Source organism: Arvicanthis niloticus, chromosome 2, assembly GCF_011762505.2.
Source record: "Arvicanthis niloticus isolate mArvNil1 chromosome 2, mArvNil1.pat.X, whole genome shotgun sequence".
Classification (NCBI taxonomy): Eukaryota; Metazoa; Chordata; class Mammalia; order Rodentia; family Muridae; genus Arvicanthis; species Arvicanthis niloticus.
In genome coordinates, this window is record NC_047659.1 from 46,625,713 (window position 1) to 46,697,801 (window position 72,089).

At 44.0% G+C, this 72,089-nt stretch overlaps 1 protein-coding gene across 1 annotated transcript; it reads left to right on the forward strand.

The window, feature by feature from the left end:
* Positions 1-7,904: 7,904 nt before the first annotated feature.
* On the forward strand, positions 7,905-41,378 carry Cybrd1 (cytochrome b reductase 1). The gene is made up of 4 exons (XM_034493799.2): positions 7,905-8,291; positions 19,061-19,269; positions 35,968-36,122; positions 36,857-41,378. The coding sequence occupies exons 1-4, from the start codon at positions 8,099-8,101 to the stop codon at positions 37,158-37,160; spliced, it is 861 nt and encodes a 286-aa protein (XP_034349690.1). The 5' UTR covers positions 7,905-8,098; the 3' UTR covers positions 37,161-41,378.
* Positions 41,379-72,089: the final 30,711 nt, after the last annotated feature.

Here is a 72,089-nt window from a genome sequence, read left to right on the forward strand (position 1 = left end):
TGGATCCATACCAATGATTTTGATGACTTAAAGAATCCTGATTAATTCCCTGCATCTCACCATAGAAAATCATTGTGGAAACTGTCTCCTTATGATCAGTGAAGAATTAACTTTTTTCCCTATTATACTTTGCTAATAATGTAATGCTGTGATGTTAATAGTAACTGGGAAAAGAATATTACAGCCAGGCTGGTATGAAGGGGTCTCTCACAATCCCTTTGAACATGCCCTCAAGGATTTAGTACATCTCACTAGGCCCTACCCTGTTAAGACTCATGACACCCCCTTAAAACACTGTCGGGGAACCACGCCTTTTGGGGGGACCATTCTTTCCATTATCAGTCATTACAGCAAAGACTAGCAATCACAGAAGAGTAAACACAAATGCTCACTTCATATATTTGACAAATGTCTGTTCACAAAGAAACACAAAGTAGAATGTTATACTTTGAATTTGCTCGTGTTGAAGGTCTGGTCTCCCGTTGGCTGATCCAGTCATCGAGAGGTGATTAGCTCATAAGGATTCTGACTCAATGGTTTAATCTCTTAATGGATTTATAATATGATGGCATACTGGGAGGTGGTGGAAAGAAGTAGGTAGGAGTTATTTAAAGGAGGTCAGTCACTTGTGGACATGCCCTAGGAAAATATCCTTATGCCACCCCCCCCCCCCCGCTACCCCAAGATGAGCAGTTTTGTCCCTGCATTTCTCGCCACCATAATGTTCCACCTCACCATAGCACCCCTTCCCCAAGTGGAGTCAGCCAATTGTGGAGAAAAACTCTGAAACTGTGAGCCAATATAAATGCTTTCTCCTTTTAAATTGGTTTCCACCCCGCCCCCCCCACACACATACTTGTCATAGTGTCAAAACACTAATTAATACATGGAATGAGATGCCGTGTTATGGGAAACATGGAGTTGGCCTAACCTAGCTGTGTTGGGAGCCACTTACCATAGGTTTTCTAGATTTGAATCTGTGGCTCCTGGGGCCACTGTCTTTTAGTTCCCGAGAAACCGAGTCACTCATTCAGGCAGTGAGGGCTACTTTGTATTTCATACTTTGTATGTTCTCTTGGAAGTCCAGAAAGCATGTACAATTGGTTTTAGACATTAATCTTGCATACCCTGTATAGCTTTCAAACACCATTTTATCCTGCCAACTACAACTGTATTAATCCTGGCAGTTGCCACTATATTCTGTTTCTGATAAGGGCATAACAAGTCTGATTGCTCTCAGTAAACTTGTCACAGCCTCTGTCTTGGTGTGGCCCCTCCAACCCTCGCCTGGTTTAATTTCTCACTGGCCATAACAGGTAACCTTGGCCTAGTAAGCAGCATAGCGGTTTACAATGTCCATCAACTTAGCAAACAGCTTTAAAATAGCGAACAGTAACACACTGTACTGGTCATAGTGTGAGGGAGCACCATGATATAGTTATGGCAAAACTGCAGCAATCTCTTGTGAGACAGTGTATCTATTTGATTACAGCATTTTAATCTAGCAATTTCAATTTAGAAATTCGCCTCGAAAGCATTCAGAAATATATAAAGATATTTATGAAGGCAGTTTTAGAAGAGTAAAAATCTAGAAGTACAAATGTTGATGCCAACAAATAAGGAACGCATTAAATCAATCATCAGGAGAGCAGTGTCTATGAGCGAGGCCTCTGTCTAAACTGCTTGAGTTTGAATCATTATCCCATCACTTTCTTGCTCTAAGAACTCCCTTACGGTCTGGTTTCCTCACCCATAAAATGGGATGGCTATAAGCATTAATCTGATGCAAACACACATCTGATATATACTAAGTGGTGAATATGCATTCACGATTTTCATAAGTTAACAACGATCACCAATGCCCCACATAAGAGCCACGCAGGGCTAGAGAGGGGTGATTCCTCACTGGGGTTTTGGTAGAAGGCAAGTCTGTGTCTTTGGGGCAAGAAAGTATAAAAAAGAAAAGGGCCAAAAGAAGGAAGGCTGTAGCAACCAACAGCCTGGCTGAGGCCCTGGCCAGGCCCTGTAGGCCGACTGCATGCCAATCACTGTCCATAATCAAAAACCAAGCAATCGAGAAATAGACTTTTTCTTCCTTTGGGATTGTGCATCAGGGTAGCTCAGATTCCACAGCCTGGATTAGGAAGCGTTAGGAAGATACAACACGTTTTCTAGGCTGCTTTTCTAAGATACCTATCAAATCATTCCATTGTCCCACCTCTGGTTAACAAATTACAGCCCAGTTTTTGGTCCCTGTGCATGTCACAGTGGGTTAGCAGCAAGCTCAAGTGCCTTGTTCCAGACTCTTCCTAGTGTCTGCCTGGAACCTCAAAAACCTAGGCTTGCATACACAGAACATTTAAATGATGGGAGCCTGCTCCTTGCCTGGGCCAAGTGGGAGAGCTAGCCTGGAGGCGCAGGAGAGTCAGTGGGATAACCAACTGATCTACCACCCAGGCCCAGATAAAGGGCTCTGAGTTGTCCACCCTAACACCCACCCCATCTATGAAGTGCGTGAAGAAGCCAGTCCTGCATATCCAAAGCTGCAGGACCTCCATGACACTGGACGACGACAACAGGATTTCTGAGAGGAGTCCTGGTGAGGATCCAGTATTGACAGTGTAGCAGACCAACGACTCACTGCAATGAACATTTGCAAGTAAAAAAAGTGTGGACTGAGGGGTACACCATGTGACACACCATGACACACCGCAGCTTCCACGGTGACTTTGTTTTTTTTTTTTTTTTAATTTTTAATTTTAATCTTTCCTTTTCTTTTGGAGGTTGCAAGGGTGAAGGACAGATATAGAGGGACAGAGCACACGCAGAGTTGAGGTGCATGATGTGACAGTCACAAAGAATCAATAAGCAGTTTTCTAAAAGCTGATGGGAGCCAAGTTATTTTGGAACAAAAGCCAAGCTCGGAAGAACAGTGTCAGCAACACACTTGTCACACAAACCTGGAGACCTGAGTTCAGTACCGAGCGCCCACAGGAAAAAAGGCTAAAAGCAAGCAGGCTCCTGGGTGGCACACAGATTTAATGCATCTGGGAGGCAGATTCAGAGTTCGAGGCCAGCCTGATCTGCATATCTAGTTCCAGAACAGTCACAGCTACATAAGGAGACCCTGTCTCAAAAAATAGAAATCAAACATGCTGGCACGTGCTTGTAATTCCAGTACTGGAGAGACAGAAACACGCAGATCCCCAGGCCTCACAGGGCAGCCTAACCGATGAGTCCTGGGTTCCAACGAGAGACTGTCTTAGCAAAACAACAGGAATTGCTCTGAGGAACAATTGAAAGCTGGATTTAGAACACTTGGTTTTTTTCTTCAAAAAGATGTTCTCCTATTAGCAGAGATACAGTTTAGCCTTCCCATGATCCAGTAAGACATGTTAAAACTGTTTGCCTGTAAATCTTATTTAGTAAAATATCTAACATCTCTCTGGAGCCAGCAAGATAGCTCAGTGGTAAAGGAGCCAAGATTGATGACCTGAGTTCAATTCCAGGAAGGAGGGAAGAACCGATTCCCTCAAGCTGTCCTCTGGTATTTCTGTTCCCATCTCCCTCCCTTCTTCCCTCCTTCCCTCCCTCCCTCTTTTACACACACACACACACATACACACTACACACAATACATTTTTTGAATGGAGAGAGAGAGAGAGAGAGAGAGAGAGAGAGAGAGAGACCCTGGGCTATAACCAGAGTTCTTTTTCATGCTTACACAATCCTTTCCACACATCAGTAAGGCCCTGAGATCTGTGAGGGCAAATTCTGGAAAACTATTTCTGAGGTGCTGCTGCCTATGAAAGCCCTTTTAAAAATGCACCAGCGACAGGAGGATTATCATTAAAATACTTTCTTCTGTTATTATAAAGCCCAAAGGAAAAGCCCCAATAAAAATCTCCAAAGGTAAAGCTATGGTTTGGAATCCTCATTAATGGCATAGCCCAGTTCCTTACACTGTGTAATGTCCCATCCACGCAGCCCAGTGTACTTATAAAACTTGGTTTGTGTGTGGGAGCTTGATTATAAGAAACATGTTCCAGGGCATTCCATCCCTTGCTGACTCCTGGCTTTATCTCAGACTCTAACCTCCTCCATCTGTCAGCATGAATGTGTTTTTAAATACTCTCTGTCAACAACTGCTGCAAGCTGCATTAGCTGTATGTTCTTGTTTTCGGTATTATTCATCTCAGGTATTTGGTGTGCTTTGTGGACCCAGAGAGTCACCCCTCCCAGTGTAAACTCATTCCTGGAGATAACCTGCCTGCCTGTCTTTGATATGCCTCCGTGATGAAAGCGTATTCTACCCACTAGCAGGGTTCCGACTCCATGCTTTTAAAACACTAATCCTTGTGTTTCATGAGGAGCCTTTGTCCACTTCTTGGGCTCGGCTGGCATCACAGATCACAGTCTCTCGGCTGTGAGTCACTTGACCTTGGGCATCTGGGATGTCATTTCTTTTCTCAGTACTGGAGATCAGACTCCCAGGACCTCATGGGTTCTAGGCAGGTCCTCTACTTAGGAGCCATACCTAAGACAACTTTCTGATCCTCAGATCTCTTGTCCAGGAAAAAGGAGGAAAGACACTGTGGTTTTGTCTTTGATTTTTGTCCAGATGAATGTATCCCTCCATTCACAATAAGACAAAACGTGAGCCGTCCATCACTGGTCAAACACTAAGTAAACCAACATGAAGGAGGGAAGACTGATTTTGGCTCTCAGTTATTGATCTTCTCATATAGTTTTACACTGTTATTTACTTTTTTCATGTGTGCATAGGGTCTGGGGGTGCACACATGTCACGTGCACACATGCAGGTCAGAGAACAACTGTAGGGAGTCTGTTCTCTATTTCTACCAAGTGGTTCAGGGACTGAAGGTGACTGAACTGGGGCTAGGGTAGAAGTTCTGTCAGATCAGTATTTTTCCATTTGTATCTCTCAGGATCCAGCTGGAAACACTAAGTTTACACAAAGAATTTAGCTTGAGAGGGTTGAATAAATGGAATATTTTTAGAAGGGCAAACAGACTTTAAAGCAACTCGGCAAGACTGATGATAACCAAGGAGAAGCAACTGCAGGAAGTGAAGGCCTGTGGAAGCAAGGGGGCATGGTGGTGCTGCAGACCTCCCATGAGAACCACAGCTACCAAAGAGAGCTTACTGGAAAGTCTCAGCCAAAGAGAGAAAGAAGAAAACAGACCTAGCAAGGAGATGCGGTAAGAATATAGATCAACTCATCCGCCTTCTTTCCCACCTTTAACCTGTCAGCAGCATCCACCCACTACACACAATTGGAGGCCAAGGACACGGAAAGCTATAGGTCAGAGGTTCTCAACCTGCAGGTTGACCTTTTCTCTAAAACCATCCAAAACCCATGGATATTTACATTATAATTCATAATAGTAATGAAATTGTAGTTACAAAGTAGCAACGGAAGTAATTTTAGGGTTGGGGAGTCACCATAACTTGAGGAACTGTATAAAAGGGTCAAAGCATTAGGAAGGTTGAGGACCACTGTTGTGGACTAAAGCCTCCTGGACACAGAAAAGGCCAAGGGTGGAGAATGGGAGAGCAAACAAATACCAATCAATACAGTTGGGCAGATGGACGTGTAAAAATATGGTCTACTTACTCCCAAAGTAAACCACCATGTTTAATATTTTTGGTTGAGAATAATAGACTTACTATTCTTCTTACACACTAGAAGAAACATGCCACCATGCTAGGCCCTCCCGTGCTCTGCTCTGTGCCCTGGAGAGCTGACCTGCAAGAGCTACATCACAGCCCCTGGCTTCTGATTAGGTTCTGCCTAGCCACTGGGAGACCCCTGCAGGAGACGGGCAGGAAGGGTAACAGTGGAACAGTTACTCCCCTGTCTAGTGTTTTCCTTTGAGCCACCCCATCCCCACCCCCTGCAAGCTGGTTGCCCTCTCCAGTTTCCTCTCTGGACTCCAAGAACCCTCTCTGCTGTAGGCTTGGGACAGTGTTAAAACCCTGCCCACCAATGTAAAAAGTCCTGTCCATTATGAATTTCCCAATTTGAATATGCTGTCCATTCCCTGTCGAGACCCTGATAGACATATTAATCTCCCAACAAAATGTTCTTCCTTCTATTTGCTTAATCTCCTTACCAAAGGAAAAATAAAAACATGGCTACAGGCCAGACTCATAACTCTTGCTTGTTAATCCAGCTCAACTTACCAGGGCCTTGACACCCCACTTCCTCGGTCTAAAACCTTTAATTTAAAAGACACACAGTATTTTAGGGGGCCAGCTAGAGGGCTGGCCCAGCTGTTAAGCAAGCACACTGGCTACTTTTCCAGAAAACCAGGGCTCAGTTCCCAGCACCCACATGGTGGTTCATAACTGTAGTCTATAACTACAGTCTCAGGGGATCCACTGCCCTCTTCTGGCCTTTGTGAGCATTGCATGTGGTGCATAGCCATGGAGACAAAACTCTCAGACTTATAAGAATAAATAAATCTAAATAAATAAAACTTTAAAACATTGTTTATAGTTTCTTATTATTTTAAAATTAATTTTAAACATCTACTTGGTGGTGGTGGTGTGTGTATGTGTGTGTGTGTATAGCACAGCATGAATGTGGAGGTCAGAGGACAGCTTGCAGAAGGTTTTTTTTTTTTTTTTTTTACCTATAAGTTCTTTGGACCACACTCAGGTTATTACACTTAGTGACAACTGCCTTCACCTACTGAGCTAGCCCTCAAAACCTATCTTTGGAAAAACCATTCCTTGATGAGCATGCCACATGCACATGCATGTGCTCACGTATGCACATTCGAACACACACACTACCTTTCCTATATTTTTTAAGGTCTCCAAGGGCTAGAGGGAGCGTTTCCAAATGCGGTGGTATCCAGCACCCTTTTCTTCTGATAGTAATGCTTAAAACACTGACAATATTCTTGTCCCACCTAGAAGGGCAAGGATAACGGGAAAGGGCAGGAAGCGTGTCTCTTTGTCAAGATATGTCACTCAAGGGAGGCTTAAGGTTTAGGCTCACATTAGTTTGAGCAGTCAGACATCTTTAAACCCATCTTACCACACTCCAGGCAAGTCCTGGGAGCGGCTGCCTGCCTTCCCTGGCTCAAAAGCAAGTTGCAGGTGGCTTATATTCTGTTATTTCTCTTTTCCAGCCATTATTATTATTATTATTATTATTATTATTATTATTGAGATCGGGTAGCATGTATCATCTCAGGCTGACTTCAAACTCTCCATGTAACGGGGGATGATATTAAACGTCTCATCCTCCTGCCTCTACTTTTCCCGTGGTAAAATTACAAGGTGTGTGCCACTGCACCGGGTTTATTCAGTTCTAAGGACTGTCCCCAAGTCTTCGTGAGCGCTAGGCAAACCTCGGGACCAACTCAGCTGTGCTTTCAGCCTTCTCTTTCTCTCTTCTCTGTTTTGATTACGAGGCAGGCTCTCTGTAGCTGGGCTGGGCTGAAACTCACTCTATAGCCTAAAGTGGTTTTACACTTGTAGCTATCCTCCTGCTTCAGCCTTCTGAATGTTGGAGGTGAGCTCCACTACAGTCTCAGCCCTTGTTAGGTGCTTCCTTACAACTGTTGCCTTCACCAGCAGACCCTCTGGGGGGGTCAGGAAGCTTCATTAACTACAACCGCAGGCATTACTACTTCCAATGGATCTCTCTGTGGTCACAAAAGAGTGTGTACCATGGCCCTCCCTATGAATAAGGAAGCAAGGCGCGAAGAGTTCAAGGAAAGTGGTGGGTTTGAGCTCCTGGGCGCAGTTTTGGTCAGGAACTGACTCACACTCTAGGAGGTTGGATGCTTCATCAGGTGGTGGCCACCACGCAGCCAGAGCTCACGGTGCGGCCGCGTGATCGGAGTGGGGGATGGGGGGTAGGGCTGTGACCGTCTCGAGCTTGTGCCCGCGGCGGCACCCCCGGGAGGCCCCACAGCCTGTTACCCCGAGAAAGCCCCTCCCCACGGGCGGAGACGGCGCCTAGGAGTCGCCGCCCCGGCCCCACCGCTCGGCCAGTACCCCGAGGCCACGGCCGCAACGCTAAGTTCTCCAGCAGGCTCTCGTGGAGCATGGGGTACTGATGGCCATGGAGGGCTACCGGGGCTTCCTGGGGCTGCTGGTGTCCGCGCTGCTCGTGGGCTTCCTGTCGGTGCTCTTCGTGCTCATCTGGGTCCTGCACTTCCGAGAGGGGCTTGGCTGGGACGGCGGCGCGCTCGAGTTTAACTGGCACCCGGTGCTGGCGGTGACCGGCTTCGTCTTCATCCAGGGCATAGGTATGGGGGCCCTCGAGAGGGGTGGCGGGGTCACTACGCGATGGGGACCCGGACACAGTCGTGAATTCCAAGGAATCCACGAAACTAGGGAAGGTTACTCCTGTAGGCAGGGCCTGCGCAGTCAGAATCCCGAAACCCTAGCAGCGAGGCCTGCCTTTGAACTTGCTTCAGATCTCCTAGGCAGGGAGGAAGGAGGGAAGCCCAAGTCTCTGAGCAGCATCCTCAGCTAGCATCTCTCCATCCTCTCTCCTGTCCTTTCCTCCCGAGCACCGGGCACCTCGATCGGATCGGTCACTGGCTGCAGCCTGGCTGCGCTCCACTTGTTGATGTGGCGAAAGTTTCTTAGCGGAGTTTTGCGGTCTTGAATCTGACAGGGAGATGCGGGCAGAGCGTGGCCCCGAGGGACGGCTGGACGCCCCGGGTCCGGTCCGGTTTGCTGGCTGCCGAGCTGCAGTATAGAACCGCCAGTCTCTCTCTCTCTCTCTCTCTCTCTCTCTCTCTCTCTCTCTCTCTCTCTCTCTCTCTCTCTCTCTCTCTCCCTCCCTCCCTCCCTCCCTCCCTCCCTCCCTCCCTCCCTCCCTCCCTCCCTCTCTCTCTCTCTCTCTCTCTCTCTCTCTCTCTCTCTCTCTCTCTCGTTGCTACGCAATGCCGCTCATCGTTTTGACTGTCTCCTTCAGCTAATGTGCCACAGCAGATTTCACTTTTCCAAAAAGGCGGGGACATTGAGAATGCATTCAGAAAAGCAAAGCTGTTGTGCAGGGGTTGCTTAGCACAAACTGTTTGAGAGGCTCGGAACAGGTTCTAGCAGCCTGGCTTCTGAATAGGCCTTCTTCACCAATACCGAAAGTCCCACAAATAAGCAAACACAGAAGCACTGGCTTCATTCCTAAAGAAAAATGTTTTTGTGTGAGTCGTCCGCACCTCTCCCCGCCTGCTTTAAACCGGTGCTACAGCCTCTAGCAAGTGTGGCCAGCCTTCTTCCATGGAAATATAAGGGAAGGTATTACTAATGCCCAGCTTCTGTGGTGTGAGGTAGGCATCCAAGCCATTTCGTTGCATAGTTCCCAGCCATTTGGCCACTACCCTAAAATGAGAAAAACATATCCAAGTTCCAAAGTTCCAACCACCAGAAGCTCTTTTCTTCACGGTGGAACTCTTTGGTTCTGCTGGAGTTGTTAATATCCTCTGTTTAGTCAAATAGCCCCAAACATCTCTTCATGGCTTCCATCCACCCAGAACAGCTTCGGACACCGTGAGACCCTTTAGATGTTTGGACAGAGTGCTGTAGTTGAGGGTGAGGGAAACCCAATGACAGCGGGTTACCTGTCAGGCGAGTTAACCCAAGAGAAGACATTCACAAACGTACGAGCATCCCTGAGCATCTTCTGTGTCTTCACTGGATGCTTTATATGAGTGTAAGCCGACGCAGAGGCGCTAACCCGTGGACACAGAAATTCTTTTCAGAGCCTGATTCTCAACAACTTCCCTTCCTGCAATGCTCTTCACTTACTGCACTTTTACGGCACTTTTTTTTTTTTTCTGAAAAGTGATCTTTGTAGCAAGCCAAAACGTCACCTAAAATATACTTTGAGACTGTCCGTTTGTATTGGAGCACATTTTAACTCTTTTCCTAAAGGATCTCTACTTTCTCTAAACTTTGCATTTAAATCTGTTTATTTACTTTGGGGCAAAAAACGTGTATATGGGTATACTGGAATTTTTTGTCTGCTGCTTACACAACACTTGTTTCTTCTAAGCTCAGGAAATCTATTTGTGCTAATGTTCCACTGCTGGTCTGGTCAACATGACTAATCCCATTTACAAGGTTCTAGATTTGAAACACGTTTTAATCTCATAAAGTGGTTAATGAACATAGACTAGCTTTTTCATACATGTAGCCACACGCAGAGTTATTAGTTCTTCCATACCTTCCCACAAATACTCCTCATCCCATCAGTGGGAAGGTGGCAATGGAAGGAACAAACACAGATGCTAATCTAAACCATTTTACATGCTCAATAAACCCACCAGAAGTTGCAAGTTGAGGATGCATTTGCTACTCCTGACTCGTGGCTTAGCCACTGTATACTGCAGAGTGTTACTGTTTATATCATTGTGATTGAATGGCTAGCTCTTTGCCACTGCCCAGATCAAAATCAGATTAGATACATCAAAACTTCAAATACAGTGTCTACTGAGTCCACAGGGATTTTAAGCCACTGTAAAGTCAGAAAAACTATTGAACCATCCTAAACCCTCTAGAGACATCTGAAGTTGACTTTAGAAGCTATGAGGGAACACAGGTCAAACACTACCCATGTTGTCGCAGGGTGTTTTATTGTGTGTAATTGCTTCAGAGATTTTTATGCTCTGAGATGTTATATTTATAGTAGAGGAGGTGATATAATCTATTCTGTACCTCCTATACACTGGTATTTGGAGATGATGCAGGGATAGCAAATACACAATCACCGCTATAAGTTTAAAGTACTTTACATATGTGTTAAGCAAACAGGTTTTGAAACTGTTAAGAATAAGAATGGATCCTTGGAACCTTTATGAATGGAGTAAGCGGCAGGAAGAAGCTATAAAGATGAGGCTGTGTTGTTAAGAGCACTGGCTGCTCCTCCAAAGGACCTGGGCTCAATTCCCAACGCCCACATGATGACTCCCGACCATCTGTAACTGCTATTACAGTAGATCCTAACCCTCTTCTGAACGCCATGGGTGCCAGGCATGCATGTGATAGGTATACATATAAGCAAGCAAACTACACATAACAAAATATCTTAAAAATAAGCAAAAAGGTAAATCTTTCCCCTCTGACCCTCTCACATACCAGACATGCTTATGGAAATATATGTATTCCTAAAGTATAATAGTTATTGGGGTATAATAGGTATTCTGAAAAAATAAAACACACTTGTTATGGTGTCTAGACTGGTCTTGAATTCCTGTACAAGGGATCTCCTTGTTAGAGCTCTCCAAGTCCTGAGACTATAGGTGCATGCCATCCACCAACTACAGGTGTGTCCATCACTGTCAGCTAAATAAAAACCCAAACTAATGTGAGATCTAGCCACACTATGACATGAATGAGGAAGAGTTTAGACAAGGCATTGTGCTTCTCTAAAGCAACTGCTTCCTGTGAAATAAAAATACTTCAGGGAAACCAGAGAAACTGGCTGTTGTAAAGAAGACTGCAGAGGGAAACAATTGAACACTCTCCAAGTGGCAGCTGACCTTTTTAAAGGGTCAGCGTGCTGGAATGGATTCTTTAGTGAAAAGTGGAAAATTCAGGCGTCTACATTAGTGAAAAGAGGTCTTGGCAACTCTACACTCCTTCCTCTCTGTATGTGCAAACTGCCTTTGTGATAGAAGCTGAAGGGAGAGAAATTAAATAGCTTAATGATCTCAGATTGGTTTTGTGAGAGAATTTAACTACATTTAAGTAACATTTAAAAGATAAAAGAAAGAAAGAAAGAAAGAAAGAAAGAAAGAAAGAAAGAAAGAGCAGTTACTAAAGGCAGTTGGAATATCCTCCTAATGTAACTTTAAGTGACCAATTCCAAGATCACTTAAACGTATTTGAAAAAGCTCATGGACTAAACCCCGGCAAAGAAGATAATAGAAAAAAAAAATCCTCAAATTACTTCTCCAGAAGGCATCTGGGAAGAAGCCTTGATGACAAGTCTATCAGAACCTGGGAAATGGGAGTGTCACATAGCATGAAGTGACAGTCCAAAGCACCTTAAAACATGCTTTAGTTACAAACACTCACATGTGAGTCACTTAATAATGGAACCAAGAAAGTACTTTAAATATAATTATTTTGTTCCTGCTGTATTCTTAGCACCTAGAAATACATGATAGGTCAGTAGTTTTGGGGTTTTTTTCCCTGTTATTTTCTGCCCATGATTTTGGAGAGTGAATTCCAGGCCTTGTACATGCTGGGCAAATGTTCTACTACTGAGATGCATTCCAAGCCTCTGCCTCTAGTTTATTAGAAAATTCTTTCTTTCTTTTCTTTTTTTTTCTTTTCTTTTTTTTTTTTTTTTTTTTTTTTTTTTTTTTTTTTTTTTTTTTTTTTTTTTTTTTTTCTGTGCTGGGAACAAATCCAGGCCTTTATATATGCCACTCAAGTGCTTGGCCACTGAGCTACACTCCTGGCAATAAATAACTGTTGAGCGAGTTATTCCTGTCTCATCATTAAATCGTTAGTAACAAAATGCAATTTTACAGCCACTCGTTTGTAATGATAATAATAGCCGCATGTAAAGTAAAAGTCCCATCCCTCATGCCTAGCGATTGTTCAGCAGTTTAGAAACACCACTTAGCCAAACCCAGGGAAGAAAGGAGCCCTGTTCTAATGGGAAAGCATCTTTGTCCCCAGGTTTCTTGGTCACTAGCCTGTGGCTGCCTGAGTCCTGTCTGAGCCTCTTCTCCTCTTGCCTGCGCAACCGCAGAGCGCTTCACATCAACTCTCCCACTTTGAATTGTTCATTTCTACCCCTGTTGGCACAGCTCCAACATTTTATATCTATCGTCTTCAAAAACTCACACCCTCGGGGGACTGGATGGATTGTTCAGTGGTCAGAACCCAGAGGACCTGGATTCAGTCTCAGAACACCACAGCAGTGATTCACCAACCCTCTGTTAGCTCCAGTTCTTGTGAGTCTGACACCTTGTTCTTGTCTGTGAGAGGACCAGGCATATATGTAGCACACATACATACATGCAGACAAAACACACCCTACATAAGTAAGTAAATAAACCCTAAACACCAACCCCCCCACACTCTAGACCCTGTATCCTTTTCTGGCAGCTGCCTCATTGTGTGTGTGTGTGTATGCGTGTGTATGTGTGTTTCCATAGAACTTGAAATGTATGTCGACGATTCCTTTCCTTCTCTTCTTTCTAGAACCTTCTCCAGTCAAACTTTGCATCCCTCTGCTACACAGGTGACCTTTGGGGTCACTATGGAAACCAGCTAGCTCAGTGGGACATAGGTAGGAGTCAGAGGTTACAACATTCCACAACAGGTACCTGGGAGGCAATAGTCCATGTAGCTACCCACACAGTCTTCTTTAGTCACCCGCACATTCATTTTCCCAGTGACAGCTCAAATACTGGGAGAGCATGCCCATACTGGAGGGATCAGGTCTTAAACTCCTCACGCCCCACAGGAACCATCATCATCCACGCTGTATAGACCTGGCTCCTCAAAGATTATTTAGAGGCTGAAAAGTGGCTTCCAAAAGATAAATCCCAATCCTACAGTGTTTGCAGATGTAACTAAGGCCCTTAAAAGAGCTCATCCTTGACTGGCGACACGTTCAGTCACTCATTTCTTCTGTTAGAGGAAGCTAAGGAGGTCAGAGGCAAAGTCTCAAAAGGAAGGCCAGGGGAAGTTCGGGGTAGAGATTGGCATGGTGGGTCTGCAAGTTGAGGAACACCACGGATCCTGGGCATTTGAGCTGCTAAGAGACAGTGCTCTCTCCTGGATCCTCCTGAGGAAGCAAGGTCATCAATGTTTTGACTGTGTGTGTGTGTGTGTGTGTGTGTGTGTGTGTGTGTGTGTGTGAGAGAGAGAGAGAGAGAGAGAGAGAGAGAGAGAGAGAGAGAGAGAGAGAGAGAGAGAGATTGAGTGTATGTGGAAGTCAGTTCTTTCCTTCCACCATGTGGGTCTTAGGAATTAAAATCAGATGGTTGGTCTTGGCTACAGGCTCCTTTTCCCACTAGAACATTTGCTGGTCCAAATTTTGGTTCTCCTTTTTTAAATGATTAATTAGTTCATCTATCTATCTATCTATCTATCTATCTATCTATCTATCTATCTATCTATCTAATGTGTGTGAGACTTTTGCATGCACACACGTGTGTATTCCACAGACAAACCTGGTACCTGAGGAGGTCAGAAGGGTATTACATCCCTTGAAACTGTCATTAGAGCACCAAGTGCTCTTAATCACTAAGCCATCTCTAAAGCCCCAAATTTTGGTTCTTTTAAACTACTAAGTTTGTGGTAACTTGTCACAGTAGCCTTAGGAAACAAACACAAGATATAGCAGCTACCACTGCTCTCTGGGAAACCCAAAGTATTGCCATTCTCATCAAGACTTTATGGGGATTTTTTTGTTCTCAAAGTATAGCCCTGGATTACAGCCAGGGGATTTTATTGGAAGTGGCGTTGCCTAATACCACTGGTAACAAGCGACTCTTATGAAGACAAGTGACCCCAGGTCGAATCCTCATGCAGCCAAATATAGGGATGAATGGAGAGGTGGGGACTGAAGTGCAGAGGCCTGGCAGAACAGGAACTCTCCCTTAGCAACAGGGGCGTGTGGGGATGTGGGGATGCCAATCCATAGCTGCCAGGTCCTCCCATTTTGCCAAGAGAGTCCAGATATTTTAAAAGTGGTCCAAGAGGGCCTGGCAGTTAAGAGCACATACTGCTCTTCTCGAGGGGCCAAGTGTGATTCCCAGAAATCTCATTTGATGGCTCATAAGTGTCTATACCTCCAGCTCCTGGCGGACCCAGCTCATCTGGCTTTGTGGGCACCCACACTCACCTGCACATGCCTACACATAATTAAAAGTAATAGATTCTGGAGAGATAGCTCCACAGTTAAGAGCACTGGCTGCTGTTGTTCAAGAGGACCTGGGTTCAATTCCCAGTACCCACATGGCAGTTTGTAATTCTAGTTGTAGGGGATTGGACACCTTTACACTGACATACATGCACATGAAATAAAAAATAAATAAAAAATAAAATTAAAATGTTTTAAAGGGGAGAAAACTTGCTCAAACTAAAAGTAAACAAATCAAGGAAATGACAAGCTCACCTGTGTGTTGAGGAATAAAACATCTGAGTTCCTGTCTGTGTCTTCAAGGCCTCTTTAAAATGTCCTTACATCAGCTTCAGCCATTCCCATCTAACAACAACAGACTAGAAATCTTTCTCTTCATAGTTTTCTGGCACATGGTGAATTTCTTGAAATTATAAAAAGGCTGAAATGATGACAGCCTTTGACTATTCTTTCCAGAGTTTACTCTTTTCTTAACTCAGTGTCTCGTGTATTATCCCAGTCAGTTGACTGGCATTTCTTTGTTTTTTGAGACAGGGTTTCCCTATGTAACCCTGGCTTCCTGCAACTCTCTTTGCAGACCAAGCTAGCCTCGAACTTGCAGTAATCCTCCTACCTCTGTGTTCTGGGGGCTGGGACAACTGTAGTGTGCCACCATGCCTAAAGTGTGTGTGTGTGTGTGTGTGTGTGTGTGTGTGTGTGTGTGCATCTGCTGAATGCCAAATGTTGTATAAACACGAGCAGTGGCTGGAAATGGGCATCATCAGTAGAGTTCTTGCTCAGCATATCGTGGGTTGAATCCTTAGTATAGGAAGGAAGGAGGGAGGGAAGAAAGGAAGGAAGGTAGATGTGTCTTTTCTATAAGTTGTTCACATTTTATTTGGTTAGAGATAAATAATGACTTTTTTTTTAAGAATGTAGGTTATAGCTGGTATGGTGATAGATACCCTTTAAATCTGAGCACTCGAAGGGCAGAGGCAGGAAGATCTCTGCAAGTTCAAGGTCAGCCTGGTCTACAAACCAAGTTCTCGGCCAGTTAACTGTAGGGTTGCAGTGATTCCTTAATGCTTAGAACTGGCTGGGATAATACATTCAACTCCTCATTTGACCAATCAGAAACCTGGCTATGGTCAAGCACCTGGGTTAGACCAGGCCTAGCTCTTTTTCTAATGTGTAATAAAATTGGTATGAGATGCAAGAAAATACAGCCATAATGACATAAAACTCCTGGATGGGAGCTGAAGAAATGGCTCGGTGTTTAAGAGCGCAGTTTGTTCTTCCAGAGGACTGGGGTACAGTTTTCAGCACCCATATAGTGGCTAACAGCTGTCTGTAACTCCGGTTCCAGAGGATCCAATCCCTTCCTCCGGTCTCCTTAAGCACTTCCTGCACAAGTGCTGAGACACAGGTGCAAGCAAAATACCCAAGCACATAAAATAAAGATAGGGATAAAAAGAAAAAAAACTGCTCCTCAATATTTAAAAATGTCTCTCCGACTGACTAATCCTTTTCTGATCCTTTTCATACATAAATTTGCTACTAAACATCTGCCTTTGCAATTTCAGTCACATCGAGCCAGATGCTGAGCCTAACCGCACTTGCCCACATCACTGTCTTCATTTCAGTTTCTCAGTTTCGTGTGCGTGGCAAACTCCCCCAGGTTGCTTTAGCCACTGCAGGATTTTAAAGAGGGCTCTTTGCTCCCGTTTAAAGTTGAGATCCTCTGAATAGGATCTGGTAAGGTGTGGGTGCACAGGGAAGTGCGTTCTAAGGATGGATGCTGCCGCTCTGAACATTCTGTCAGAAGGGAAAATGATACTTTAAGTGGGAAGGAGAGTGTAATGGCCCACAATGCTTAAGGAGACCTCGCACAAGTGATTGAAAACTCCAGTGTACTTCAGACTCAATGGCTTACTCCTAATTTTAAATTCTCCTCATGCTGAAGTGGGCCCAAGAGCAGAATGCATTTTATTTATTTGAAGGCTACATTAGATCTTACATAAACTAGCGTTTGTGTCTGCATTGAATTTTGTCCTGAGATTTTGACTGGTGGGTGCTATTTGTGTGTGTGTGTGTGTTAAATAACTGTGTATGGGAAGAAAGTTGGTGTCAAACCAGAGACCACCTCCTAGAGAGTGTATATTGCCTTATATCCCTGAGTTTTGATTGTACAACTAGGATCTAATAAATTTTGTAATGATTAAACCCAAATGACTGTCTTTTCATCTTCTTAGACTTGAGAAAAATTACACACAGTTATGAGTTCCCTCCTCCTTTTTAACATTTTTTTAGGGTAGCGTGTTCTGCCATCCATTGCTTTTCCTCTGAAGGCACTTGAAGTGTCTGTCTCAGGCAAGCTTCACCTTCCCCTTGATGCCTGAAGGGAGTGGTCAGAGCCCCAGCTCAACCCTGGTTTTCTTCACACCACCCCTACCCCATCTCCTGCCTTCTCACTGAACCTCTGGACTGGAGTCTAGGTTCACACAAAGAGCAAAAGCAGCTACAGTCCACTCTAGGCAGTCTTACAGCTGTTGGGGACAGGGGGAACTTCCTGTTTAACAAATGTGGTCTGATTTATTAAGCTCACTCATTAGTCTTTAAATGCATGGTATTTTGGATATTTATATATTTTTGGAAAATGTGTAAACAGCATTTGAAAATACAGCATTCCTGGCCACCCTTCACTTGTTCGCCCTTTGAACACACTCAGCTGTGCAGCAGAGCCTCTGGGAAGCCTGGACAGATGTGGGGAGCCAGGGCAGATGTGGAAAACACTTCTGTGGTTTGCACCACAGCTGGCCATGAAGACTAGTTGAGCATAACTGGCTACTGGGTTTGCAAGCTACAAAAACCATCTTTTAACATTAAAACTATAAAGAATCCTTTCAGCCACACAGAACATCACACACACACACACACACACACACACACACACACACACACACACTCCCTCTGCTCTTACCACCCAGGTAATGCATGTTAAGATTGGGACAACATAAGAAGATAACATTAAGCTAGAACTTACAGCTGATGAGAATCGAGCATAAGGCAGGCGGATGGATAGAGAGGGAAGGTCAGAGGCACCCTAACCTTAGTGGAAACAAAAAAGTGGTAAGAAGAACCACAAAGACTCTATACTTGTAATTGTCTACTTCCATTTTGGCCAGTGGCAAGCATGTATCCACTTCAGAACTGCCTCATGGCTTTCCCTTAGGTAAATAGTAGGAACTGTGTTGAAGACCACAGTCACCAGTGAGGGATTAGGTGTGCTCGACCATGCCATTATCGGACAAGTATCAGAGAAGGAAAGTTAGTATGCAACCAGTTTTAAACTACTTGCCACCTGAGAGCTCAGGCAAGAGTATTTCTTGAGGTCAGGAGTTCAAGAGCAGCCTGTGTAATAATAGTCAGATTCTGGCTCTCAACAAAATAACAACCTACAAAAGAAACACACTTTTGCATGAACACAGATGGTTCAAAAGTCAAGTTTTGAGAGAAATAATGGAAAAGGGGAGAAAGAAGCAAGTTTTAACAATTAATGAGATGTAGGTTTCAGTTTTATGTGAAGTTCTGGCACATTCCTCTGTTATCTGTAGTACTGGGAAGAATCAAATGCTTCACTAGAAGTACAATTGTTTTTGATTGTGTGTGTGTGTGTGTGTGTGTGTGTGTAATGATGTTAAACCAGGGAATGGATGTGTAATCTCCCTCCTTCTCTTGTCCCTGTGTCTCTCCCTCCTCCTCCTCCTCCTCCTCCTCCTCCCTCCCTCCCTCCCTCCCTCCCTCCCTTCCTCCCTCCCTCCCTTTCTCCATAGGTATGCATGGGGAATGTGGTGCAGGGCACAATTGTCCAGATGAGAGTACAACTTGTCTTTTTCCACTATGTGGGCCCTGGGGATTGAACTCAGGTCATCAGGCTTGGCGACAAGTGCTTTGTCCTTCTGAGCCATTTCAGTAAATGTTGGTGCTAACAGTGGTGTCTGCTGGTGAATGCATGTATCTATTTCTTTGGGGCCTACACTCAGGGATGAGGTGACAGCATGGGAGACTGAGAAGACGTACAGAAAGAGGGGAAGGCTGAGAGAAGCAGAAGCCAAGGGGGGGAGCATTCCTCAGAAACAAAACTGTCCAGTGGGCCAAATGTCTATTTGTGTCTATTTTTAAAATACTTTGTTTCCTTAGCCATCATCGTGTACAGACTGCCATGGACCTGGAAGTGCAGCAAGCTCTTGATGAAATCCATCCACGCAGGGTTAAATGCTGTGGCTGCCATCCTCGCCATCATCTCCGTGGTGGCCGTGTTTGAGTACCACGATGTCCGAAAAATCCCCCACATGTACAGTCTGCACAGCTGGGTTGCACTGCCAGCCCTCATACTCTATATCCTACAGGTCAGTGCCTTGCTCACTACAGATCTAAATTTGTTCTTCCATTTGTGTTCAGAACAACTCTCGTCCCAAGGGGACAATGAACCTCAGAATTCACAGCTTAAAAACTCAGGTGTATGGTTTATCATTTTGATACCTGTCAGTTGGGAAGTTGCTATCTCATAACATCCAGACTAGCTTCGTCCAGACTTCAGTCCCATGTTCTGAATCGACTAAGCTCACCAGGAGCTGTTTCTTAACTACCTTCTCTGCTGCGTCTTTACATTGACCTTTTCTAAATGATAATGCCGATTTTCTTTTTCTAACCTTGCGTGAGATGTTGCAGGCATGGTGATTACTTTATTTATTCTTTGCATGTATTGGTAAAGGGAAGCATTCTGAAAACATTGTACTGAAATGAAATTTAATGGTGTGTGATAATTATTCAGCAGTTTGATGTTGTAACAGTAAAAAATCAATGTTCTGAGTCTTTTAGGCTCTTCAGCACGTTGTCGAGAAAATCTTTGTAAATGGTTTTGATTCAGTGTCCTTCCTTGTTAGCACAGTGTCTATCCAACTTCCTGGTTGAGATCATTGAGAACTTTACTTTTCTATAGCTGCAGAGTGAGACACTAAGTTGGGTACAAAGAACCCCAAAGCTTATCTTAATAAATGGCCCCTTTAAAAAGCAAGCCCTCTTACTAGACATTGATTGTTTTTTCTTCTGAATCAATATTTTTTTTAAAACCTTGAATCGTGATATATTCCCATTAAATAATGATTAATCTCTTTGGACAGTCTCCATTATTTAAATCTTTTAGCCATTCTGGAGTTACGGGTTTGGAATGGAACGGAGCCAGGAAGGAAGAAGATGCAGGAAAAAATCCTGTATCCGCTGTGATCTGCCCAATCAGTAAGGCAAATAGCTTGAGTTGGATACCTGAGCCTTGCTCAGATCGTGTGTCCTTGGGGTAATTTCCCTTGGAGTTTTCTTGTGGACTGAAGAGACCCTTTCTCCATTGTCACCAACTGGTTAGACTTCTCCCCTTAGGAGTAAGGATGGCAGGAGCCACTGGAATCCATAGGTTGCTTGGGGAACCTACCTGTCATAATAGCACCTCCTGCAGGGCTTTGTTCAGCTCTATATTCAGCTCAGAGTATAGAGGCTGCACCATGCCAAGCATTTCCCTTCATCCTTCCGAAGCGTTTCACTGTTTCCACGACTCCCAGACTAATAGCCTAGCTTGTGTGTGACCACTCTCGGTAGAGGACCATTTAACCCACTGAGGGTAAAGATGACAACACCCAAGTTCATATTTTGTTTTTCATAAAGTTCTCCAGACATACACACTCTTACTTTACTATTGATCTAGTCACACAGATGGCATCAGGCGCTGCCTTGTAGATTAAGTATGCTGGCTCTGTTTCTGAGTGCAGTGACTAAATAGAATGAGATGCCTTTTCTGAGTTACTTGCTCAGTCAGTACCCCTGGGTATTATGAAAAGGCAGAAGTGGGTTTCTTCAATGGCTGCCATTCATTGGTTTTCCTTTACTTCTTGTATCTTATAATAATTTCTTTAGCACACCTATTTTTGCATAACAACAGGCTAAGTGAATCAGAAGCACAATGAATACATAGATAAATAAAGATTGACTTTTAGTCTAGTTTCTCTAAAACTCTCTCACACACATACACACACACATGCACACACACCACAAAGCCTTTTTCCCCCCTCTGTATCTTTTTGTTTTGTTTTGTTTTTTTGTTTTGTTTTGTTTTTGTTTTTCGAGACAGGGTTTCTCTGTGTAGTCCTGGCTGTCCTGGAACTCACTCTGTAGACCAGGCTGGCCTTGAACTCAGAAATCCTCCTGCCTCTGCCTCCCAAGTGCTGGGATTAAAGGCATGCGCCACCACTGCCCAGCTTGTCTCTGTATCTTAATATGTAAGTTACAGAGAATTTAAACGTTAACAACAATGAACAACAACAACAAAGAACCTATTGTGATGGTTAATCTTAGTACTTTGGAGGCAGAGGCAGGAGCATCTCTGTGAGTTCAAGGCCAGCCTAACTCATATAGCTAGTTCCAGGACAGCCAGGACTACATAGTGAGTGAGACCCTATCTTCTGTGTATCCACATGTGCATATATGTACACACACACACACACACACACACACACACACACACACGACCCCATTTATTAAAGGGCAAGAAAAATTATACTCAAGAATTAACTGAATAGTAAAAAACATAGTATCTACAAGCAGAATATATAAAGTACTATAAAGTATCATAGAGAATAGAACACTTGTGTTAGTGTTCCATTGCCATCAAGAGACACCATGGCCAAGACAACTCTTGAAAACGACTGACATTACAAAGGGGCTGACTTACAGGTTCAGAGGTTTAGTCCATTATTGTCCTGGAGGCATGCAGGCAGGCATGGTGCTGGAGAAGTAGTTGAGAGTTCTCTATCTGAATCAGTGGGCAGAAGGGAGAGAGAGAGAGAGAGAGAGAGAGAGAGAGAGAGAGAGAGAGAGAGAGAGAGAGAGAGACATGGCCTGGCTTGAGCTTCTGAAACCTCAAATCCCACCCCATGCCCCCTCCAACAAGGCCACACCTCTCAGTAGCACTAGTCTCTTTGAACCTATGGGGACAGTTCCCATTCAAACCACCACAAACATATTCTAAAGATACCATGATAATGAAAGAGAAAAATTAATATAGAATTATCTTTCCCTCTTCAGTTAATAGCTATGTTTAAAATAATTTTCAGTTTAAACCCATTGGGAATCATAAAAATTGTTATGAAGAGAATAAATATCCAAAAATAACCAAGAAACTTTTGAGACAGAAATGAAAGGACACCTTGAGTTATCAGCACATGAGCGAACACAGAAGGACCCGAGAGACTGGAAACGTCCAAGCGTGTACAAGAAATTTTTTATCTTATAATAACATTTACTTAACAGAGTCTGTGCATTTAGGTAAACCATACATACCATATTACATAAGAGAAAAAAATCTAGATTAAGGACCTAAATATAAAAACCAAAGCCAAGGAAGGGGTGCGAGTGTGTATAACCTGTATGGTATGAGACAGAGGAGGCCAGAAGGTTGGTAAGAAATCCAAAAGCCATAGAGAAAAGAAGTGCATATTTACTACACAATTTTTAAAAAATGCATGTGACATAAAGCATCAAAGTAAACAGAAGTGACACGAGAACTGTGGGAATATTCATGTGTCATGTGCCGGTGGGCAAGCAACTCTAAACATTAATAATAAAAAGTCGGGGCTGGAGACATGGCTCAGAGATTAAGAACACTGGTTGCTCTTGCAGAGGACCTAGGTTCGATTCCCAGCACTGTACAGTGGCTCACAGCCACCTGTAACTCCTGTTCTAGGGGATCTGATGCCCTCTTCTGACCTCCACAGGAACCAGGCACACGTATATCAAAAGATATACATGTAGGCAAAACATTCATACAACAAAAATTAATAAAGAAAAAATAATAATTAAAAAGTCAAACCAAATTAAAACAAACAAAAAAAAAAACCCTTGGGTTTAGAGAGACAGCTCAGCAGATGAGGGTGCTTGCTGCTAAGTGCTGCCAACCACAACAAGCTGAACTGGATCCTTTGGTCCTCTACCTAGGGAGAGCTGGCTCCTGTGGGTCAGCCCTCCTCTTGTGCATTGTGGCACATGCTTGCCGAAGTGCTTGAGCTTGCTCGGGAGAACGAAGCCTGGTTTATCATGATTAAACAGACCCATTCTGTTGTATTTCTGAAAAAAAAAAAAAAATGGAGCCTGGCTTAAGAGCCACTAGAGAGCTAAGACACTTCAGATAACTGGTGCAGCGGAAAGCACTTCTGAGACCTGAGTGTGGAGAGTCAAGTTGTGTTCTGCGTTGCAGCGAAGGGAAAGGACTGTGCTCCGAGCAGTACGAGCAGTACTAGCAGTACGGTGTTTGTATCAGGACCTGACACATTTCATCACAGCAGGGTGTTGTGGGAAGAGCTTACTAAAAGAGTAAAGGAGACCAACTCAGTAGGAGGCAAAGCAAATTAAACAACAAAGAAAATGGAGCATTTGGTCTGTAAATCCCACATACTTAGGAGGCTAAGGCAGAAGGACCACAAATTCAAAGCCAGTCCTGGTAACTTAGTGAGTCAATGTCTCAAAATGTAGTAAAACAGAGGGGCCAGGGATACAGCTTAGTGTAGATTGTTAGCCTTGTGTGTGTGAGAGGCCTAGGTAAGTCCTCAGTACAGAGGGAGCAGTTTTAATTTCCCAGCAAAGACAGAGTCATGGAGAGTGCTTGTCCTTGGGAACCTCACTTGTTGAAGACAGGATGCCTCCCTCACCAAGAGCCACTACTTTAGTCTCAGTCTCCCTCCAGACACACACACACACACACACACACACACACACACACACACACACACACACCCCAGCTCCCCCTCTGGCACAATGTTATCTTAGTTTATGAGGTCAGTTTGTGCTGCTCCAGATCAACCCAAGGAACAAAAAGCCAGCTCATAGGATGAAGAGGAAACGATTTTAAGATTAGATATTCTGCTGGGGCTTGAGTTCACCTCTGTAAAGTCCAGGTTTGCCTGCCAAACAGTTAGTGTCTGGGTCGTTAGATTAACAAACTAGAAAAAGGCAGCAAACTGTAATACCTACAACAGCCCGATGGTCTGTGAGCATTTCAAGCCCAGAATTCTTTTCTTCCTGTGAGAGTTAGCCTCCAGGGACATTCAAAGCAAACACACTCAAGTTCACACACATACACATGTGTATATGGAAGTTTTGAATCACCGTAGTCATAGGAACTTCTATGATTTCATGACCAATCTAGGTTTAATAAAAAAAAAAAAAAAAAAAAAAACAAGGCCCCTCACCCTCAACTCACACAGTCTAGGTAGGGTACATTTCTCCTGCTCACAGAAGTAACCAGGCTTGTCAGGTTATCTTTTCCTCACTCTCTGATTCTGCTTTATACCTCTACCACATACTGTGAATCAATATATTAAACACAAAAATAGTAAATGTGTTGCTCACTGTGGTAGCTTGAATGAGAAGTGTCCTCCACAGTCTGGGGGGGAGGGGCACTTGGTCCCCAGCTAGTAGCACTGTTTGGGGAGGTTGAGGTGCTGGAGGAAGTCTGTCACTGAGACCAGGCTTTAAGATTAAAGGCCTCCCTGAACTTCTAGTTCACACTGTCTGCTTCGTGCTTGTTTGAGCTTTCAGCTTCCTGTTCCTGCCCATGGTTCCTGTCACTACCTGCCTTGCCTGCCCACCGTGATGGAATAGACTCTTATCCTTCAGAACTCTTAGCCAAAATTAACTCCCGCTGACTATATGAGTTTCCTTGTTCATTGTATCCCATTGCAGCAACAGAAAAGCAAGTGCTACCTTCACGTTACCTTTCTAACTGAAATTTTGTATTAAGATTTATTTATTTAATTTTATGTATTCATCATTGCTCTCTTCAGAGACACCAGAAGAGGGCATCAGACCCCATTGCAGATGTTTGTGAGCCACCATGTGGTTGCTGGGAATTGAACTCAGGACCTCTGGAAGAGCAGTCAGTGCTCTTAACCACTGAGCCATCTCTCCAGACCCTTAACTGAATTTTAAAAATGTTTTATGCTATATTCTGAATTCAATGGTAACTTTTAGTTTTATTTTAAAAATTTTAATTTTAAGCTGGGCTGTACTGGAGCACAGCTTTAATCCCACCACTCGGGAGGCAGAGGCAGGCAGCTCTCTGTGAGTTCAAGGCCAGCCTGCTCTACAGATTGAGTTCCAGGACAGCCAGGGCTACACAGAGAAAGCCTGTTGTAAAAAAAAAAAAAAAAAAAAAAAAAAAAAAAAAAAAAAAAGACAAAGAAAAAAATGTTATTTTTATGTGTATGTTTGGCCTACATGTATGTGTACCACGTGCATGCCTGGTGCCTTCAAAGGTCAGAAGAGGGCATCAGATGTCCTGGAACTGGAGGTATGGATGACCGTGAGTCACCACGTGGATGCTGGGGACCAAGGTCTCTGCAAGAGCAACTAGTGCTCTTAACCTGTGAGCCGTCCTTTCATCTCACAACTTCTTTTAGGGCAACTAACTCCACATTGTTGACTCCTTTAGCTGTCACCTAGACTTTTTGCTTGGTTATTAATATTTTTTATTATCTCACGAGGCCACGCTGATCTCCAACTCCCCACGTGGCTGAGAATGATCTAACTCCTGATTCTGCTGCCTCCATCTCCCAAAGGCTGGAATTACAGATATGTATGTACCACCATACCTAATTCATGTGGTACTGGGGATTGAACCCAAGGCTTTATGCGTGCTAGGTATCCTAGCCTGACTTTCTGTTGCTGTGATAAAACACTGAGCAACACCAAGTTGGGGAAGAAAGAATTTATTACACTTTACAGATTAGAGTCTGCTTCTTATTGAGGGAAGCTGGGGTGGGACCTCAAAACAGAACCTGAGGCAGGAACTGAAGCAGAGACGATCATGTGACGCTGCTTACTGCTTTTCTCTTCTTGACTTACTCAGCTTGCTTCTTATATCACCCCAAACTCCTACCCAGGAGTGGCATAAATACAGTGGCTGGGCCTTCCCATATCAGTCATTCATCAAGAAAATGCCCCACATACTTGCCTAGGCAATCTGATAGAGGCAACTCCTCAAGTGAGGTTTCCTCTTTCCAGATGACTCTACTTTGTCTCTAGTGAAAAACTAACCAATACACTAGACAACCACTCTACCAACTGCGCTACATCTCCAGCCGCTAACCTCCGATTTTCTTGGAGACAGGCTCTCACTATGTAGTTCAGGCTGGTCTCAAACTCACAAGTTTCCTGTCTCAGCCTCTCCTGTTCCTGGATTACAGATATTTAGGACAACATGTAGCCATGAACTTCTGCTTTGAATCACCACCATACAAATGCACCACAAAGTTATTTATCCTTGTTTCTGCTGTTAGACATTCATGCTACTTTGAATTGCTTTCTGTAACCAATGTTGCTATAGTCCACATTCAGAACCATGTCTCATTCTTGTGTGGGGTGGGGTGGGTCTCTGAACACACACTCACAAGTGGAATTACACATTCAACCAAAAAAAGATAATGTGAGATTTCTTTTCAAAGTGGTTCGTGCCGGGCAGTGGTGGCATACGCCTTTAATCCAGCACTTGGGAGGCTGAGGCAGGTGGATTTCTGAGTTCGAGGCCAGCCTGGTCTACAGAGTTCCAGGACAGCCAGGGCTACACAGAGAAACCCTGTCTCGAAAAACCTAAACAAACAAACAAACACCAACAAAGTGGTTTGTAAAAAGTACGGAGCTTTATCATGTCTGTCCCTGCTTTGAAACAATGACATGGAGACCTTAATATTCATTTATAAGCTTCAGCATGGTAGCTGGGCAGATTCTGAGCTAGCGTAACCAGACAAAGCTGGCCTTAGACTATTTCCCAGCCACGAGGATGATCACCTGACATCTCAGTCTCACTCTGGCATCTCCTTTTTGATTGGTGTCCTGATGGCGACTCTCCTGGTTCCCACCTGAGACCCTCTCCACTTTCTGAGCACAGAAGTCCCACCTTATCCAATCCTGCTCAGCTACAGGCTATTCAGCTCTTTGTTTGACCAAGCAGGAAGTAATGGATCTGCGCTGCAACCAGATCTCCTGGTCCCGAAATCAGCACGTGAATGCACAGTGCACAAAAGCATCCCCCAACACTGGTTGCTCCCAGTCACCTTCCCACCAGTAGGATATGTGTGTTCCCACGTGGCACAGCACTGTCAAATAAGCCTCCTGTTCAAACTTTTAATTTCTAACAAGCTAATGAGTCTAAAAAGATTTCTTCAGGCTGGTGAGATGGCTTAGTGGGCAAAGGTGCTTTCTAAAAGCCTGAAGAGGTGAGTTCCAAGGACCCACAATGTGAAAGGGAGAACTGACTCTCACAAGTTGTTCTCTGACCTCCACACCTTACACCATGTACGTACACACACACACACACACACACACACACACACACACGCACACGCACACAAACAGTTTGCATTTTGTTTATGTTATATGCACATACATACATATGCTTGTGTGGGCATTAAGAATTTTCTAGAGCCAGGGATTATTATAAATGTTAACTTTGGATGTTGGAACTGTCCATAAAGAAATTTTCTGTGGGGCTGGAGAGATGGCTCAGTAGTTAAGGGCATCAGCTGCTCTTCCAGAGTCCATAGACTAGTGTGTGACTTTAGATGAATGAATAAAAGACTTTTTTGGCTCTAATATTCACTTCATTTTCTAATGCCCATCTGCTACTTTTGTCCATAAAAAGTTCATAAAATAGACTTGGATTTCTTTTCTAAGGAATTTGCAGGAATTCTAAATCGGATTCCCTTGAATCGAGATGTGTTACTATATTTATTCCCATTTGAATCTTGCATTTTTTTTTCTTTGCTTTCTCCACTCCCGAAAGTAGAGATTCTTGGTTGTAATGCAACCAAGTGAATCGTTTTTCATATGGAGTTAGTTTTTCAATCTTGTTTTCTTCCCATGCCTTTATTGGGAAGTCCTCCCTTCACTCCCTTCCTTTATCCCCACATCCTCACAGCACCTGCCCCTGACTTATCCCTGCTCCTGCTATCTGTCTGCAATGGCAGCGTTCGTGTTCTTTTCTCTGCATTCTAGACCATGCAGGAGGAGCTGGGGAAGGTTCTGGAAGTAAGTAGAAAGTATAAAATAAGAGATGACCTGACTCCTGTCTTGGAAAGAGTTTTGGGTGTTTCTGAGAGCTCTCTGTGAAGCACATTTGCTTTCCATCTCCCATGTCTGATTCAAAAGAAGATTCCGTTATTCTTTGTATGTCAGGAGGAAATCTGCACTTTCATTTCACGTTTTTCTCTGCTGAGATAAATAGTATTTCTCCCCTTTAATCTGTTAATATAATTGATGGCATTGATAGGTTCTAATTTTAAACAGTGAAATAAAAACATATTTGATCATCTGGACATTCTCTGTTCTCTAAAATATCTGGATCCTTACTTCCGCTGGTTCACTGGACTTCTCATAAATTTGGTTTCACAGAACTTTTTGGTTTTTGTTTAGAGAAAGGAACCTTGGCTGGTAGCTTCTCTCTTGCTCAAGTAGGAAGGGCATGCCATGTTTACAAACCTAGGGTTTGCAATCAGGGAGACCCTATTTGTTTTTTGCTTCCTTGTTTGTTTTGTTGTTGTTTATTTGAGTTTTGGGTTTTTTGTTTGTTTTTGTTTTGTTTTAAGACAGGGTCTCACTGTGTAGCCCTGGCTAGCCTGGAACTCCCTATGCAGTCAGGGCTGCCTCATAGAGCGTCTATCTCTGCCTCTGCCTCTCAAATGCTGGGACTAAATGCAAACACCACCACACAGGCAAGACCTGTTTGAAGCAGTCCCTCCATTGCGCAGGTGGTGAGCTTAAATGCATTGCTTTAGCTTCTCACCTGCAGTAGTAATGCTTGTTATGATCCATCATAAAACCAAATCATGCCTGAAAAGGCCCAGCCCTGGGCCGGGCACACTGAGATGTTTCCTCAGCTGTTGTCCCTGTAGTGCAAATGCTTGTGGTTGTGGTCGGCTCCTGTGTGATCTCAAAGTGCTGGCTTTCATTTTTACTAAGGGTCATGATATCTTCATGGTGAAGAACATGTATTTTACGTCCATAAAATTCATTTACTCAGCAAAGTAAAACATAGGTGTTCCGGTGACATACCTTCTTAGGCAGGGACATACATCATTCCACAAGACAAACATGGCATCTGAGAGACATGTTTTCTGTCTTTGTTACATGTACAGAGGGAGACACGTACCGGAGTATTTGTAGACAGGGTGAGTTTTGATTGTTCTGGGAGAGTGATCTGATGATAAAGGGGAAGCAGAGGAGATTCCACTGAGACCTGAGCCACAGTCCTTGTGTTGGAAGCTCAGAGCGTCTTCTAGGTAAATGGAGTAGCCTGTGAGAAGAGTTTGCTGTGGAGGAATAACAAGAAGGAGGCGAGGCTGCCAGCGGGTATGGAGCATGATTGGCAGATTTCAAGGCATCACTGTAGGAAGACTAATGGGAGGTGTTTGCTGGGTTCAGAGAGACACGTCGGCACAGAGAGGGGTAGTACCGGTAAAAGCCAGTGGATAGGCACCGATGGTATGCAGGGTGTAAAAGTACATTTAGGAAGAAAGTGATAGAAAGAATAAGAGCCAGTGGGCAGATAAGAAGGGGAACCCTGGAGGCCCGGATGTGAGGAATGTCTCATGCCCCTGTGAATATCTGCAGACTTGATTTAGACACTGTCAGTATCGGTGATGGGAAGTTAGTGACGCCTGGCGGGCAGAAACAAGGTTGTAGTGGATTGAAGAGGAAGCAGAAAGGCTCCACCAGGGCTTTGGGCGAACAGAGTGGGAGTCTGTGGGCAGGATGGGCAGCCGCCGAGAACTGCTGCAAGCTGAAGTTGGTGTTTGGAGACTTGGGGAACATTTAGTGAGGTTTTGTTTGGTTTTTGGCTTCTGCTTTATATCAGACAAGCTTGGGCATGTAAAAACATCAACGAGATGGCATCAGAAAAGGAGGGTATGTGGGGACCGGAAGACACAAGTCATCTAAAAGCAGGTCTGCAGGAAGCTGGTTGTAGAGACAGCTAGAAAATCAGAGGTGCAACACCAACCCCACTGTCACTGAAGAGAGGGAGGGGATGCTTTGAGGTTTGCTTGGTGTGCTGGCAGGATTCATGACTGAGGAGCATGGCATGAATGGACGGTTGATGGTGATGCTGACCACAGGGCTAAGCTTCTCTCAACCAGGAGTTTCCATTGGTGCAGCCTCCCTGGATGCCATTGCTCCACTGGGCCTAGGAGCCAGGGTCACTCATGACCTGAGCAGAGCCAGGCTGGGATGTTGCCAGGTACAGGTGATGACAGGGGGACACAGCAGGGAGATGTCAGATGTCAGCCAGAGGCTGAGCCACCATTGTGGTGACCACAATCTGTTTATCCACATCTATGGACATGTTCTTCTGATGCTGGTTAGAATTTTTTAACCTCTAAAGCAAAGTCATTTTGCTCTTGTGTGTGAACAACATAGCCAGGAAATGAAATAGCTCAATTTTCTCAAAGCCAGAACAGCAGTATAAGCATCTCTGGGGAAATGAGGAGTACAGGGTCTCAGCTTCCACCAAGATCAACTCAACCAGAAACTGTGGGATTGGGGACCAAAATCTGCTATTCTAACAACTCTACCAGGCCACTGAGTGTAAGCTCATGCTTGCAAACAACTGATGTAAAGGAAAAGCTGTAACAAAAGGTTGGCTACTACCATAAGATTAAAAAAAACAAAACAAAACTATTTTTAGTTTATGTATATGAGTGTCTGCATGTGTACCACGTTTGTGTACCACCTGTTTGTGTACCACCTGTTTGTGTACCACCTGTTTGTGTACCACCTGTTTGTGTACCACCTGTTTGTGTACCACCTGTTTGTGTACCACCTGTTTGTGTACCACATGCATGCCTGTTGTTCTTAGAGCCAGAAGAGGTATTCAGATCTCTTGTAACTAGAATTACAGGAATTTATGAGCTGTCATGTAAGTGCTAAGAAACTAACCTGGATCCTTTACAAAAGCACCAAATGCTCTTAACCACTGAGCCATCTCTTCAGCACACGCATGAACGAGCACACATACTCCCACGCAGGCAGGCACACATACACACACACATCCACTGCCTACCCTTTGCCTGTTTGAAAGATAAAGTCTTATTATGGAGCCCAGCCTGGCCATGAACTTGTTGCGATTCTCCTGCCTCAGCTTCCCAAGTGCTGGGATTCCAGGCATGTGCCACCACACCTGGCTATGGTATAGTGAGCCTTATGCAAATGAAGGAGTACCAGGACCACAGGAAGCTGATTCACCTTGGGTAGTAGACCAAGCACTCAAGACAACTTCCGGTTCATAACAACGATTTAAAAATATATGGAAAAATGAAGAAATGAGTGCATATGTGGATACACAGAAAGATGAAGGGGAGGTGAGAATGCTTCCATGTAATTCTGTAATTAAGCTGAGGCATCAAATCTACCTCCCGACCCCAAACAATGTCTGGTGTGAAAGCTAGCCATACAGATGAATCCTGCTCTCATGAATGATTTTTGCAATAAAAGCATAAATAAAAAAAACAAAAAACAAAAAACAAAAAAACCCAGCAGGGCACGGTGGCACAAGCCTGTAGTCCCGACATTTGAGAGGTGAAACCAGGAAGATTAGAAATTCAAAATTCAAGGTCATTCTCTGCTGCTTAGTGAATTTCCAGGTCAGCCTGGGCTAACATATATATTTCTTAAAGTGAGATAAACTAGCACAGTAGAAGATACCCATGTATTTAAAGAGAATAGTAACTAAGCTTAACTGTTTAGAGCAGACGCTACAAAAGTAAATCTTTATTATCTAATTACAGCAGGGCCTTAGTTTTCTATTGTGATAAGGCATCATTATCAAGAGAACTTGCAAAAGAAAGTGTTTAGTTTGAGCTGTAGTTTCAGAGAGCTAGGGTCTATACTGGCAGAACAAGACATGATGGCAGGAACACAGAGAGCTCACATCTTGATCTGAAAGTGGGAGGAAGGAAGGGAGGGAGGGAGAGAGGGAGGGAGGCACTGGGAATGGTGATAGCCTTTTGAAACCTCAAAGCCTGACCCTAGTTACACACCTCCTCCAATAAGGCCACACCTCCTAGTCCTTCCCAAATAGTTCCATAAATACAGGCAAAACACTCATACACATAAAATAAATAAATCTCACTTTAAAAATTAACATCTATTTTCTTATATACATAGGCACAATGAAAGAATGTCTCGAGCTTCTGAATCCACTATGTTATACGTTGTTCTCTCATTTGTAAGGTGGTGAGACTGGGAACGTTTACAGGAAATAAAGGCTGTCATAAATTATCACAAATTATGTCTGCATCATTACATTCAGAAACACTTTCAACGAAGTCAAACGTTCTCTAATGCTTCCCCTTTCCTTTGAAGACTAGTTTTCTTTTGTTGACTAACTTCTTTAAAAGCAAAAATAAGATTTAAATTGCTGAAAGATTCTGTAAGCAAATGTCTGACTTGAAATGTCTACTGAACTCACTGCACTCCCCAGGATTACAAGATACATTGCTGATTGGTATTGTAGTGCAGGCCTTTAATCTCAGCACTTGGGAGGCAGAGGCAGGCAGATCCCCGTGAGTTCGAGGTCAGCCTGGTCTACATAGCAAAGTCCAGGACATTCAGGGCTATATAATGATACCCTGACTCAGTGGAGGAAAAAATAAACTAACAAAAATCAAAAAGCAGACACACAATGATAAGTCACAAAAAAATGAGATAAGAATAAGGATCTTGGAGTGAAAATGGCCAAAAAAAAATATAAGGACTATGTATTCCACTGGGAGGCCTCAATAAAAGACACAATGGTGCATTTCAGAAAACCATCTATACAAAATCTCTGGTTTTCATTGAGCTGAGCTATATTTCCACACAGAAAGCACACCATAGGCAACAGGAAGTGCACCTTTTGATACTGATGGAATCACTCAAGGAATCATGGGATGGAATTGTGGGAATACTTTCAAAGACCAAGAGTGAATCCCTGGGCAACATCTTCAGTTAACAGAATATTAGGGTGATCAGTGAGATACGTCCACAGCCTATGAGCAGTGAGATATGCCACAGCCAATCAAAAGCTTTCTTTGCCTTTCCAAGGCAAGCTGCAGGGATTCTAAGGTCTCAGGGCTCTGGGCCCCTTGGGCCTCTGTTCTGGCTCCCCCTCCTTGCTCCTTCCATGCTGTGCAGGAGGAAGAAGGGACAGGTACAATAGTTTATATCTCCATCTTCTCTATTTTTATTTTTTTAAATTTGACTAAATATATAAATCCTAAATCAGTACTTAAAGAAAAAGTTCCAGTAAATTCAATAAATTCAATAATCTGATAGCAGCTACATTTTCTTGAAGAGAGAACACTTCCTGGGCAGGAGCCAGAGGCCAAAATAACAGAACTGTAAGGTGGAACAGACTTCAGCGTCTGTAGAAATCCTACTGTAAGGAAGTCTCCCACCACAGACTTAGTCACCGAGGAAACTAACTCAGACAGCATCTGTTTCTTTCTTGTGAAGCACAATGTCAATTTTTTTCTTTCTGTCTTTGGTTTTTGAGACATGGTCTCTCTGTGTAGCCCTGATTGTCCTGGAACCAGACTAGCCTTGAACTTATAGAGATCTGACAGCCTCTGCCTCCAGGTGCTGGGATCAAAGGTCAGGCCACCATGCCTGGTATCCGTTTCTATCCACATAGCTTTGTAGGCCAACCAGACTGAACTACATGTCCTGTGTTTGGTTTTAGGGGGAAGGAAACAAGACTATTTCCCTTCATACTTAATTAACAAATTGCTATATCCTTAAAATAGGGTAGTAAGTATTAAACAAATTAAACTAGATGAATGTATTGAAATGAAAATATCCGCCCATCTCCAAGATACACTGTTAAGGAGCCCTGTGCATACACTTAAAAATATCAACTGTGTCAACAGGGCACATTCTGTCCTACCTCTTGGGAAGTTAAGGTTAAGGCAGGATCACAAGTTTGCAGCCAGCCTGGAGAGTCAGTCTCTCTCTCTCTCTCTCTCTCTCTCTCTCTCTCTCTCTCTCTCTCTCTCTGTCTCTCTCTCTCTGTCTGTCTGTCTCTCTCTGTCAGACTCACACAGAGTTTTGTTTATGTTATATACACAGACACACATATGCTTGCGTGTAGGTTAGAAACTTTCTAGAAGGAGCCAGGGCTTATTATAAATGTTAACTTTGGATGTTGGAACTGTGCATAAAGAAATTTTCTGGGGGTGCTGGGGAGATGGCTCAACAGTTAAGGGCACCAGCGGCTCTTCCAGAGGTCCTGAGTTCAAGTCCCAGCAACCACATGGTGGTTCACAACCATCTATAATTTGATCTGATGCCCTCTTCTGGACTGCAGGTGTACACATAAATAAATAAATAAATAAATAAATAAATAAATAAATAAATCTTTAAAATAAAAAAGTTTAAAAAGAAAGAAAGAAATTTGCTGTCCATTTTATGTCCTAGTGCCTCTGCCTCTGCCTCTCTGCCTCTCTCTCTCTCTCTGCCTCTCTGCCTCTCTCTCTCTCTCTGCCTCTCTGCCGCTCTCTCTCTCTGCCTCTCTGCCTCTTTCTCTGCCTCTCTCTCTGCCTCTCTGCCTCTCTCTGCCTCTGCCTCTCTGCCTCTCTCTCTCTCTCTCTCTGCCTCTCTGCCTCTCTCTCTGCCTCTCTCTCTCTCTCTCTCTCTCTCTGCCTCTCTGCCTCTCTCTGCCTCCTCTCTGCCTCTCTGCCTCTCTCTCTGCCTCTCTCTCTGCCTCTCTCTCTCTGCCTCTCTGCCTCTCTCTGCCTCCTCTCTGCCTCTCTGCCTCTCTCTGCCTCTCTCTCTGCCTCTCTCTGCCTCTCTGCCTCTCTGCCTCTCTGCCTCTCTGCCTCTCTGCCTCTCTGCCTCTCTCTGCCTCTCTCTGCCTCTCTGCCTCTCTGCCTCTCTGCCTCTCCTCTGCCTCTGCCTCCTCTGCCTCTGCCTCCTCTGCCTCTGCCTCCTCTGCCTCTGCCTCCTCTGCCTCTGCCTCCTCTGCCTCTGCCTCCTCTGCCTCTGCCTCCTCTGCCTCTGCCTCCTCTGCCTCCTCTGCCTCTGCCTCCTCTGCCTCTGCCTCCTCTGCCTCCTCTGCCTCTGCCTCCTCTGCCTCTGCCTCCTCTGCCTCTGCCTCCTCTGCCTCTGCCTCCTCTGCCTCTGCCTCCTCTGCCTCTGCCTCCTCTGCCTCTGCCTCCTCTGCCTCTGCCTCCTCTGCCTCTGCCTCCTCTGCCTCTGCCTCTGCCTCTGCCTCCTCTGCCTCCTCTGCCTCTGCCTCTGCCTCTGCCTCTGCCTCTGCCTCTGCCTCTGCCTCTGCCTCTGCCTCTGCCTCTGCCTCTGCCTCTGCCTCTGCCTCTGCCTCTGCCTCTGCCTCTGCCTCTGCCTCTGCCTCTGCCTCTGCCTCTGCCTCTGCCTCTGCCTCTGCCTCTGCCTCTGCCTCTGCCTCTGCCTCTGCCTCTGCCTCTGCCTCTGCCTCTGCCTCTGCCTCTGCCTCTGCCTCTGCCTCTGCCTCTGCCTCTGCCTCTGCCTCTGCCTCTGCCTCTGCCTCTGCCTCTGCCTCTGCCTCTGCCTCTGCCTCTGCCTCTGCCTCTGCCTCTGCCTCTGCCTCTGCCTCTGCCTCTGCCTCTGCCTCTGCCTCTGCCTCTGCCTCTGCCTCTGCCTCTGCCTCTGCCTCTGCCTCTGCCTCTGCCTCTGCCTCTGCCTCTGCCTCTGCCTCTGCCTCTGCCTCTGCCTCTGCCTCTGCCTCTGCCTCTGCCTCTGCCTCTGCCTCTGCCTCTGCCTCTGCCTCTGCCTCTGCCTCTGCCTCTGCCTCTGCCTCTGCCTCTGCCTCTGCCTCTGCCTCTGCCTCTGCCTCTGCCTCTGCCTCTGCCTCTGCCTCTGCCTCTGCCTCTGCCTCTGCCTCTGCCTCTGCCTCTGCCTCTTAGGTGCTGGGACTGAAGGCATATGTTGTCAAATCCAGCTAGAATAATAATTTAAAACTGAAGTAAAATGATAACCATTGTTCATCTGGTGTCCAGCTTGTTGTAGGCTTTTTCATCTTTCTGCTTCCATGGGCTCCACCGTCTCTCCGGGCAATCGTCATGCCCATACATGTGTACTCCGGACTCCTCCTCTTTGGAACGGTGATTGCAACGGTCCTCATGGGAGTGACGGAAAAGCTGTTCTTTGCCCTGTAAGTTTGTAGCCTTCTCTCTCTTAATACGTAAGCTAGAAAATGTAAAATATATATCCACAAGGGAAATATCATATAGATAGCCATTTTAAAAGATGTATTTTTATTTTGTGTGTATGAGCGGTTTTACTTTCATGTACTGTGTAACCTATGCTGTGCCTTAGAGGCCAGAAGAGGGCGCTAGATCCCCCTGGAACCGGAGTTACAGGCAGTTCTGAGCTGCCTAGTGGGTGCCAGGGAACCAAACTTAGGTCCTCTAGAAGAGCAACAATGCTCTTAACTGTTGAGCCATCTCTCTAGGTCTATAAATAGCCTTTTTAATAATAATAAACCGTAAGGTTTAGCTATTTTTAAGATAATTTCTCATCCCATACACGTAGTATATTACTAAAAGTGTGGCAAAATTATTGGGGTTATAAGTTGTGCATTCATTTTTAGGGTGTGTTTATTTTATGCTAATTGTAATTATAATGGTAATGATAGTATGTATACATCCCTGTATCCTTTTTAAAAACGTGATATGAGGTATCTCAAGTGCTATATTCTATTCTTACTTGAAATTTTAAATAATTTTATAACATTCTACAGTGTGAATCATAGTATAACCTCTTTGTCTGTTTAACAGTGCGCTTTAAGGACATTTACCTGGAAGCTGTCCCAGGGTTCACCCTGAGCAGGTGGATTCTGTGTATGCTCTGTGCTTGTAACTGGGTCCTCTTTCACTTTCTTCCTAGGAAAAATCCTTCATACCACTCATTCCCACCAGAAGGTGTTTTTACAAATACCCTGGGCCTCCTGATTTTGGTATTTGGAGCGCTTATCTTTTGGATTGTCACCAGGCCACAGTGGAAACGCCCTAGGGAACCAGGCTCTATCCCTCTTCAGCAAAATGGAGGCAACGCAGATGGAATGGAAGGTGCCATAGCAATAAGCTCCGCCCACAATATGGATGCAGCAGATGCAGAGTTAAGCAGTGAGGGAGCAGCCCGGAAAAGAACCCTCAGCCTTGCTGACACTGGCCAGAGGTCCACCATGTGAAATGTTGATGCAGCCTCGTAACTTCTCTTCCAAAGTCAGCCCTACAGTTTAGTTTCTCCTATCTAGCCATAGGTGACTTGGGTTCATAGGCCAATGTATATTGTGGTCACCAAGGAGGATCTCCTGAGAGTAATTGTGTTGACTGAGGCCTGTGAACTTACCAAATGTCAAAAGGACATGCTCAATATAAAGTGTGATCGTTTCTTCTTTCCTCTTGAGGTCGCAGGCATTGGATATACCTGCCAGTGGGGTTTGTCTGCTGAACTGGTAGCACCCTGGGCCTCTTGCTATGCCCGGTGGGAGCATATTCTGGGAGCCCAGTGATTTCAGAGCTAGGTAGAACCTCTCTTCACTTTTAAAATAAGATCACAAACACCTGGAGCAGGATTTGAAACATTGTGCCACACAGATGTTGTAAGGAAAACGGGGGGGGGGGGGGGGGGGGGTTGCTTTAGGAAAGTATCCAGCTCCCTCTTAGCTAATTTGGGCTCACATAGGCCCTGGATATGAGAGTATATATGAGGGTGTTTTGGAGCCTTGCGTAGTCGCAGACTGCTAAGGAGATCTTTGGTTAGACCTAGATGTTGTGACACTCAGTCCAGTGCCTAGGCTCCCAGGAGTTGGTGTACTTCAGGGTTCAGCTTCTGAACCTCTTGCAATGCAAACACGCCCGCGCTCACCCCCCATAAACCCGCCTTGCGGCTGCACACTGTGAAGGATGCCCTCACATCTCTGCTTGTATTTTCCAACGTGCTTCCCTGGCTCTTACTATGTGCTTTACAAATATTAGGTCCTTCAGTCTCCAGACAGACTCTGTGAGACAGGTATTGTTACTATCCCCATTTTTAGGTGAAAGATCTGAAGCTTGGAAAGGTTAGTAACTTGGACCAACATCACACAACTCTTTAATTGATGGAACTGACACTCAAACCCTGGCGGTCTGGCTCCTCTGCCCAAGATCCCATATTTCACCGTACTCCTTCCCTATTTATTCTAGTTGGCAGCAGTATGGTCCACCTATGAATAAAGTTGCAGGTGAAGGCTAATGGAATTGTCACAGGATGCTGCCTTACCTTTGGTTCTCTTCCAAGGGGACCCCTTAGATGATGGGAAAGGTGCCATAAAGACTTGGATGGAGATCTTGGGGCCTCAGCCACTGCCAACGAGCCAGAGCCTGCCTTGATGCCCTTTTAATCTTAACAGGGCATCTGTCTTGCTGACAAGGAGACCTGGATGAGGATACTCACAGCCTTCAAGATGAAGTCATTACCATATTGGTTCCTCAGGATCTTAGCTGCTGAACACATTTTTATTTGGAGACACTTATATCCTGGGCTGCCCTTCCCTGGGACCATAGGCAGGTTCCTTCCTAATTTCTGTGGAATTTGGAGGTCTTAGCAGGGAGCTGAGGTTTAGAAGTGATAATCATTCACATGGCCAGACTTCTCTCTCAGCTCTGATGGAAACTTGTAGTAATAACTGTGCTTTAATGATGCCTGTAGAGGGTAGTTTTGGCTACTCCGCCTTGAGCTCCTAGCAAGTCGCAGGCACGTACCTGCCCAGGAGCTATCTCAGATCCACAGATAACACACACACACACACACACACACACACACACACACACACACACACTATCTCATTTTAAAACTGCCTTACTGGCTCTGTGGCTGGGCTCTTCTCTAAGGCTTCCATGGGTAGCGTGCCCTTACCTTTACTTCGAGCTCAACATCTCTAAATCTACCCTCAGGTTACCTTTTGTGAAGCCTATTGGTCTTGTTGCCCAAGACGTTTCCAAGCTGCCCTTCCGTGGGCCGCTTTCCCTTTTCCGCCTGCTCTCCCCTGCAGCTCTGAGTCTGTTCCATCTCTCTCCCCCAAGTATCTTGATTCTCCCCCTTTTCTTTCTTTCTTTTTTTTTTTTTTTTTTTTTTTTTTTTTTTTTTTTTTTGGTTTTTTGAGACAGGGTTTCTCTGTGTAGCCCAGGCTGTCCTGGAACTCACTCTGTAGACCTCGAACTCAGAAATCTGCCTGCCTCTGCCTCCCAAGTGCTGGGATTCCACCACCCAGCGATTCTCCCTTTTCTACCCTCTCCTCTCTCTTAGCCTGCAAGGAACCTGGAAGTCCCGCCTCTTTCTTTCTGCCCAGCCATTGGCCACTGACATCTTTATTGATAGATCAAAAACCAATTGGGGGCAAAGACCTTTAGCGTCAGTAAATACAAATTCCCGGCTGCATTTTCTGACTGAGACGCTTGGGCAATAAAGTGTGAGCCTACAGTTCCAGGTGCTTGAGAGGCTGATATCTGAGACACAGTTCAAGGCCAGCCTGGGCAACATAGTGAAACTTCTCTCTTGGGATTTTGGTTTCTCTAGTAACCCAAATTGGCCTCACTCTTTGGATAATTAAGGGTGACCTTGAACATATGGTTACCCTTGCCTTCACTTCCCAAATGCTGGATTACAGGAATGTGTCACCAGCCACCATGTCTTAGCACAGCTCTGTCTTTTAAATAAAAAATAAAGCCAAACTAAACACAAGAATTTTAAGGGTGAGAAAAACTTACGGTTTACAGCTAAATACACTGAACATGCTTGGTGTGTAGTGAACTTCCTTTTAAATATTATGACTATCTCCAAAGACCAAATACAACCTTCAATCTAACTGAGCTCCCAAACTCCATAACAGCTCAGAATCATCTCAATGCTCCACTGCTTTCTTTCCATTAATCAATTCTATTTCCAAAATCAGTAATAGCATCAGAGGCACTATGAATGAGTGACCCGTGATCATTCTTCAGCTAGAGAGTTTAAGACCAGCCTGGGATACAGGATATCCTATCTATCTCAGAAGTCCAGTAAATAAATAAAACTTATATGTATGCTAAGTAAGAGTTTTTCACCAAACAGTTTGGGAATTGATGACTGACTATAAAGAGTTGGGTCAAATCCCAGGGTTTGGGGGGATTGTGGGGGGACTTGGGGGTGGAGCAGGGGGAGAGTAGGAGGCTAGCAACTGAACCCCAAGAGTCATGGCTGCCTTTCCTTCCCACATAGGCCCACAGAGGCTATCAGTACGACGCTAATTATGTGGCACTAGAATAGCTCCGTTGCAAAGTATTTGAGTACTACTCATCTCAGCCCTTCCTTTTCTCCCAAGCAGGCTAATGGGAGGGTAATATTATAGGCGTTCCCTTTCTTTCTTTTCCAGCTTTTATGAAAGGATGCATAGCACAATATATCGAAAAGATCTTTCTATTTGAGACTCTTCTTTTAATGGGCTCCTTATTCTAATGATAATTATACCTTTATCTTTCAAAAGCTGGTGTTTCCTACCTAAAGCATCCCCCCCCCCCCAAATATCACATTAAAAAGTCTGCAAAGAATAGGGGAGAAGAAAGGCTTAGGTATCAATTCCAAACAGTGATTGAAACCTCCCAAAATAATTACAGCTTGTATCTTTAGCAGAGATTATCTGGCGTGGCTTACCCCATAATCTAATTTCAGGAAAGAAAGCTTTATTTCAACAATGATCTACGTCAACATGAAAGCCTTCTCTTTCCCGGGTCTTAGCAAGAAATCAAAATGAATATACTTTATGGAATTAATGCCATCAAAAGTGTACAGCTTTCCCATGCTGTGTCAAACAAAGCCCACCCTCCATGGTACTTTCCTCCCTTAAGGAGTGTGGTTTTTGTTTAATCTGTGCACTTAGAATCAGCAACTGGAACCTTTCCATGAAATGATAGATTAAGGCAAGCATACTTTTTAAAGACTGGTGACAAGTAGTTTCTGTCTCCTAAAAGATGGTGATGTAAATTGTATGTCTCATTTTAATTGAGCTTTCTTCCCCACCAAGCTGGAAGACCCAGGGCACACACACTGACCATGACTGCACATGGGAAATAGAAAGAAGGAAGCCCCAGCTTACACGGACTCCAGTGATGTGACGAGATGTTTAGTTATAAATGTGCACTTTTTAGATAACTCCGACAGGAAGCTGTAATTTCTATGTCTAATGGAGATACAGAAAAGAAGGTGATTGTTCTTCACTCGAGAGCTGCTTGAGCATGTTAAGTGGGAAATAAATCTATCTATAAATTTGTCTCTTTATCTCAGTACATTGATGGAAAAGTATTGTCTTGCCTGTTTTATAGTTTTGTAGATGTGCATCTATTTTTCTTGACTTTTTAATATAGCAATAAAAAGCTACTTCTAAGCTGTGTGTGTGTGTGTGTGTTTTCTGTTTGTCTTGGAGTAGTGGGTATAATCATTCCTTTCTAATTTTCTTTCCTATATTCTACTTTTTAGTTGTTTTTCAATTGGTTTTTTTTTTTTTTTTTTTTGGTTGTTGTTGTTTTCTCTTATTGAAAACACTATGAGCTTCTCCTATGTACGCTGAGGGCTAGTCTTTCTATGGTGCTAGAAGTACTGAGACTGTCAAACCCCACGGCGGTCCCTTCCACACAGGCTCTGAGTTGGAGCCCATGGTGGTGTGGAAGTGTGCTGCAGGTAGAAGTCACAGACAAGTCTATCCAAAGCACTGCCTGTTAAATAACTCCTAATGGTTAAAAACATGTTTATGTTTAATTATGTGTGTGTCTTTGTTTGGTTCCTAATACCAGTGGATTACTTTTGGGTAATCTGGGTGGGGACGTGAGCCCTTATAATTCTTGGTGCTATTGAACAAAAATTAGAAAGCACGAGATTAGAAGAAAATCTGTTGTACTTTATCCCGTATCTTTACTCTTGCTGTTACGTCTTGCTCCTTCCTAATGTTCCAAGGTCTCGTGTCATTTCCATTCTGACCAGAGACTACATGTTAATTATTTATTTCTGGGCAGTCTTCTGAAAGAGCTGTATGCATTCTCAGTGGCTGAGCCACTCCTCCCATTCCATTAGTGCCTGGATCATTTCAAAATGGATTCCTATTGGCTGCCATTTTACTTGATAATGGACCTCATATAGCTATTTCTTGCTCTATCTACCAGTTTATCTTACATTTTGAACATTTTGTGAATAGGACCTTTAAAAGATTCCAGGTTCTTCTGTAAAGTCTTAACTGCTTTAGTAGGCAGTTAGCAGGCAGTGTCTGAACTCTCTTATTCTTACTTTTGAATGGGTTGCTTGGAGTCTGTCTTGCATGTATGTTGTAGAAGAGCCCAGCAGAGTTTATGTGAAAAAATTAAAGCTATTCTTGTAATGTCGATCTTGATTTGCCAGTTTGACTGGATTGAGAGATACCTAGTAAGCTGGTAAACACATTTCTGGGTATGTCTATGAGGACGTTATCAAAAATGATTGCCTTGTGGGTCAGTGAACTGAGTGGGGAAGGCTCATTCTGAACATGACTGGCACACTTCAGTAGGCTAGAACCCTGGATGGAACCTAGATGACAGAGAATGATTGCTCATGAGAACACAGGTGGCCATCCTGGAGCAGGTGTGACTCACTGTCAGCACAGCAGAAACACCAGACTCAGACAATTCACCAACACCCTCCCCCCTGCCCCCACACCGAGCATCCAGGTCCTTAGCTTCAGGTCCCACTACGACGTTGCTCTCTCTTGTTCTGAGGCTCCCCCATTTTTGGACTGAGCAGCTATTGGTCCCTTCAGCTCTCCTGTCCCAAGGAGGGACAACTGAGCTCCTGGTTGTGTCAGCCAGTCTCATAAATGCCCTCTAAATTAAATGTACATTCAGTGACACCCCCCCAAGTGTCCCCTCAGATACTGTCCTTCCTGATTCTCATGTCACTTCCAAGCTGCTGTGATCAAGTGGGATTTTAACCTCTGGTTTTTAAAGCCCATAGAAGCAGTTTCTAGGGTAGTTAACTCCCATGACCGCTTCCCGTTATGTTCCAGGCTTCACAGAGGGTTTTCCCCCTTATTTTGTCTAGTTTTCATTATTACTGTTTAAGACAGCCTTTGTGTGTAGCCCAGATGCAACTTACAGTTCTTCTATCTCAACCTTCCAAGTGCTGGGATTACAGCATGGATGTGTGTGTGTGTGTGTGTGTGTGTGTGTGTGTGGTATGTGGACATGTATATATATATGTACATATATGTTTATGTGCATATGGATGTGTGTATGGATGTATTGGGGGCTGGAGTGATGTCACAGTGAGCAAAGGCACTTGCTGATGATTTGAGTTTGATACCCAGAGACGAGAGCTGTTTGGTTCCCCTGTCTGTTTCTACCTTACAATGAAGGTCAGACTCTCACCTGATCCTGGAAGACTTTTTAAGGCAGGCATGTTTTCTACAGCATCTAGTTGGATAAGAATTAAACTTACCTGGGTAATAAACCAGGTCTGTAGCCCAGTTAGAAGTAAGAGGGTCACCTTGAACAACGCTGTCCAGACAAGCTTTTAGACCAGGATCAACATGGTGGAAAGAGACAACCAACTCCAGGAAGTTGTTCTCTGGTCACCCACATGCAAGAGGGTATATGCACTCCTCCCCCCAATTTACATAGATGTAATATTTTTTAATAGTCATAGTTTTGGGTTGTTCTGTGGGACAGTTGTTTCTGTAGAAGCCATACCTTAATTATGAAAAGCCAGAACTATCTGGCACTTTTAGTTGCCAGCATATAATTGAGGTCTCCAAGATGGAAAATATAATATTTTTCATTTATTTGAACAGTTTTTTTCTTATATCTATCTTTATTGTTTTCAATTACATATCCATATGTGTTGTGGATAGGTTTGTGCACATGAATGCAGAAGGCCAGAAGCATTAGATTCCCTAAACTCAAAGTACCAGAGAATTGTGAACTGCCTGATATGGGTGCTGGGAATCGAACTTGGGTCCTCAGTAGACTTACAAAACGGCCAGCTGGATGTTGGTTGAGCGTTCATGAAGGATTAACCATGATAATCAGATTCACATTGCAAGAAAGCCAGGAAGTAGGTGAGGGAGAGAAGCTAGTGTGGGATGGTCAGAGCTGGCTCTGGAGTAGAGAGTGAGGTGTGGAAGTGGCCCTAAGGTTAACTAACTCCGCTCTGCTCGTCTTGGCCTAGTCTCTTGGCCCTCTCCTGTTTCTGTGTCTCAGCCCTGTTATTTCCCCTACTGAAGGTCATTCTATTTAAGGTGTATGCGGAGCAAAACGGGAGCTGGGGAGACTACCTCAACACTGAGCGCGCTCTCTCTCTCTCTCAGATACACACATATATAATTAGCAGTATAATATAACAATTAATGAACAACTGTTAACTTTGGAGCAGAGTAAGATAGTAGAAGTTTTAAATGCCCCAATTATCTCTATTTTTTATATTAGCACTTATTCCTGTTTTATTTTGAGATAGTCTCACTGCATAACCTAAGCTGGCCTCAGACTTGTGACCCTCATACCTCAGCTTTCTAAATGCTGAGTTTACAGGTGCACACTACATCTTAATTAATTACTTCTATGCAACAAAAACATTCACAAGCATTTTACAGTAGGTACTGTCAAATACTTATCTGCCTAGTTGATGTGATCTCAATCTTTGTCTAGTCTAGTTTTACAAGAAATAGAAGAGAATATTTTTCAAGTGAAAGCAATGCTTTCTTAAGATCAGGAAAAAAAGAACCAAAGCCCCTGACTTGGTCAGACACCAGCCTAGCCCTGGGGATGGCCTTCATGCAGACAGACAGGTAAGTTGCCAGGTACCCAGGGGCATAAACAGTCATAATCTCCCAAAGCTGATGCCAAATCCTGAAACCTAGAAGCACAGCATCGTGAGAATGGGCGGAGCAGAAAGATCAGAACTTTTGTCAGGATGCTATGGTTTAGAATGGTCTGGAAGTAGAACTGAGAACAAGCCACTCAATTGCTCTGACCTCTTCAAAACCAGGCCCGTCATTATCCACTTAGCAGTGAGTTCTTGAGGATCCCCATGTGCTCAGGTCAGCTTGCAGTCACTCAACTAGGCTCATGCTAGAATACTAATGTCACACTTTATGGCTCCAATTTATTCCCTACCTTTTTCTTCCTTAAATACAGAATCTGGAGTTCTCATAGCTTCTGAGTGCAATGGTAAATGTGGTCTTCAGAGTCCTCAGGAAGGAGATCAGTGGGTCTTATGAAGGTCGACAAAAGAAGCAATAACAGAATAAAGGATAAGTTTTTGTCAGGTGTGTGCAGGTGTGTGCATGCTTGGGGTCTCAGAAGCAAGAAGATTGCCACTAGTTTGAGATCAACCTGGGCATTGGAGTGAGACCCTTACTCCTCCAAAGAGTAAGAAACAAAGTAGTTCCTTAAAGACAGATCAAAACAGGGGATAGAGAAAAAGCCCAGCTGACAAAAGCAAGTACATGACCTGAGTTCAATTCTAGCATCCTTGTCAGACAGCTCACAGCTGCCTGTAACGCCAGCTCCAGGGCATCTGACACCTTAGCTTCTAAGGCACCTGCAGGCATGTGCACATACCTACCACACAAACACACACACACACACACACACACACACACACACACACACACACACACACCTCCAGACAGGCAGTGCACTTACTGCCACCCAGACATGCATGCATACACACCACTAGAGATAATGCAAATACATTTCTTTTATAAAGAAAGAAAAGACAACCAGAAAAGACAGCACTTGGCCTTGAACAGCTTGGAGGAAGAAGATGAATGAACTCCGAGCAAAAGCACGGGAGATAATCACAGTTCAGGGCTGTGGAAACACTGTCCTCTGAAGTGCAATTCCTCATTCTTCCCCTGAAATGAAGTAACAATTACGAGTTTGCAATCCCTGCTACCCAGGGAGACTGCGAACTGAATGACTTTATTCCTGAAGATTTGGCACTGTGCATGGGCTCTGACAAAGGTGGGGACTGTGAGCCAGGATCAATAGAGGCTTCTGTTTGGCTCCCTGCAAAAAGCCACACAAGTTAAAAGCAGACAAAGGATACAATGGTGTCAGGGTAGCTATTTTTATGCTTCTCAGAAGAAAAGATTTTTCTATATTTTGCTAGGCACAATGGTTTGCTGTGTTCTGTCTCTGGAATATTCTCATTTGATTATGCTTCCTGATTGCACAGTGACAGTTTTGTGAATGAAATCGCCGTCCCTCATTGTATGACAAAGTGCTCGCCAGGGTGATTCAAGGACTGTCAGCAACATGTAGAACACATGCTCACATAAGGTCATGACTTCATCACTCATGTGAACACATATGTCTGCTTCACAGATGAGGGGTATCTAAAAAACCTGATGACAACCCCCCCAAACATCTTTGTGCAAAACTTGTTGAGCACTTTCTTTTTGTGAGAGACCCAAGAACTCAATGTCGTCACATGTCAGAGACCCCCTGCCGTCCTGGGGCTAGTCAGGTGAAAAAGTCACTGTGTGTAGACAGAAATATACAGATTTTCATGGCAATCCAAAGTCATGTACTCCTGGCCATTATGACAGTTTGATTTATTACACAAATACAGCAAAGTAAATTCATACTTGGCTATGTAAAAATAAATAAAATGCCTGATGTCTTCTCGTCTTGTATCAAAAGAGGAATGCTCAATTGGGGTCATAAATAATATATCATAGTATTTCAGTGCCTTTGAGATTGTATGTTACATAGTCTGCAGTTAAATATTTACAGCACAATCAATCACTTTATGGCCCCAAGCCTGATTTTATGACTGATGTAGAAACTTCAAGAATCTCTCTGAGGGGCAACTTCATTGGTAATGTGGAACTGAGGTAACTGAAGCCTCAAAACCTAGGGATTGGCAAGGGAAATGGGTTTGTTTACAGTTTGAGCCAAATCTAAAAAGAAAGAAATTCTGTCTCTGCCTTGCCCGTGGCCACATCATAATTTGCAGAACAGATGAAACAAAGTCAGGAGATGCAAGTTAGCCATGACCCTGGCCAACATCTGGTCTTGGAGAAGCTAAGTCCTAGCTTCCTCTGTCTCCATGAGCCCCAGGGCTAGTCTGTCCTCACTCACAACAGAGAATTTCCTGGAAAAAAAAAATTGTAATCCCAAGAGTCTCGTTACAAGCCTACCTTATGAAATGAAACCATCCAAAATGCCACCTACAGATACTGGGTAATGGAACTGTAGCTCATATGGAAAATGAATATTATTCACGTATAAAGAAAATGAAATTATGACATTGCTAGGAAATTGATGGACTTGAAAAATATATTAAATGAGGTGACACAAATTCATAAAGAGAGAAAACCTTCATGTTCTCCTTTATATACTGATCTTAGCTTAAGATGTGGACATGTATATGTGTAAACAGGTGTGATTGTGGACATAGTATGAAATTTAGAAAGACGTTGGAGTAGTTGAGAGGGAAGAAGGGATCGTAGGGGAGAGGACACATAAGTCTTGAAAGAATCTGTAAAGCTAGCTGTTTCTAGTTTCAACTCCATTATTCTCTGTTGTTTTGAGCACTAAAGTAACAGGAAAGATTTTTGCATTCTTAGGAGAATCTACCATGGTCGGGGCTGAAGAGATGGCTCAGCAATTAAGAATATTTGTTGCTCTTGCAGAGGACCCAGGTTTGATTTCCAGTATCCACACAATAGCTTACAACCATCTATAGCTCCAATCCCAGGGGATCCAGGCCTTCTTCTGATACCCTCAGACACCAGACAGGCATGTGGTGCACATTTATATGTAAGGAAAAGAGGAAGTGAGGTCCTGAGGGAATGTATGCTGCTGACGTGAGCGTGGTCATGCCAGGGACCTAGCCTGAGGCCCAGAGGAACAAGGCAAAGCTGTCCTATCTGGTCCATCACATGGCTATTGACCTCTCTTTGACCTAGTCTGGTCTGTCCCTAAAACCATGCTGGACATGGCTTATATACATCCAGGCAAAATGCTCACACACATACAATAGAATAAATAAATGGTTTTTAAAATTAAAAAAGAATCTAAGATGGGCAGTGGTGGTACATGCCTTTAATCCCAGCACTCAGGAGGCAGAAGCAGGGGGTGTTCTCTGTGGGTTCAAGGCCAGCCTGGTCTACAGAGCGAACTCCAGGATAGCCAAGGCTATATAGAAATGCTATGTCAAAAAGCAATAACAACAACAAAATCTAATATGTTATTCCTTTGAGACAGTGATTTTGAAAGTTGGCTTTCCTTTCTTAATTCCGTTGACCATCATGCAATATAAATTATACACAACCACCCACTGAATACATTTGTCACATGACTCATTTAGAAAAAATGATTTTTTAAAATATTAATTTGTTTTGGGGAAGGGACTTTATAACCAGAATTTTTTTCATTTTTTTCTTTTGTTTAAAACTATATTAAGCTAGACAGTGGTGGTAAATGCCTTTAATTCCAGCACTTGGAAGGCAGAGTCAGGTGGATCTTTGAGTTCAAAGGCCAGCCTGGTCTATAGAAAAAGTTTTAGGATGGCCAGGTCTACACAGAGAAACCCTGCCTTAAAAAAACAAAAACCAAAACACACAAACAAACAAAAAACCCTTATTAAATCACAATTACTCTATTATGATGTTATTTAATGGTATCGCTATGAATAAACTAAAATACAGTTCTTAATAAATAACTAACAATCTTATTATTTTTAAAATGGGCCTTCAAATCCTTTGCTGTTTCTCCCATCAAGAAGTAGGATTTACACGCCATGATAGGGAGTCCACCTGACACTGCCTGGAGGACCAGAAGCCAGAGGCCGGGTGATCCAGAGACCTAGGATAGAAGCAAACACAACCCTGGGTGCCGTGTGTGTGTGTGTGGGGGGGGGGAGTCAATGGAGTGATGCGTAGTGACAGTCTGCTATACTCATGGATCAGTGCCTAGCCCAACTGTCATCAGAGAGGCTTCATTAGCGACTGATGGAAACAGATGCAGAGACCCACAGCCAAACAGGCAGAGTTCGGGGAGTCCCATGGAAGAGGGGAGGAAGGATTGTAGGAGCCAGGGGGTGTCAAGGACCCAAAAAGAACACCTAAAGAATCAATTAACCAGGTACAGCAGTGATTACAAGCCCGGATTTCCAGCGGATGGAACCTGCTGCCCGTGGAGATTTTACTTCTTAAACTTCTTCTGCCTTTTCTTTCTTTCTTTCTTTCTTTCTTTCTTTCTTTCTTTCTTTCTTTCTTTCTTTCTTTCTTTCCAAAGAGCCGGAATAGGCCTGCGTGATACACCCCTATGTTGTGAATTAGTATTCATAGATGTTGGTTTGTAAGCTCAAGCCCAGCAAAATAAGTGACAAGGTAGCTCAAAGCCTAAGCATGCGCAGCCTTGGAGCAAAGCATCCCTCCCTGAAATTTGACAATCTAGGCTGGAAAGTAGCCGATTGACTGCGACTCTCAGTCTATGCACCCCAGGGGGTTTCCCATTGCACTGGGTTAGATGAGAGGTCAAGTCCAATCAGCCCTTGCCTGAATAACCGGTACCTGAGCAGTTAGAGGTGTTTGCGAGTGGGTACTCGACAGGGAATGTTCCACGAGTGTGGATAGATTTCCCGAAAGTATGCCTGATTGCACAAAGGTTTGGTGCCAATTACCTCCTCCTGGTGGCGCCCCAGGATAGAGGCTTCCTTTCCCCGTCAAAAGGTATAGAGATTGGGTATGGGAATTAAACCCATTACAATATCTCATTTTGCACAGGGGATCAGGCCTCTGCTTTCCCTCACTGAGTTGGTACTGCGTTTAATGGGCGAAAGGCTGTTCTATATTAATAATTTAAACAGGGAGAGATGTAGTGAGCCGCTGTTTCAGTGGCTACACACGTGCGTTTTCCAACATGGCGCTGGCCACATGTTTCCCCAGCAGTAAACAATCATTCTGCGCAGCTGCTAGGCAGAAAGAGCGCCAAGCCACTGGCCTATCCCGAGGCGTAATACTGGGTAGTGAGCGAACAGCCATTCAGAAGTGAATACGTCACTCTAGGGTGTATTTAAGGGACCCTCTTCCGGTTTCTTGGGTCTTTCCGCTTTATCGTATGGAGCAGTAAAAAGTTCCTCGTGGCAGTAAACCCGACTACCGCCTCCTGTCTTTATTCGCGGGCGAAAAGGGATTTTGGGGGCGTTCGTTACACTCATGGGGACTTATAGAGACTGCCAAACAGGGAGCTTGCATGGGTCTAACCTAGGCTCTCTGTATATATGTTATAGTTGTATACCTTGGTGTTTTGGTGGGACTCCTAACAAAGGGAGCTGGTGCTGTCTCTGACTCTTTTGCCTGCTTTTGGGACCTTTGAACTCCTACTGGGTTACCTCATCCGGCCTTAATATGAGAGGGGAGGTGCCTAATTGTAGCGCCCTACCTCGCCGATAAGGAGAACGCCACACTCAGGATTCTTCTGACAGCATTTATTGAACAGCTCTTCAAGATGGAGAAAAGGGGAAGGACGCCAAGCTCAGAAAGCCCGCTGCTTAAATAGAGCTTTGGGAGACGTGCAGACCCCTCATTGGTTCAAATCTTTCATCCAATTGTCATACTCAGTTTTCGCATTCTCAAGTAAAGCTTCTCAAGTAAAGCTTCCATGAAGAACCAGGAAGCAGAAGCCAGCACCATCTTGTAATGGCGAATGGGGCTCCTCACACCTAATCTTATTGCAACTTGATATGCCATGTTTGGTTGATATTCCCAGGAGGTCTGCCCTCTTCCAAAGGGAAATGGTTGAGTGGATGGGGAGAGGGGAGGCATGACGGGGGTTGGAGGGACACTGTGGTCTGGATGTAATATGTGAAAGAATAAATGAATTAAAAAGATAATAAAACATTTAAGATGAAGTAATTCCTTGCCCCTTAAAGGTGGGTCAAACTTAGCAATTCACTTGTAAAGAATGAGGGGCACAGATCTAATAGTGTGTGTGCTGGTTAGCGTTAACTCTCAATTTGACATAGTCTAGAACCTAGAATTCCCTGGAAAGAGAGTCTCAATGAATTATCTCGATTAAGTTCATCTGTGGATGTGGCATGTTAAGGGTTTTCTTAATTGGGTTAACAGAGGCAGGTAGGCACACCCAAGGATGGATGACACCACATCATGGGCAAGGCTCTGGATTAAATGAAGAGAAGAGTGTGCACTCAGGTCTAGCAGGCATGCATTGCTGGCTGTTCTTGACTGTGGATGTAACCCACTCCCTCAAGCTCCTGTTGCTGTGACTTTGGTGGATGGACAATAACCTGGAACTAAGAGCTAAAATAAATTTTATCCCTTAATTTGCTTTTTTTGGGGTATTTTATTATAGCAACATCAAACTAAATGAAGATACTATGTAACTTCTTTGTGCTGATACTGTTTCCATTCTGTGAGACAGGGTCTCTCTCTACATAGCCTGGGCTGGCCTTTAACTCAAACTGTCAAACACAAGGCAATCCTCTGGTCTCAGCCTCACAAGGGCTAGGATTACAGGTATCCACCACCAAACCCAGAAATACTGTGCTAATTCACCACTTTATCATTTGGTGAAGCCAAACTGAACAGGAGCTGCACGAAACAGTCACAGCTGGCATGTGACAGCAATTCCAGATGAGTCCCCAAATCTCTGCTGGTGTTGTCACTGATATGTGTGCATTTTCACATTGTCCTATCTCCAACAATTTCAGCTAAGGAGAGAACAGGAAAGAGTCTCTTCACATTCTTCCTGGCCTATAGATTCATAAGCAGATAGATGTAGCTGTTTTGAGTTATTTTAACTGTAACAAAAACTGAAGATGTGGCAGTGGCTTCAGGACTGGGTGGGAGGTACAGGTAAGTGTTACTGAAAGCTTCATTGCCTATATTATTATTATTATTATTATTATTATTATTATTATTATTATTACTTTTATATGTGTTTGTGTGTGTGCCAGAGTATATGCACCACATGTGTGCAGTACCCTCAGAAGCCAGAAGAGGGAGTCAGATTCCCCGGAACATATCACCAAATGATAATGTACTATGAACTGTGTGCTGTGGGTGCTGAGAACTGAACTTGGTCCTCTAGAAGAGCAACTGCACTCTTAATGTAAGTGGCCTCTCTAGCCTCATTGTACTTGACTTATGAAAATGGGATGGGGACTGGGTGACAGAAGGAGAGGTTGGTGGGAGCAAGAGAGAAATAAGATAGAGGGGCTTGTGACCAGAGTATGTCATGTACACGTATGACACTGTCAAGGAACAAAACTCGCTTGTTTTTTAAAAATATATCCCTGATATTGTTTTATACTGTGAATGATATATATATACATATATATATACATATATATATATATATATATATATATATATATATATATCATTCATATATATATATATATATATATATATGAAAAGAAATTAATAAGAATGATAAACATGAAATTCAGGGGAGTTAACTATCCTATAATAAGCAAATTAAAACTAACTTTGAAAATGAGAAATTAGAAAGATAACAAGGAAGGGTGTTCTCACCCTGAAGGAGGTAAGCATGACCTTTGGAATGTCAGATGGAGGGAGTGATTCAGTGCATATATAACTCATGAATTTGATGAGCAGATGAAAAATCATTCGGTTAACATTCAGCTTTCTGATGCGTTTATAAATAATTCCAATAGTAACCTTTTCCATTGGGAAACACCTGTACGGTGCCAACTCTGATTACTCCCTGTGGATATTGCTTAGCTCAAAATTAATATATCATACTTTCAAGAATGACAGACTGTGGGCTGGAATAGGAGAAAACAGTAATTTATAAGATGGAGTAATTACTGGAGGATCCAGGTACTATTTACTGACTTTCTTCTTTGTTCTCAAGCCAACAAAATTATCGAGTCCACATTCCAGAGTCCTTTATTAGCCTTAATCTTAGGTTGTCTATCAAAAACAATACAGTTGTGGATTAATAAACAGCACAAACCCATAATAAACCGCGCAGGCTCTTGGTCTTCCCAGGTAATAAAGGAGCTCAGCTGAAGCATTATCAATGTGACTGACTGGAGGTCCTTTTTCTGTGGCTGCTCACACTGGCTAGGACAGCCTCTCTGGCTGCACTACAAGCAATATCCACCAGGTGGCAGCAACCCCACGACTGCCAATTGCAGCGGCTGTGGCGGGAGAGGCCATCTACCTCTCTCCCGGCTTCTAAACCAACCTGAAGGTTTAGCTTCAGAACCAGGTTTGATTGTTTCTTTGAGAGCTGGCATTAGAAAAATATTGATTCTAATCACAACTAAAATACAGCAGTCATTTGATGAATAATAAAGAAAGCCCCCACCTTCTCTTTGTATATCCAGGGTTAAAACTTTATTTGAAAACATGACCAGGTAGAACTATAAGAAATATAAAAGACTGTCCTAGGTCCAAAATAGTGTGACAGAGAACACAAAGGGCTTTAGGGAAAAGATTCTCTCTCTCTCTCTCTCTCTCTCTCTCTCTCTCTCTCTCTCTCTCTCCATATATATTATGTATATATATGCACATATATATGAACATACACAATCCCATGTATGCACACATGAGCCTATGATCATACACTCCAAATCCATGAACTGTACACCACCAAGGTAGCATGTATGGGGACAAGGATACAGGGACTCTTGACACCTTCATGCAATGATACTATGGATACACACTCTAAAAAAATAGTGTATTTTAAAAAAACTAATTTCAAAAGGGTATTAGGCATCAAATAGTTGTGTGTGGTTCCTCTCATAGGTTGTTATGGTTGAAATCCATGCAACTGAGAAGAGCCCAGCCAGGCTCTGACTCCTCAAGAGTGTGAGCTTCAGAAGACAGTGGGCTTCAGATACTTCTGGGCTGATATTGCTTCATTTTCAAAGTACAGGAGGCTCACATTCTCATGTGTAATTCTGAACAGGCCTGGGATGTGCAGAAGCACAAGTCGTGGAAGGCTCTGTGGTTAGCAGAAAGCCCTGGCTCGAAGCCCACAAACTCAGGCTCTGGCTGGAGCCTTCCCAGAGGATTTAGGATCCAGGCTGTCTTGTTCCTGTAATGAACTTAAAGGCGCCGCATCTGCTGAATTCTCAGGGCACAGGGAGACTCTGATAAGATAGTCTAATTGATACTCAAGATATGTTTGTAGAATACCACTGTGGAGTTTTAAATTGTGCTTTATGAACAATCCAAAATACATAACTAAAGGTTCTATAACTTGTGTCTTAAGGTTGTATCTAGTTCCTAACATAGTTACTGAATGGTTTGAGTCCTGGAATCCCCACTGGAGGCTTTGTGGGGATAAAGAAAGAATACACACAGAGGCCTGGGTATAGGAAAGCTGGGATCAGACCTCAGACTGGGAGCCTTGGTCTGTTCCTGAAGTAAGCATTCTCAGGCAGGAAACACCCAGGAGGAAGCTTCAATAGTTGGTGTCTATATACGTAGGGCCATGAAAGGGGTCTTGGTTTTGGTCCAAGCGCTGGCTGGAAAGCCCAGAGACCCAACAGGTGTCCATTGCCTGAAAGGGACAGGCATCTATTCAACCGTGCTTCCAGAATCCAGGCTCCTAACAGGTGGCTTGGAACTCCATTGACCTACACTGTTCAGTCACATTCAGGGCAATGCAGCCCCTCCAAAAGAGCACAGGTAGAGGGTGTGACTACAGGCCTCAGACCCTAGAGAGATTTACATACTAATGAGATGCCTGAAAGCCAGAGGGCGGAGCCAATTAAGCATTCTTCCACAGCCCCTTCCCCCTCTCTCCCTCCCTATTTAACTCAGGTCTGCCCTGAGTTTCACGGGTGGGGTGTATGTGTGTGGGGGTGCACATCCAGATCCACCTACATCCGCCATGAAAATAAAGCCTGTAAAACTCACGGACTTTCTCCTGTCATTGGGGCGGTGCCTTGAGGAACCGTGGAGAAGACCTTTAATGAGCCGCTGTAGCCACCACACCTAACTTCCCGCATGGGGGAACTCTCTGCGTTCCCTCCCACCCTACCCACATATGTGCACCTATCGACATTCATAAGCAATTCATCTTCCAGCTTCCAGCTTCCAGCTTCCAGCTTCTTAGCAGAGCTTCTCCACCTCTTGAAGCTCCCTGGGGTAAGACTTTGCCACTTCTGTGGGGCTGAGGCACTGGACTCCTCACAAAGCCATTCCTATGTCAACAGTAACTCGTTCCCTCCAGGCGACTTCCACCCCCTACAGCATAGAATTCTTTTTTTTTTTTTTTTTTCCATCAAACTCGGGCAAACTCGGGCAGAGTCACAAGGGGAAAGCGGGATTCGAACGGGGGAGGGGGGGCGGGGGTGGGGAGGAGAGCAGAGGGCACGGGCTCGCCCTCTGCAGGCTGCTACTTTAGCCGCTGCGCCACCGCTGGCTTGCATAGAATTCTTAAAAATCCTTGAGATTTTCTTTGTAAAAGAGTTGAGAGGAACCACTTTTGTTATTTCTAATAGGCTCAAAAATTAAAATTTGCAAGCCCACTTATTCTAAGCCTCTGGGAAGGCAACTGCTGTCAATAACCAAGAACCAATGCTTTAATCAACCATGCCCCCAGAAGACAATGTTAGAAAGAACTTCTGATCGGTGAACACATCCATGTACTGAGAGGGTGGCACATCCCAACCTCCTCCAGGACAAGGTGTCCTGCTTAGAACCTTTTCCTCTGGCTATTTATGATGTCTTTGTTACAAGCCAGTAAGTGTCTCTGCATTCTATGCGCTTCTGGGGAAAGGTAATAAACTCAAGGATCTGGTCTCGGGGATGCTGTGTAAATTTATTTACTCCTGGTTTTATGTGACACAGGAGGATGGCTATTTTTATACTTGGATTTGATGAAGCCGTTTGGCATGTAGAATTTGATGGGACACTGAGTTTGACCCAGTAATTGCAGACAGAGAGGGACCCCCCAGCAAGGCTGGGTATCACGGACACAGCAGCAAGGACCGGCATCAATTTCCACCAGACTGTGAATCTCATCTCTGACTTCCCGATTGTATCAAGCACTACAGTTCCCACCCATAAGGGTCAGGGATAAACTGAGCATGCGTTTTCTATGATGCTCACTCAGACCAATTCAGGGGGGCGTGGCAGTGAGGGGGCGGCTGCTTTCTAGAAGAATCTGTTAGCTCTTAATTTTCAGCTTGCTCTCTGATTTCCAGATGACCACGTTGGGCAGCTTCCCTTCCGGATTAGTAATGAAAATTCCGAGGAGGGTGGTGGTGGTAGGTTTTTGTTTTTTGAGATCTAGTCTTACGTTGTGGCCCAGGCTGGTCTTAAGCTCCTTTGCTCAAGAGATCCTCCCGATCAGCCTCATGAATGCTGGGTTTACCATCTGTCGTTGCACCTAGCCATGGTTTTACAGCTGAAACTGGTGCCATACCACTGATCCCAGAGTGAGCAAAGCCAGAATTCCCGTCCGTCATCTTTTTACTTTCCTGAGTGGCCTGATTAGAAATCTGAAGCATAATTGTGTTGTTTCTTGAAAAGCATAACGTTAAAAAAAAAAATTGGCCAGATAAACTAAATCGTTATTTCTGTTTGTGTTTCAACAGGTGACATAACCCATCATTCACTTTGAATACTAATGTGACATTTAAATACTTTCTTAATAAAAAGGCAACATTAAAATTACATATGTTCATCTTACATAATATATTTCTGAAATGTGGATAATACATAGTAGATTTTCTAACTTGAGGAAATTAACATAGTACTCCACTAACTTTTAAGGGGAAGTAAGAATTCTCTGTCTCAGCCGGGCAGTGGTGGCGCACGCCTTTAATCCCAGCACTTGGGAGGCAGAGGCAGGTGGGCCTCTGAGTTCGAGGCCAGCCTGGTCTACAGAGTGAGTTCCAGGACAGCCAGGACTACACAGAGAAAAACAAAACAAAAAACAAAACAAAACAAACAAACAAACAAAACCAACCAAAACAAAACAAAAAAGAACTCTCTGTTTCTCCCTCTCTTCCTCCCTCCCTCCTTCCCTCCCTATCTCTCTTTCTCTCTCTCAATCAATAGGGTCTTAACAATAGCTCAGCCTGGTCTCAAACTTGGGATCCTCCTGGGATCCTCCTGCCTCTACCTCCCAAACACTTGAGATTAGAATTCACCACCAAGCTATGTGAGAGGCTTAAGTAGACATCTCAGCAGTTTTCAAGAATGCAGTATGGTGTCACCCAGTGTTCTACAACAGTATTTACTTCTAAGTAGCTGCCTTTGTGCATGTTGTAGGGAGGACAGAGAGCTGTCTTGGGTGTCAGCTCAAGCTTTCTACCTTGTTAAGAAGGGTCTCCCTGTGTCTGCTGCCATGCACTGTACTCCAGACTGGCTGGCCTACAAGTATCCTAGCGACTCTCCTGTCTACGCCTGTCATCTCAACATAGAAAAGCTGGGGTTCCGGTTGTGTGTTGCTGTGACCTGATGCTTTTATGCACTGAGCCACTCCCCTGGCTTACATTCTGTGAACTTTAACTATCACTTCCTCACTTCCGCTCACCCCACTATCCACCCCATCAGCCCTTGGGGACTTTGGGGGACTCCATATATCAGTGAGATAATACAGAGTTTTTCTGTGCTTGGTTATGACATTTAAATAATGTCCTCCAGGCTCAGTCATGTTGCTATTTTGGTAACATTCAGAGTGTGTTCATTGCAGGAGACACAGACACATTTAAAAAGTACTCGGAAGCCCCAGATTACCATCGTTAACAATCTACTGCAGACACCTTCAGCGACTCAGCAAGCAAGGGAAGCCTTACTTCCCTTCACCTGCACAAAGTCTCATACCTTACTTCTAATTTCCATCCAAGTCCTGACCTAGGAAGGAGGAGTATTAGTCAGGGTTCTCTGGTGGAAAAAAACTGATAGAATAAATGTATAGTAAAGGGGGATTTGTTATATAGGCTTACATCTGGTCTGGGTAGTCCAGCCATGGCTATCTTCAGGAGGGCAAGGGCCGAGAACCAATCACTGCTCAGTCTCAGAGGCTGGGGGTCTCAGCAGTCACGGTCTACTCTGACGACCTAGGTGATTCCTGGAGAACCACCGATCTTCAGTTCACTCGGAAGCCTGAAGATTCAGTGATATTAGTGAAGAGACTCGGCGGCGGCAGCAACAGCAATGACAAGAGGGTGGACTATGAACTCGCCAGTGAGACTCAAAGGAGATGGAGCAAAAAGCTTTTCCCTGGGACTTAGTTTTACCTGGGTTGCCATGGCAAGGTGCTATCCACATTTAGCGTGGCTCTTTCCACTTCAGTTAACAGAATCATGAAAACCCATCACAGGAGTGTTCAGCCGCTGACAGTTGGTCGGCTGCAGCCAAGCTGACAAGATTAACCGTGGCAAGAGGCAGAGCGCACGAGACACTATCTTAAGAGCCCTGAGTCTTCCCTCCTCGCTGAGTCATACTGAGTGTTCTACGTAGAAGAAGCAACAGACCCACTAACTTCGTATTTGTTTTCTTGGGGAAATGATTCCACTTGTTCTTGAGATTTAATTGTTTAATGATTTCTGTTGCTTTCCAACATCAGCCTAGCAACCTTTCATTAGTTAGTCTGTGACTCACACTAAGACGCGATAATTAAACGATTAACCCCTTCACATCAACTCACACAGTGTTCATCCGGTTACAGTACTGTAGTGTGCTGGGAAGATCACTACCGTCCGTATAGACAGCTAATATTTGCTCCATTGTGCTGTCTCCATGGCAACTCTGAAATGTCAGTTTCATCTGTGCTAGAAGGAACCAAACTGAGGTTCCAAGTTGTGAAGTGATTTTACCAAATATCTCATGAGCTCATAGTGGTCTTGAAAAAAAAATTTCTAGGGTGGGCTAAATTTTGCAGAAAATCTATTAAATTGTTCAGAATAAGAAAGAAGATACATACAAGAACACTGAACTATTTCATTCCCTATTAATCTAAAAGTATTAGCAAAATAAAAATTTATTTAAATAAAAATGTATTTAAAGTGTAAAAAAAAGGACATGTAGTCTTACAAAATTATATTTGATTACCATATTAAAATATCTTTTATATGGGGGTGGGGGGATGGCTCAGTCAAAAAGTGCTTTTCCCACAAGCTAAAGGACTTGAGTTTGGATCTCCTGGACCCACATACAAAGTTGTTCTTGGTAGTATCTGCCTGTAATCCAAGTACTGAGAAGACAGGACCTCACAGACCCCTGCGGTTCATTAGCCAGCTAGTCTTGCTGAGCTGGAGAGCGCCAGGTTCAGCCAGAGACTCTGTCTCAAAAGTAAGGTGATATCCAAGTTTAGTTCCTGTTGCTGTCCCAAGACACAGGCCAACATCAGCTTGGGGGAGGATAGCGCTTATGTGGTGACTGTTCATGATTCAAGGACAGCCAGGGCAGGAGCCTGGAGGATGGAGTCGAAGCACAGGCCATGGAGGAGTGCTACTTACTGACTTGCTCAGCCTTCTGGACCCTGGACCGCCTGCCCAGGGCGGCCCACTGCCTACAGTGTACTGGACCCTCCCACATCAACCATTAGTCAAGAAAATGACCCTCAGACATGCGCACAACCAGTCTGATAAAGGTGATTCCTAATTGAGTTTCCTTCTTCCTAAGTGACTCTAGTTTGTGTCAGGGTGACAAAAACTAACCAGCACACCTGAAGAGTGATAGAGACAGACCTGATACTGACCTCTGGCTTCTGGCTTCCATGTGCACTGCACATATGTGCACACACATTAACACAATACACATAAGCATACAATACACACAAAATTATATATATATATATATATATATAGTCAGGAGTTGTTTTCTGCTTTCCATGTCTGTCTACACTGCTTTTAAAACCATGTGATTTTGTGTCTGAAGACAGCTACCGTGTACTTACATTAAATGAATGAATGAATGAATGAATGAATACCCTTTGGGGCGGAGTGAGTGGAGCTGAGCTCCTGATGCTGTGCAATCAAGTCTTGATTCATGCAAAGCCTCAGTGCAGAGACTTTTCCAGTCTGGCCAAAGGACCACTCTCCCAGTGAAGTTCTAAGCCTCTCTGTTCCACCCACAGATCAAGTTTACCCCTGCCCGGGGATGGTGGGAACACTGGGGGTTCTTAAATGCACTCTGGACACATCCTTCAGTCATTGGTGTGACACTGCCTTGGCATCTTCCTCGGTGGTTCACAGCAGTGACTGAATGGCTGAGCTGGTGGGGGGAGCTCAGTATACGAGCAAATCACGTTGCTTGTTCAATAGCATGAATAAAGAATCCTCTTTATTCTAGGTAGATAATGAAAGTTAAGTGTGAGGGTTCCATCTTGGCTCACTTTAATTTTTTTTTTCCTGTTTTCCAGCCATGAATCTACCAGGTAGGTTTAGTGGCTTGGGAAAACCGAATTTGGAGGAAAACAACCAGAGAAAAAGAAACCCTTCAGATTTTAGACATCTGAGCCATTTCTCAGAAAGGCCAAAAGGTATAGTTCTATGGGTAACTTGTCACAGTGGAGTGGAAACCAAAATAATAGCCCAACTTCTTGGTTGGATCTTTAGGAGCCAATGAAAGTCCCTTCTTTGCCTCTTTCTGCAGGCAGGGATGGGGCGTGGGGAGGGGTTCCGAGGACCGGGGAGGGGGGATTGGTGTGAGCCATCTGTGATAAACATGAGGGGAGCCTGTCCAACAGGAAGGCAGAACCTGAGCCCTTGAGCCATAATGCCAAAGAAAGCCATCAAAGAAAACAGTCTGGCTGACGTTGAAGTCATTGGATTCCATTTCCTATCTGCAGGGGTGGCTTTTCTCCCAATGCCACGGTCTGGGTCAGCTCCCTGGAAGCCCTCTCAGGCTCTGCCCTCTTCCCCACTGTAATTAACCAGGTCAGGTTCAGGTTCAGGTTCAGGTTCAAGGGACAGTTTGTTCTGTACTTTCCCTCTCCGCTCCCTGAGACCCGCAGTTCTCTGCTGTGTTCTCTGTAATAGCATCACAGAATGTTCTTTCTCCGCTCTCTCCACCAAGCTCTCAGGCAGTCAACCAACCACCACTCCCTACTCCGCTGTCCTGAAGCTCTCTAATTAGGCTCTGCACCTCTGTGCCAGATTCTATTCTGGCTGTAGTTCGGTGTTTCTGCCTCTCAAATTATCCCCTGCAGAAGCCTTTCTCCACTCAGGACAGGGACAGGCTTTCTCGAATAAAACTACTGGGCAATGGGGGATTACTAACCTAAGAAAAATATTCTCATGACACAGTCACTCTTAGAGGAGCTAGCTGGACCAGGACAGAACCCATACAAAGGCCGACACCAAAGCTGTGGTTACTCTTTGAAAAGCCGGTGCTCAGCAAGCCAGGTGCAGCTTCACATACCAAGGATTCCAGCTGCATCTTCCTAGGAGGGCGAGCATGTAGCAATAGAGACAACTGGGGAAGGCTGTGTTTAGGATAGCAGCTTGTGTTTGACGTCTGGGAGGCAGGTCAGCAGAGGGCGGGACTCAGGTGTCAGAAGGAAGTCGCAGGACACTACTCACGCTCTAGAGTAGTGGGTGTTACCTGGAGGTGATTTTGCCTTCCTACGGAACACCCTACACCCGTTGTTGTGACTGGGAAGCTTTTTTGGCATCTAAGAACAGGAATGCTAAAGACTATCCTCTGTGAACAGGACGGCCCCAGTTCACAAATGACTGTAGGGCCGAGGCTATAAAACCCTGTGCTAGAGTGACTGATAGAAACAGGGCTGGACCCAGAGCATCTCCTGAGATGAAGGGTTAATAACAGGAAAACAGCACTTAGCTGTAATACCAACACTTGAAAAGCCGAGGCAAGGGCTCAAGTTCAAGACTAGCCTGGGCTACATAGGAATATCCTATCTCAACAACAATAGTAAAACTCAACTACATAAACAAACATACATCAATTAAAAAACAGCAATAGAAAAACAAACTCTAGGTGTGACACACTGGGTTTTACAGAGCAGAGGCTCAGGACAGTTTCCCAGGCATTGGAACCAGACCAAGAACAAGAGTGAATGAGCCCCAAATCCCCAAGGTATGCCCCTAGAAAAGCTTATTCTACAGCGGGATTCTTAACCTGATTTGTGCCTTTTGGAGACTGGGGAACATCCATGCATAGATAATACATATGAAGGATATATAAGGTCCTCCTTTTTTTTTCTGGGTATCTCCATCTCTTTGGATTTCTAAAACAAAGTATCATAGACTGGGTAGGTTGTTTATTTATTTTTGGTATCTTTGGAATAGGGCCTCTTATAACCCAGGCTAGCCTCCTAACTCATTGTGTAGCAGAGGCTGGCCTTGAACTCACTATATAATTTGAAGATAGCCTTGAATTTGTGATCCTGCTACCTTTGTGTATAGCTGAAGTGTATAGTTTATACACAATGGGAATTTGTTTCTTATGGTCTAGGACGCTGGATCAAAGACCAAGGTGCAGGCAGATTTGGTGTCTGAGGGCTAACATTGCCCATTTCATAGGTGGCACCTTTTTCACTTCATCCATACATTGGCAGGAGTGGGAAAATCTCTTGTGACTTTGATGAAACCTAGTCACTCCTAATACCACCATCTTGGAGGTAAGATCTCCACCTACAACTAAAACTGCAACTTCAAAACTCGAATCTGAAGAGTGGAGGATGGCCCAGTCAGGAAAGTGCTTGACACATAAACACCAGGACCTGAGTTCGATTCCCCAGTGGTCACGTTAAAAAGCTAGACATTGCAGCACACACCTGTACTGGTTGCTCTGGAGAGGGGACCCTGGGGCTCACTGGCTGGCACTTTTATCCAAATTGGTGAGCTCCAGGTTACTGTGAGAGACTGTCTCAGAAAATTGGAAAGCAACTGAGGAAGACACTCAATGGCAACCTCCTGATTCCACATACACGCACACACAGCTACACACACAAGAGGAACTTTGAGAAAATACAGCTATTCAGACTGAAGCACTGATGTAAACTTCTCTGGGAAATCTAAAGTGAGTCTAAGACGGAAAAAGACCAAGGACCATTGTGTACAGGAAGGGCACCCAAGTTCTGAAGCAACAGAAGAGGGGGATTTGAAATGGAGGACACTGGACCAGCCTATGGAGCCCTGGCTGTGCTCCACACAGCAGCCCTCTTGTTGCATTGGAGTCCCAGAGTAAGCTTATGAAGCAGGTGCAGTTTTAATCTTGTCTGGCAGCTGAAGAAGCTGTGGTCAGACTTTCTCTATGGCCAAGTCTGCCAACTGTCTTCACACCATGACACGCGCAGGAAAAACTACTGTACTGGAAAACGAATAGACTTAGTAAGAGAGGAAGTTTGCCACTACTGATATACAATATGTGAATCATAACTTCAGATCTATGCTGTAGCAAAAATACAATCACAAGACACACGTTGCAATGGCAACAGAGGTTAAGGCATACTCGAAATGTTTCTTTTAAAATGTACCTAAGATTTGTATGGTGAAATCATAAAAATTAAGTAGGACATATCAAAGACACAGTGGGGTCAAGAGCTGAGGATCTTTATGACCAGAGGCAACTTGGCTGAGGGCTCCTGTGGTCCCTTGTCGATGGCTCCTCTGACAGCTGAGAGTTTTCAAACCTTTAAGGTCTATTCAGAACTCAGGAGTTGCTGTCCACATCAAATCAGCTACAAACTCTGCTCCCATCATGAGGGAAGTTTGCTTCATGCTTCTAATTTTTTTCCATGAAGAAAACACTAGGCCTAGCTAGTGATTAATGCAGCATCCGACAGATGCCAGCGGTTAGCTCCCTCATCTTTCAGATACTAAGAGCAAGACGGGGGCTTCATACCTCAGGCATGGCACACCCCTGCTGCTGGTGGAGTCCAGAGCTACCACAGATAAGACAGGATGGAGATGATTCCAAGGAAATATAATTGGTTTAAAAATCTTAAGCCAACATAGGAATCTGAGGCAGGGGAATCTCTTGAGCCCAGGAATTCAAGATGGAATGCATTCTCTCTCTCTCTCTCTCTCTCTCTCTCTCTCTCTCTCTCTCTCTCTCTCTCTCTCTCTCTCTCTTTCTCTCTCTCTCTCTTTCATATAGATAGATGATAGAGATAGAGATAGAGATAGAGATAGAGATAGAGATAGAGATAGAGATACAGATACAGATACAGATACAGATACAGATATGGATATAGATACAATATATTGCCAGGAGCCAAACCCATGAAATTACCTGCTGTTATGTAAAATCTAGTCAGTTAAAGTACATGGTTAGAAAGGACATTCTCAGTCTCAGCCCCTAGGAACTTAAAGCATGTGTGGTATTTCCTGGAAGCCAGTTACAATAGTGAGATGCTCTTGGGCAATGAGGATACGATAGTGGGATGGCCTTAAGCAATGATCCTTGCCTAAACTTCCTGTTTTGCTATGCCTTTATAACCTGCTGCCTGAAATAAAAGTTTAAGCACTTGATCAGGACTTTTAAGACTTGCACTTCTTCTTTGTGTCTCTTGTCCCTTCATTCTTTTGCCCCCCCACCCCAGGTCAATCGTTGAATTCCCCTTGGGCTGGGGCAATATATCATATACTCACACACAGTCTTAAACAAAGTATTACCCAACCAGTAATATATTACATGTATTATGTATAAATTATAAACTTATTAAGTCATATATTGATATGTTATATAATATATAAAACCTTACTTCATTGGAACCAAGATAGGTTTATTTCACAATAAAGTTAGTCCAGGATGGGCATGGTGTGCATGCCTTTAACCCTAGCACTTAGAAGGCAGAAGCATAATGATATCTGTGAGTTTTAGGCTGTCCTGGTCTACATATGGAGACCCTGTCTAAAAATTTTTAAAAGCCCATTATTCAGTATATTACTGATTAAAACATTTTACTTCAACAGATTTTTGTGTTTTTATTGGATATTTTATTTATTTACAATACATATGTCATCCCCTTTCCCCATTTCCCCTACCCTAGAATCTCCTATCCTATACCCCCTCTTCCTTTATGCTTTTATACCATTTTGATTACATGCATATATTAAGGTCAGTTCTAGATTGAGGGTCTAGCAATACAATAGATGCAAATAGTCAAGGAACAAGCAAGACAATAAACACAAATGATCAAAGAAAAAACAAGGCATTAAACCCAATTATGTGAACACTCCTGTGATCACTGTTTCTAAGAGTTTATCAGGATGACCAAAGTATCTGAGCCTATTTCTCTGTCCTAGCCCAAGGTCATTTTCTTGTCTGAAGCCTACTTCCTTGTTCAAGCATAAAATTTAGATTCTTATCTGAAAGTACTTCTTTGTTCTAGCCTAATATTTAGATTCCTGCCTGAGATTACTTCTTTGTTATAGCCTAAGATTTAGATTTCTACCTGAAATTACTTCTTTGTTCTAGCCTAATGTAAGATTCCTGCCTGAAGCCTACCTCCTTGTCCTTGGCAAAAGTCATATGCCTGCCAAGCAGCCCATTTTCTTGTCCTTGGCCAATGTCAGCTTCTTGCCAAGCAGCTCCAAAGGGTCTCCACCTCTCCCCCCCCCTTTTTTTTTTTTTTTTTTTTTTTGGTTTTTTGAGACAGGGTTTCTCTGTGTAGTCCTGACTGTCTGGGAACTCACTCTGTAGACCAGGCTGGCCTCAAACTCAGAAATCTACCTGCCTCTGCCTCCCAAGTGCTGGGATTAAAGGCGTGCACCACTACCGCCCAGCTCTCTCCCCTTTTTTTATTTCACTAACAAGACTGAGCCACTCTTAGGTTGTTCTGACAAGAATGCCTTCCTTACCTGTCATGGAACATGCATTATCAAAAGCAATGCACTTCTGTCTTAGGTTGGTAAGGCTCTGTGCAGAATCTTACTTGTCCTTGGCTTGCCAGCCTGTTAAATTAATAACTCTGTCTACGGGTCCATTATCAGTTTCAAGTCATGTACTTTGGCTGCCAGCCTATTGATGTAGTTAGAGACAAGCTTTAACACAATGGGCAGGAATAAAAGTATTCTCAGAACAAGAAGGGCTAGCCTGATCAAGCTATATATGCCATTCCTGAGGGTTGACCAAAATGGAAATACTGACCTCAGGCCATGGATAATTTTAATGGCATTATCTGCAGTATCAGAGCACAACAGTGCAGCATTCTTTAAATTCATAATCTCACTATGCAAAGTTAACACACCCAGAGAGGTGTTAGGATTATGCCAAATATCCTACAGGTGTCTTTAAACTTTTTTCTAATTATAATGACAATCATTGTGAATTTCAAAAGTAACACTACTCCAATGATGTTTGTTATGACACTTGGGACTTCAACAGATTTTTAAAAAGCAACTGATTAAGTTCAATAGCCTTTCCTACCCCCATTTTTAAAAGACAGTCTTTCAGTCTATTGCCAAGATTATCCTGGAACTTTCAGTAATATTCTGGCCTCAGCTCCCAAACGCTGAGATTATAGACTTGAGCTACCAGATCCAACCCAATTATCATTTTTATGTTAGAAATTCTTGGTAAATTGAGGATAAAAGACTTGATAAAGAGAAGCCATAAAAATCTAATGGCATCAGGCAGTGGTGGTGCACACCTTTATCCCAGCACTTGGGAGGCAGAGGCAGGCAGATTTCTGAGTTCGAGGCCAGCCTGGTCTACAGAGTGAGTTCCAGGACAGCCAGGGCGACACAGAAAAACCCTGTCTCAACCTCTCCCCCCCCCAAAAAAAAAAATCCACAGGGATCCACCACTGGAGGATTAGATTTAATAAGGCTTACGAGGTTAGGTTTTAGTTGTTGTGTCCCAGAGATTGAGTTACCATTGTTCCTAAACTCTGTGTTGTTTTTCTTCTCGTGGTGACTCGACCGAGTTCGAGGTACAGTGGCAAAGCCTAGACTTGCGTGACATGCCCCTCAAAGGCCGTGGGGGTTTGAAGCCCGGAAATGGCATGGTAGTGACCCACCAGTGGGAACTTAGTAAGCTGGGTGGTGAGATTCTGGAGCTCCAGTCAGTGTTAAGCATTAGAGTGGGAACTTGGATGGCAGCTAAGCAAGGAGCTAGCCGGACACTGTCATTTCTAATACCTTAAGATGTTTGTAACATTTTGTGGAACTTTCTCACGGCTTCTATTTAGATAGTCCAGCCCCTAATCCAGGAAAAAGAATAAAAAGGCTCCAGGGATGATGTAGAGTTTACTTTTGGTAGTCAAACTGGCACACTTAAGAAGAGGGAGTCTCAACTAGAGTTGCCTCCAGCAGATTAGCCTGTGGGCAGGTCTGTAGGACAATTTTTAATCGCTAATTGATGGGAGCAGATCCAGATGGTGCCACCCCCAGGCAGGTTGTCCTGGGATGTATAAGAAAGGTAGCTGAGCAAGCCAGAGCAATGCAGAGCAAGCCAGCTGATAAGCAGCATTCTTCCGTGGCCTCTGTGTCAGTTCCTGCCTCCAGGTTCAAGAACTTATTGAGGTCATTAGCTTCTCCTGTGTTTGTCACATCTCCAGTAACATAAGGTCACTAGGCAAAACTAGGGCCTGCAAGATGACTAGGCAGGTAAAGGCAGCTGCTGCCAAGACTGCCTACCTGAATGCAAACCCCAGGGACCCCATGGTAGAGGGGGAGAACTGACTCTTACAAGCTGTTATCTGACCTCCACATGTGTGGATGCATATACACCCTGCCCCCAACCCATGCCTGATACACAGGCAAAATATATACCTAAGTGTAAAATAATAAGAAATGCAAAGCTATGTATATCTGAGTAACAAATATTTTTAAAACACAACTACAAGATACAACCAAACAACAATAAAGCCAAACAAGCAAAGTACCTTCTGTGTTTTCAGGAAGAACTCTCACAGAAATTCTTCTTTTCCTCTCTAATTCAAATCGTTACTAATTTATGCTTCTTGCCAATCTCAATAAACAAATAAACCTCAAATAATATAGAACTATCATGAGTAAGCACATTTCTTCTCATAATGAATTCATTATTATCTATAGGAAATTCCAGGCCCTCTCCACAGATGCAAGAATCCAAAGATGCTCAAATCTCTTGTAAAAGATGTGCATACCCTCCTGTATCTTTTAAGCCATTTCTTGATTACTTATGGTACCCAATAAAATATGCATGGCACCTTAGTAGCTATACGGTATTATTTAGAGAATTATACAAGAGAAAAAAATCTATACTCTCAGTACAGATGAATTCTAAAAAATGTTTTCAGCCTCTGATTGATTGGTTCGTGGATGCAGAATGTTCAGACAGTGAGGGCTGACTAGTCTTCAACAATCCCAGGCTTTGGCTTTAGGCCAACAAGTTCCTTGCTTTTGTTATTTGCAACAGAATCCGGGATTCAGAGGGAATAAAAGAGCTGAGTAGAAATATAATTCTCGATAATATTGTCTCTGCACCTTACACACTTATCCTTTCTGTCTCTCCCCAGGGAAAAGGCAGTTATTCTTCTTTATGCTAAATCCAGCTGTCCTACCCATGGCAGTCATGTAAATCCTAGCACTGAGCGCACAGCAGAATAAAACCATGGCTGTGGGAAGCTTTCTCTGAAGAGCAACAGGCGGCCCCAAGCCCCAGACTGCTCCAGCCATTTTCTCCTAAAAATGTAAGGTTCTATTCATCAAAAACTTTTATATATTCTTGTGATTTTTCCTTAAAAAGAAAAAGAAGACATGATGAAGAAAGATCAACATGATATGGCGGCAAAGAATGAGGCCCCGTGGTTCACAGACCATAGCATCTTTTCATTCTCCGAAGTAAGTAAATAATCTCAGAGAGACTCGGTGTCGACTGTGTTCAGCACACAAAAATGGCCAAAGAGGAATCTGCCCTCCAATTAGACATCTAAGTGATTCTGTGTGAAGGAAACCGTCTCCTCCACAGACCCATTTAACAAAATGAATTACCCATGGGTCGAGTGTAAGGCACTGAAACTTAGTTTTAATGCGATTTCAAAATATCAGACTGCTTGCCATCTCTTCTCAAGCAAAAGAGAATTCATCACTTAGACAGGACGTAAAGTTCAAGACACTTAAGCTCTCTGGCTTTGTTTTCCCTCGTGTTTCTTCAGACTTTGAAAACAATTACAGGTCACATGCCTTCAATCCAAGCACTGGAGAGATGGAGGCAGGGGAATCACAAGTTTAAGGCCAGCTACATGCTTAATGAGCTGGGTCTCTAAACAATAAGTAAACAAATCAATGACTAAAATAAAAACATTCATTCCAAGTCCAAATTATTGTGTGCTTTGTTTGAGCCAAGGTCTCAGGCATTCAAGCTTAAACTTGTTGTGTAGCCTAGAATGGTCCTGTACTCATGAACCTCATGTCTCCACCTTCTAGGTTCACAGGCTTGAAACACCATGTCTAGTTTATTGTAAAGTCTACAGTTGTTCTACACTTTCTTCTTCCTCCTCTTCTTCTTTTTCCTCCTTCTCCTCCTCTTCCTCTTCTTCTTCTCTTCCTCCTCCTCCTCATTCTCCTCCTCCGCTTCCTCTTCTTCTTCTCCCCCTCCTCTTCCTCATCCTCATCCTCATCTTCCTCCTCCTCCTCCTCTTTTTTCTCCTCCTCCTCTTTCTCCTCCTCCTCCTCCTCCTCCTCTTCCTTCTCCTCTTCCTCCTCCTCCTCCTCTTCCTCTTGCTCCTGCTCCTCCTCCTGCTCCTCTTCCTCATCCTCCTCCTCATCTTCCTCCTCCTCCTCTTTTTTCTCCTCCTCCTCTTCCTCCTCCTCCTCCTTCTTCTCCTCTTCCTCCTCCTCCTCTTCCTCTTGCTCCTGCTCCTGCTCCTCCTCCTGCTTTCTCCTCCTGCTCCTCCTCCTCCTGCTCTTTCTCCTCCTGCTGCTGCTCCCTCTTCTTTTTTCCCAGTGATGCTGGGGATTGAACCCAGGGCCTCCTGCATGCTGGGTAATCCCTCTACTATTGTTCTCCATCACCAGCCCCTCTTTTACCTATTAAAATAATTAAAAATTAAGAGTTTAAAATTTGCCAGGCAGTGGTGGCACACGCCTTTAATCCCAGCACTTGGGAGGCAGAGGCAGGCAGATTTCTGAGTTCGAGGCCAGCCTGGTCTACAGAGTGAGTTCCAGGACAGCCAGGGCTACACAGAGAAACCCTGTCTCGAAAAAAAAAATAGTTTAAAAATCACACTCTCATTATATTAGAAATTAAAATTAACTGTGCTCTACTTACCAGACACTTTCTCTCTTGCATTCGTCTTACATAATTTTAATACTGCCATATATTAGCAGAATAGAGCGGTGTGCACAGCAGAGAAAAGCAGGCAATTGGTATGGGAGCCCAGCTACAGTGAACAAAAGAGTATGTGGAGGCTTGGTTTGGCCACTACCAGCCAGCCTGCCTTGCCCCGTTGCCACCCACTAGGACAGTGCTGCTGCTTGGCCCACTGCATGGTGCTGCTGCTGCTGCTGCAGCTTGTTCCACTTGCCCTGCTGAAGGGAAGAAGACATAAGACCAAGGCGCTGTTCTCAGGATACTAACACAATGATCCTACCTAGGGTACTGGCAGGGCAGCACCCAGGACAAGATGGTGGAGTTCTCATAGGTTCTACAACACCCCCCACACACACACACACACACACTCCCAAAGAACTGACCTGCTCTACAATCACTTTGACAACAACAAGATATCCAAGATGAAGAACGTTTCATTTTCTGAGTATCGTCTCCTCCAAAGACTTCTCTGATGTGTGGAAACAATGTTGATGTATGTGATCGGTGCTACCATTAGATACTCTGGGCAGGGAAGTTTCTTTTGTTGTGGTATAGGTGACTGAAGACTCATTACTGAGAATGAGAGTGTTAAAGGCTTCCGTGTTGGCCTCTCCTTCCTCCCTTCCCAACCCCAAAAGGAACGATCCAGACAGGAAGCTATTGAAGAGAGTCCTTACAGATTGTGATAAGAATGCTGAAGTGTAGCTCCTCACTGTGGATGGCCTCCGTCAGGAGAGGGGATAGACTCGGTTTTTGTTAAGTGGCTGACTGGCCACTGGAAGTTTGATTGTGCTCCAATGAATATATGGGCAACACAAATTGAACTTGTTTTTCCTTTTTTTTTTTTTTTTTTTGGTGGGGGTGGGGGTGCAAGGGTTGGAGGGTGAGCCTGGGGGGAATAGGAAGCCATTGTGATCAGGGTACATTGCATGAAATTCCCAAATAATTAAGAAAAATATTTTAGGGAAAAAAGGATGTCAGGAGGCTGAAAGTTGGAGGCCAAAACTCTTGGAAAATAAAGCTTTAAAAGGCTAAGACCATAAGCTTAGTTGGTTGAGAGTTTATCTAGTGTCTTAGTCACTGTTCTATTTCTGTGAAGAGACACCATAGCAAGACAACTCTTATAAAAAGAAAGCATCTAACTAAGAACTTGCTTAGAGTTTCAGAGGATTCGTCCATTATCACCATGGTGGAGAGCAAACAGGCATAGTTCTGGGTCAGCAGCTGAGAGCTTTACATCCTGATCCACCTGCAGCAAGCAGAGAGAGTGACAGGGGCCTAGGCCTATTCTCAATGGCACACCTCCTCCAACAAGGCTACGCCTCCTAATCCTTCCCAAACAGTACATCAACTGAGGTTCTAGCATGCAAATATATGCATTTTCATTCAAACCATAGCACCTAGTAAGTTCAAGATTGTAGGTTCTATTCCCCACTCACACACACACACACACACACACACACACACACACACAAACACACGTTCATGCACGCACAGTTTCCTGCCCTTGCAGTTCTGTTTACCCTATATTACATCTCATTCAAATTGTATTTTCAAATCCCTGATGTGACTTTTTCTGTGTGGTTAGAATTCATAGGTAATTGATTTATTTTGAATTTGTATTGGTATTACAGTCATATATAAACACAATGTCATGAATCCAGAGTCCTCTCAATGAGGTAATCCCAGAGACATCTGGCTTCTGTCACTGTTATCTTCTCCTTGTGTCCCTCCCACCTCTCTGGGACATTTTCTTTGTAGGTTTTTATTGAGAATTTCATATGTGCATATTATATATTCTGCTCAATCCCCCCTGCTTGCCCTCCAACTTCTCCTTTATCCTTTGAAACTCACGTCTTCTTCCTTTTTCTATCCTTCGGGTCCACTTAGCTCTGCCTGTGT

Coding starts and splice junctions, on each gene's coding strand:
- Cybrd1 (XM_034493799.2), top strand. CDS start 8,099: ATGGCCATGGAGGGCTACCGGGGCTTCCTGGGGCTGCTGGTGTCCGCG. Junction 8,292..19,060: donor CGTCTTCATCCAGGGCATAG/GTATGGGGGCCC, acceptor TTGTTTCCTTAG/CCATCATCGTGTACAGACTG. Junction 19,270..35,967: donor TCATACTCTATATCCTACAG/GTCAGTGCCTTG, acceptor TCTGGTGTCCAG/CTTGTTGTAGGCTTTTTCAT.